The 61,065-nt window shown below is 37.5% G+C and overlaps 1 protein-coding gene, 1 long non-coding RNA gene, 1 other non-coding gene and 1 pseudogene across 3 annotated transcripts; 2 read left to right on the top strand and 2 right to left on the bottom strand.

The window, feature by feature from the left end:
• Window positions 1-3,111: 3,111 nt before the first annotated feature.
• LOC122280279 lies at window positions 3,112-3,218 on the bottom strand. The gene has a single exon (XR_006229859.1). It is a non-coding gene; the product is annotated as a small nucleolar RNA R71 (small nucleolar RNA).
• A 7,017-nt stretch (window positions 3,219-10,235) lies between these two features.
• LOC122278488 lies at window positions 10,236-13,447 on the bottom strand (annotated as a pseudogene).
• A 3,493-nt stretch (window positions 13,448-16,940) lies between these two features.
• Window positions 16,941-18,831, top strand: LOC122278487. The gene is made up of 3 exons (XM_043088673.1): window positions 16,941-17,291; window positions 17,446-18,037; window positions 18,161-18,831. The coding sequence occupies exons 1-3, from the start codon at window positions 16,941-16,943 to the stop codon at window positions 18,829-18,831; spliced, it is 1,614 nt and encodes a 537-aa protein (XP_042944607.1).
• A 15,756-nt stretch (window positions 18,832-34,587) lies between these two features.
• On the top strand, window positions 34,588-37,301 carry LOC122278324. The gene is made up of 2 exons (XR_006229328.1): window positions 34,588-34,876; window positions 36,537-37,301. It is a non-coding gene; the product is annotated as an uncharacterized LOC122278324 (long non-coding RNA).
• The last annotated feature ends 23,764 nt before the right edge of the window (window positions 37,302-61,065 follow it).

Genomic DNA, 61,065 nt, shown 5'->3' with positions numbered 1-61,065 from the left:
TACTTTGGTTTAAATCTTTGACCTTGAACACAATTGAGCACATAGTCGTTTTTCTCTTATTCCATTTTACTTATGAAGAGAAGAAGTTGAATTAATTAAAAGAGGGAGGTTCGATTTTGCTTTGCTCTAGAATCCGTTGATGGGTCCTTGAGGCGAAATCCTAGTTAAGACCAAATATTAGAGAAATGATCTTGGCATTTCTTTGGCATAACCAAAAAGCTTTCCCAGCCGTCCTAAATGTCATGCCATCATTACATGGTGTGTTTCCATAGTCAACCCCCTTGAGCCTTCATGAGCCTTTATTGATTCTTTAAACTACATAAACCATGCCTGCTCTAAGCCTGAAAAACAATGAATCTACCGTTGAGAGTTTGAGAAAATACTTTGGTGGAGAGTTACATTTAAAAGAGAAAATTGGTTTCATGATGAAACGTATTATGTTTGCTCTATTTGATCAAAGAAAAAGAAGAAGAAGAAAGGAAGTGATTGAAAAAAAAAAAAAGAGGAAAAAGAAAAAGAAAAGAAAAGAAAAAGAAGTCGCCAAGCGGAAAGTGAATTACCTCAAATTTTGTTAAGGGAAGTGTTGGTATTACATCAGTGATTACAGCAATAATAATGCCACAAGTATGAGCATATTGCCAAGAAAGAGCTATGATTTGAATCATGTGAGTTTCTCTTTTAATGTTCTTTTCACTAAGTATTTTTCCAGTTTGATTTAATTTCCCATATCCAGTTCTTTCTTAACCCTCACCCTGTGGCCTATCATTACAACCTTAATAAAGACCTTTTGATCTTTGATTTTGGTGTTGACTACATTAGTGGAGATGATTTCTGAAAATTGGACTTATGGGGTTAAGTTTTAAGAGAATTCTTCTGATTTTGGTTGTTCTACTTTTATCTGAGTTTGCAGGTGGTTTGAGGTTAAATTGACTATATCACACACACACACTCAAGGTCTTAGCTTTAGGTTGAAGTAAACGCCTAACTCTTGCTTGACAAATTGTAAAATTTTTGATTGATTTTCTTGCTATCTTTGATGTTAAAAGAGTAAGATACTAGAGATGAAATCTAAATTCATAAAAGCTTGGTGAGTGATGATACTTCTCTTTGGGGTCGAGTTGATATTGCCTAAACTATCATTTGTTTTTCTTTTTGTTTGAGGACAAACAAAGTTGTAAGTTTGGGGGTATTTGATGGCTTGCAAAATTTCATATTGCAGATTTTACAAGTTCGCTCGAGCGGAGGCTTTTGGCCGCTCGAGCGAATTCAGGCAGATTCAAACGCTCGACTGCCGCTCGACAGGGAGCTCGAGCGGGTTGCTGAAAAATGAAGATCGCTCGAGCAGAGACATTGGCCGCTCGAGCGAAATCAGGCAGAGTCGAACGCTCGATGTGCGCTCGAGCGAAATCAGGCAGAGTCGAACGCTCGACGCGCGCTTGACACCCCGCTCGAGCGAGCATCGTATTTTGACAGATTTTAGGTTTTCCGCCGTGGGACCATATAAAAGCCATTTTTCACTCTAGAGCCGGGAGTTTTGATTGGAGAACACTCTTTGGGAGAGAAAAACATAGCTAGAGGGATTCAAATCATTTGTTTTGGAGACGGAATTCCAATTTATTGCACGTACGTTGGATTTATACACGAGCACGGACGGGAGAAAAGCGTTGAATCGTTCCCTTGAGCTTTTGACGACGAGTTGAGGCTGCAAGGAGGATTTTTCAGTGTTTATTTTCTTCTTCCCATCTTCTCAGAACAATTATGGTGAAATCGTTTATGTTGAATTCCATTTCTAGCATGAGCTAAATTTTCTTTATTCTAGGTAAACGATGTAACCTATTTCCGAACTATGCTTGTTTGTCCATGCTAATTTAATGCAATTCTCTCTTTGTTTATCTGATTTATTCTGAGTTTAATGCTTCTAATTAACTGGCCATTGATTAGATGATTATTAATCTTGTGATTTGCTATCGAAAGAGGGAATCATAGGGTAGATCTTGGATATTTCAGCATAGGTAAGTATAGAGATCGAAAGACTTGTATGAACCTGTGTAGTAATTAAATCATTGGTCTTATTGCGTTCTTGATTATTTAATTTGCATACTCTTGTGTGATTTGATAAAGTAGAATCACTTCCAATTGACTATCGAAAGAGGCTTATGGATGAATTAGAGATTTGCTAATAGACAAAAGAGGTTTAAGTTAAATTAGCTGGATGAGAAAAGCATAGTGAAGAATTATGGTGAAATCGATTTCCTAGAAGTTTTCTTCCCTATTGAATTTGATCTTTGAAAGTCAGTTTTATTTTCTTTGCTTATTTCTCTTTGAGTTGATCTAGTTTTATTTGCAACTACAAAAACCTTAGCGATTCCTCTAGATAAAATTGAGATTAGTATAATTTTGGTATTTGGCAAGAGTAAGGTACCAATCCCTGAGGACGATACTCTTCTTACCACTTTATTATAAAACTACGATACTGTGCACTTGCAGTTTTGCACCGGTCAAGTTTTTGGCGCCGTTGCCGGGGACTGGTTTATTCTTATTCTTTTCGTCAATATCGATACAAAGTAATCTTGGTTTTAATTTAGAATTTTGTTTTAATTTGTTCTACAGGTGTGTTTTTGACATTGGATGCGCCGTACTAGATCTCGTGACATTATTCCTGTTGATCCGGAGATTGAAAGAACTCTTAGATCACTAAGAAGAAATAAGATACTAGCTATGGCTGAAGAAGATCGTGAGGTACTACCACGCACCTTGAAGGACTATTTGCGGCCAGTTGTGAATGGAAATTACTCGAGCATAATTCGCCAGCCAATCAATGCCAACAACTTTGAGCTCAAACCAGCTTTGATTAGCATGGTGCAGCAGGCTCAATTCAGCGGATCGCCACTGGATGATCCCAATATTCATTTGGCTATGTTTTTGGAGATTTGTGACACTGTGAAGATCAATGGTGTTACTGAAGACACCATTAGACTGAGATTGTTTCCTTTCTCTTTGAGGGACAAGGCTAGAGGTTGGCTACAATCTCTACAACCGGAAAGCATTGTTAGTTGGCAGGACATGGCTGAGAGGTTTCTTGCTAAATTCTTTCCTCCTGCAAAAACAGCCTAACTCAGGAGTGAGATTAGCCAGTTCAAGCAAAATGATTTTGAGTCACTCTATGAAGCATGGGAGAGGTATAAAGACTTGGTTCGACGTTGCCCACAACATGGATTGCCAGATTGGTTGCAAGTTCAGATGTTCTATAATGGGTTAAATGGGCAAACTCGAACTATAGTTGATGCTGCTTCTGGTGGAACTCTGATGTCGAAGACAGCTGAAGGTGCTACTGCACTTTTGGAGGAAATGGTCTCAAACAACTATCAATGGCCAACTGAGAGGACTTTGGCTAAGAAGGTTGCTGGAATTCATGACTTGGAGCCGATAGCAGCTCTTTCCGCTCAAGTAGCTACTCTATCTCATCAGATTTCAGCCTTGACAACACAAAGGATACCACAAAGTACAGAATATGTTGCATCCACAAGCATGATAGTTCCAAGCAATGAGGCGAGTCAAGAACAAGTTCAATATGTCAACAATCGGAACTACAATTATTGTGGTAATCCTATGCCAAATTACTATCATCCAGGGCTTAGAAATCATGAGAATTTGTCATATGGAAATACCAAAAATGTGTTGCAACCTCAACATCCTCCCGGATTTGATAGCCAACCAAGGGAGAAGAAGATGTCACTTGAGGATGCCATGGTTTCCTTTGTTCAAGAGACTAATGCAAGGTTTAAAAAGACTGATTCAAGGTTGGACAACATTGAGACTCATTGTAGCAATATGGGAGCCACTATGAAGAATCTTGAAGTGCAAATTGGGCAACTAGCCACTACCATCAATGCCCAACAGAGAGGAGCTTTTCCTAGCAACACTGAAGTGAATCCAAAGGAACAATGCAAGGCCATCACACTTAGGAGTGGAAAAGAAATTGAGAGGGCACCATTAAAGGAGAGCAAATCCACTCCTACCGCTGCGAACAATGGCCAAAGCAAAGATCAAGTGGAAGAAGAGGAGATTGTCAATGATACACTAGAGGAGACCGACTTGCCTCCTACAATTTCATTTCCTGACAATCCTCCTATTCTTGCTCCTCCACTTCCTTACCCTCAGCGTTTTCAAAAGCAAAAACTAGATAAGCAATTTTCTAAGTTTTTGGATATTTTTAAGAAAATTCACATTAATATTCCTTTTGCAGATGCCTTGGAACAAATGCCAAACTATGTCAAATTCCTGAAAGACATCATTTCCAAGAAGAGAAGGTTGGAGGAGTTTGAAACAGTGAAGCTTTCTGAAGAATGCAGTGCCATTCTTCAAAAGAAATTGCCTCAAAAATTGAAAGATCCGGGGAGTTTCACTTTGCCTTGCACTATTGGAGATTCATTTTTTGATAGAGTCTTATGTGATCTAGGTGCTAGCATTAATCTTATGCCATTTTCTGTTTGCAGGAAATTGGGACTTGGAGAGATGAAGCATACAACAATTTCCTTGCAACTAGCGGATCGGTCCATCAAGTATCCACGTGGGATCATAGAAGATGTATTGGTAAAGGTGGATAAGTTCATTTTTCCTGCTGATTTTATGGTGTTGGACATGGAAGAAGATGGAGATGTCCCACTAATTCTTGGGCGACCATTCCTGGCCACAGGAAGAGCTTTAATTGATGTTCAAAAGGGTGAATTGACATTGCGGGTTAATAAGGAAGAAGTTATGTTCAACATCTACCAAGCCATGAAATTTCCAGAAGATCCAAGTACTTGCTTTCGGGTAGATGTCATTAAGCAATGTGTAGAAGAGGCCTTTCAAGAAGATATGCCATCTGACCACCTAGAGCGCTGTATCACCTCTTCATCTCATGCTCTTGATTTTAAAAATTCTGCCGTTTGTGAATCTGACTTGCCTTTTGTTAGTGAAGAATTTCTCCACTATGTTTTTGCTTTGGGAGCATTGCAGCAGGTTACATCACTTAGTAATGAAGTGGGGAAGCTAGAGCCGGTGGTACCAAAGAGTGAATCTGGAGTTGATAAAGAAAAGATGCAGAAAAATACTCAGGAGTTGAAGCAATTACCTGAGCATCTTCGCTATGCATTCTTGGGTGATAGTGATACATTTCCAGTGATTGTTGCTACATCACTCATACCTGAAGAAGAGGAAAAGTTGCTGCGTGTATTGAGGGAGCATAGAATAGCCTTGGGATGGACTATTTCTGACATAAAAGGAATAAGTCCCTCCATTTGCATGCACAAGATTTTAATGGAGGAGCTTTACAAGCCAACAATTGAGCACCAAAGAAGATTAAATCCAGCAATGAAGGAAGTAGTGAGAGCTGAAATTTTGAAACTCCTTAATGCTGGAATTATATATGCTATTTCAGACAGTTCATGGGTAAGTCCAGTGCAAGTTGTACCAAAGAAGGGTGGAATGACGGTAGTGAAAAATGAAAATAATGAATTCATTCCTACAAGAACGGTCACGGGATGGCGTGTATGCATGGATTACCGCAAGTTGAATAAAGCAACAAGGAAGGATCATTTTCCACTTCCATTCATTGATCAGATGTTGGATCGATTGGCTGGGTACTCCTACTATTGTTTTTTGGATGGTTATTCGGGGTATAATCAAATTGCTATAGCTCCTAAAGATCAAGAGAAGACTACATTCACATGCCCCTATGGGACGTTTGCTTTTAGGAGGATGCCATTTGGATTGTGCAACGCCCCTGCGACATTTCAACGTTGCATGATGGCTATCTTTTCTGACATGGTGGAAGATATAATGGAAGTATTTATGGATGACTTTTCAGTTTTTGGTACATCTTTTGATCATTGTTTGCATAACTTAGCTCTTGTTTTGTAGAGATGTGAAGATAAGAATCTGGTCCTGAATTGGGAGAAGTGTCATTTCATGGTTCAAGAAGGGATCGTGCTGGGCCATAGAGTGTCATCCAAAGGAATTGAGGTGGATCGAGCCAAAATTGCAACCATAGAGAAACTACCACCTCCAAAGAATGTGAAGGGAATCAGAAGTTTTCTGGGACATGCGAGATTTTATAGAAGATTTATCAAGGATTTTTCTAAACTCTCTAAACCTTATGTAATCTTCTTGAGAAAAATTCTGCATTTGACTTTGATGTTGTTTGTTTGCAGGCCTTTAATGCACTCAAGGAGAAGCTAATTTCAGCACCAATTGTGATTGTGCCTGATTGGAGTCAACCTTTTGAAGTTATGTGCGATGCAAGTGACTTTGCAATTGGAGCAGTGTTGGGGCAAAGGCGAGACAAGCTGTTTAGAGCTTGTTCAACATGGAGAAGAGTACATATGGTAAGTAGTAGGTTATCCATGGTTCAACAATAATAGGCCAACACATTTGCTCATAGAATCAACTATTCAAAGGAGGCAAGGATAAGGACATAAGGGCATTCTTTATAAGTAATTTTTTTTTTTCCAAAGTTGAATACATTAATTTATAAAAATTAAGGGCTACACCAATTAAATATTGTAGACTTTTCATCTAGGGAGTAAGTTTGGTGACTAAAGATTTAGACTATTAGGAGGGGGTAAGCACAACTCGGGATCAAATTATATATTTAAGTTAACAGAAGTCCAGGTTTTGGGACTGATCATATAGTAACTATATGTGGGATTTTTTCTAAGGGACCTTAACATCTCTTGATGTAATAGTTCCCAAGACAGAGAATTAATTGAAATCTAAAGTATTGTTGTTGGTTTTTGGGATAAACATTTGGGCGTTGAGGCTAAATGGGAGAAGTTATACCTACTTATATTGCTTACAACCACAAAACTAATAGTTAAGGGTGTATACAAAGGACTTTTAATCAAAATTGCAAGTAGGGTGGTGTCCAACATGATTCTATGAGAGTCCACAAAGTTAAAAGCATCTAATATCCCCTGTTATTCAACTGCAATGATGCCACGACTTGTTCGTAGTGGGTTTATTCAGAGATCCACAAACCATAATTAGTACCTTGGATTTGAAGATAAATTCTATGGCCTGTCTGAGATTCTCATGCAAAATAGGTGAAAAGGTGATCGACAAATGCAAATAAAAAGCTAAAAGATGGTTGAGTTTTAGTCTTTAAAAACAGGGCAGATTGAAAGGGCATGCATAATTCAAAATTCAAGCAATGTTGGGATTGATGGGTCGAGAACAAATACAAAGGGATTTTACCCAATTTAGTTTTCTTTTTTTTATAGGTAATTCATGGCATAATGCCACCTTCCCCATTGGCTTATGTCCAGAATATGGTTTTGAATACTCTCAAGTCAATCAAGTATTCAAAACTGATTGTAGTAGTTAGCAATAATCTAAAATGCATAATTGATAAGGAATTTTTGGTCCACTGGTAGTGCCTCTCAGCTGCAGTGGGGGTGCGGATCTACAGTTTCAGTGGCTAAACATGCATTTTTCTAATATTCATATTTAACTTCAATTACATTGAATCCACAAGTTTTAATACTGAATTTGAATATGTATTCTATCCCACATATAAAATGTTAAGAATACTTTTTGTACAAAAAACGAATACCGTATACACTGGAGTTATATGCTGAATTATCACTTACTTACATGTTTTTATATAATATATATACAATGAACAATCTACAATATTGTAGACTGTTGAAATAGTTAGTGTGTTGGTGACTAAAGGATTATACCATTAGGAGGGGTTACGCAACTATGCCACAGTTGGTTTTGGCATCAAACTAATAGTGGATGGAAGGCAAGTGGGCTTCCCCTCTATATAGAAGAATATGAGAACAAACTATTACTATATCTTCAATAGCTCTTGTTTCCACCAATATTGCAAGATTGGTGGGGACCCCAAGAGCATACTGTTTTATGGTGAATGAGAATGGCTATAAAACAATATAAAAACCTCATTCATGCAATTAAGACTGACTTAATATGTATCCTAGAGTAATGGGATGAATTAAGTGGCAATAAATTGGGGCTGGATGAGTTTGAAGGGGCTGGATCTTACAATTCATCTCGACCCTTGTGTAAGCATTGTTTCGATCATACCTACTAGGAGTTGGAGCCCTCAATTAGCGAATACATAATATATGCCTTAAATAATTCTCTATGAAATCTATATATTAGAAATGATCAGTTCCCTTATATGATATTTGAGAAATTATTTAACAAGGAGTCATAAGCCTGGTAGGACTCGGTGACCTCACTGTTATTCAAAAATAGTGTATTGGGTACCCACTATTATGGGTCTTGGGGGCACGCATAGAGAGAGAGAGAGAGAGAGAGAGAGAGAGAGAGAGAGAGAGAGAGAGAGAGAGAGAGAGAGAGAGAGAGAGAGAGAGAGAGAGAGAGCGAGCAGACAAGAGAAAGAGGGGTTTGGGCTGGTGTTTCCTTGAGGGATCTCAGAGAAGAAAAATGAATAGGAAGAAAAGGTGTCAAATTAATTTGGAAGGGTAGTGGACCGGTAGTAGAATATCCTAAAGCTATCATTAACCATATAGATAGAAAACCAAATTTAATTCATTATATGCTCTGTTGTATTCAATTAGTGATTTTGTGAAAATCACTTACTCTAGCAAGAGATGACAACCAGTGGTACTAGTCGGGAATCCACGACAGCAATTTTCAGTCAAAGCTACTACAAAAAGGTTCAAAAACACGAATGAAGGACAATCAAAACCAGTAAAAGAATATATTGAAATAAAATCGCAAAATCCATATAGGAAATAATGAAAATTAGGCATGCTAGAGTAATCATCACCCAAACTACGCAGCACATTATCAGGGGAAAAAAACACAGGGCAAAATCCATGTAGCCGAATAACATGAAATAAATTACTACCACAAAGTGCCTATAATCTCATTTATAATACGCCTAAAATGCAACAAGATATATGGGAAAAGTAACCCTAATATTCAGTGAAAAATTACATCGGTTAGGGGAGAAATTGATAACTTACAAACAATGAGTGTTGGGGTGGGCGCTGGTTTAGAGCAAATCCACGCGTGAAGTAAAGGTCTTGGTGGAAATAGGGCTGTGCGAAAGGGTGGTGGGGAAATCGGGGCTGCGCGGGAGGGAGAGGTTAGTGTGGGGAAATGGGTTACCCTACCAACGGGGGAGATGCACTGGGTATGCGAGGGAGGAGTTGGAGATTTCGTGGTAGCGCGAGCGGGAGGAGGTGGGGATCAGCAGCTGCGGCGAAGGGGGGGGGGGGGGCGGGGGGATATTGGCTGCGAGAGTGGGAGGGGGAAGACAGGGGTATAGGACCAGAGCCGGTAGGAGGGGCGAAAAATACATGAACGTACGTCTATACTTTTACCCAAATAGGAGACTCTCGTGGGGGCGGGGCGGGCACCAAAATATTACATTTTGTTTTTGTGGCTAGAATCAGTAGCTCCGATTACATGAGTTTCTCGTGGGAAAAAGCTTATACCCATCACTACCAAAAGTTTATCTCAGTTTTGACTTCCATGAAGACAACTCGTGAAGAAAAATTATTATATCGTTACAAAAGATATGTTCTCACTAATCCTTATCCACCACTATAATCTCATGGAAAAAAGTCTAGTTTTACTCCCACTACTAATTTTTGTGACAATAGCTCACTTATTCTCACCAATCTATATGGCGTAAAAAGAACCCATAGCAAAAACTTCAATTTGTTGTAGTGTGAGTTTCTTACAGAGTGTCTTGACTAATTTTAATTTGTTTTATGCCTTTAAACCACCCATACGAGAATATTTATGAAAATAGAGATGACAATGTGGGGCAACTTTCTTACTGAGTGTATTCGACTCATTTGAATTTGTTTTATACTTTTAAACCACCCATATGAGAATATTTACGAAGATAGATATGACAATATGAGACTTTGCCCAAGGCGACATGGTAGATGCCTAGATCATGTACATGAATTTTAAGTTATGATTTTTATAATACAAAGTTTGAGAAATTTTTAATAAATGCTTTCGCGCACTTTCTTTTATGATTTCAATATTTTAACACAAAACACTTTATTTATTTAGTAGCACACCGTTTTCTTGATATTGCTAAAAATTGACTTCATCCGTAAGGGAATGGGGTGTTACAAAACAGAACAATCCGATAGTGAGAAATACATCTTAAATGAAGGGACCTCATTATTGGTGCATAGAAACAGAATCACAGGGAACTCTAATGAAAATGTGGACATTCTCAAAACTTCCTTAAGATCAAGAAACTAGAAGCAGAATGGTGCGGATTCTTCTGGCATGGAGGGAGTCTCCCAGACCCACTTCGGTCTCCCAATCAGACAAAAAGAATCATTTGCCACGTTGAAAGCTCCTCTCCGTATCGCCGTTGTAAGGTAAGTAACATGGGAGATTAAGGTACAAGTGTACCAAACAAGACTTCTATATACACGTACAGACGGTATGCAGAGAAGGTGCAACTCTGCATACCGATAATGAGAAATACATCTTAAATGAAGGGACCTCATTATTGGTGCATAGAAACAGAATCACGGGGAACTCTAATGAAAATGTGGACATTCTTAAAACTTCCTTAAGATCAAGAAACTAGAAGCAGAATGGTGGGGATTCTTCTGGCATGGATGGAGTCTCCCAGACCCACTTCAGTCTCCCAATCAGACAAAAAGAATCATTTGCCACGTTGAATGCTCCGCTCCGTATCGCCGTTGTAAGGTAAGTAGCATGGGAGATTAAGGTACAAGTGTACCAAACAGGACTTCTATATACACGTACAGACGGTATGCAGAGAAGGTGCAACTCTTGATATTTGCCTACAACTTGATAAACGCATCATTTAAGTCTAACCTGAAGGATGAGATGTACTTCCCTCTTGAAGATAGACCTTAGCTCTTCATTTGCTTCAATGCCTATTCTCCTGTGCCAGGAAAAAGTATTCATAATTAGAATTATGTAAAATAAAGACCTAAGAACACATGCTATCTATTGATTGCCGCAGGAAGAGGAATAAATCTCTAAAGCAAGAGCCAAGAAGGCTGAAGTATACAAGACAAACCACCACAGATAAAACTTTCAGTTCGAAGTTACAGAAAAATAGCCTCGTTTCCCAATTTCAGACCAAGTCCCCAGTTCCAGTCAATGTGATCAGGTTCAGATTTTTGTCTCCCCCCGGTGGCCCGGGGCCCACAAATTTTCCCCTCCCTCTTTCTCCTAGTTGGCAACTTGTGGTTGGTTTATGGAGGGACTTTGACTAGGCAGGCTAGGCAGGTTTGATTTTGAGCGGCTTGTCACTATAACTTCCTGGTCACATTCTACAAATTCCTAATCAAATCAACCTCGTGATTTCTGAGCAGCTTCATTTGGATGTCTAATATAAGGTAAAATTAAGTACCCTTAATAACCAGGCAAGGTTCCAACAGTGAATCATAAATTTAGATGTCGCTTAGCAGAGAACAGATTGGTAATGCACAAACTTAGTAACTCCAGATCTATTTCATTGCAGCACTGGACGAGGATCTGTTCTAGTATGTATACATGATCAAACAAGACAGCTTCCATCTTGCAAAACATCGAAATACCAGTCAACACTATGAGAAACTAATCTGTTCTAGTATGTACACAGGACCAAATGAAATAGCTTCCATCTTGTAAAACGTTGAAATACTTATCACCAATATGAGAAATAACTACAAATAGATGAATAATGTTTAAGATAGTCGTTTGCATATTACCCTATTTTGGAGCCCTTCTTTCCCACAAGAATCTTGCCCTGGCTTAGCTTGTGGGTGAGCAAGTGCTGCTCAATCCTTACAGAACCATCTCTTAATTCTTTCCAGTCTATCAAACGATGTTCAATATTATACGGGATTTCCTGAAAGGAGAAGAGTACAAGTCATTATCTATGCTAATTCCTGAAATAAGCAGATGGTCCTATTGGCAGATGGATGCCATGGCCTTAAACTAGACAAATGAAAAATTCACAGGTCTACCTGATGAACATGGTCCAATAGTCTTTCGTGGACAACTTCTAATGATATATTCTTCATAACTTCTTCACTCATAGCGAAAGGATCTTCGTCCCATGGTCTTGTAACTGCCTAAGCAAAAGAAGCCAGTGAAAAAAGTAAGTTACAAGAGCAAGTTGATTGAGTAAATCATAAATAGAAACAGTAATGCCATTTTCATCAGTTCTCTCAATAGTCATTCCCAATGCGTCACCTTCACCTTTCCTGTCACATAACAATTCTGCTTTTCAAGGTCAAGGATCAAGAGGATCGATTATGAACGTATTTTATAAGAAGCCTTGAGACAAAACTCAGAAAAAAATGAAAAAAATGGAACATCTTTTTTAGCATTAACTTATCAGGAAATGTTTCCCACCATATAACTATAGTAAATGCATCTCAACAAAAGTAGAAGAATCTAAAGGCTGTGAGAGGCGGTGGGGCTTTTTTCGTTCAATATTTGGAGAAGGCTCCTAGAATATTTATGCATAATATTTGAAGAATCTAAATGCAGGAAAGATTGGTAAAATAGCTCTCTGTGTGGAATTCCAAGTAATAAAGCCCTATGAATATTTTTTTACAAGTAAAAAGAACGTTATGAATATTAAAAAAATACAACTAATTTATTTTTGATACATTTTATTTTTTAACATAATAAAAAATTTTATGGATAATAAAGTATAGGCATAACCCAGGTACACTGATGCTTATGAAACATTCTTTACATTATATAATTCAATATTAATAAATCTTCCAGATGTGTGCATAGCTATTGATACAAAAAGGATAAACAAAAACAAACAAACAAATTCATATGAATGATTGAACTGTCTAAAACTTTATTGGGAGTATCTTATAAAAAAATTAGATCTTTTACTCCATAGCCCTTCAGTCCTGAAATCATGAAATACCTACGGAGTAAAATTATATAATAGGAATCAGAAGCTATCATTATTAGACAATTTTCAGAAAGGTCACAACCCAACCTTTTTTTTTTTTTTTCCCGTCCTGCAAGAAATGCTAACCTTTCAAATCCGGGAAGATCTTTAAATTGTGCAGCAGCCTTCAACAGATCTTTCTTTTTCTCAACTAAATCAACTTTATTTATACACAATATACGCTTCTGTTTTGGGTGCGGTTGTGCTCCCATTCGTTTGATCAATCTTATAACCCTTAAATAAGGCCTATATGCATGGAAGAATGAAAAGATTAAAACAACTGAACTATAATTACAGTCAAATATTGAACTATGTTTTAAAATAACTATGCATTCATGCAACTTAATTTCACATAAAGGGGCAGTCAAAAAGAAAAAGAAAAAAAAATACAGCATCATATTTTTTTTTTGATTGACACTAGGTGTCTAGGAACAGTGTCCCGACTAATCCAGGGGCTCGTAGGCCCTCGGCAAGGAATTTTTCGCAAGTGCACATCAGGCAATTCAAGAGGAAAATCTCCCAGTCCGATAGCCCCTAGAGATTGTTTACACCCAAGGAGATTTGAACGTCAGACATGAGTGAGCATGACCTCAAGCCCAAGGCCTTTACCACTTAAGTTAACATCTAGGGGTTAAAAATAAAGCATCATACTTAGGATTATCACTTGTTTTGTGTGATATTAAGGGCTCATTTGGATACTTAGAATATGTGTGGATAATATTGAAATGGTTTGTGAATAATAGTGGAATACTTTGAATTAAGATGTTTTATTGGGTTTTGAGAAATAACAGAGAAAAATTTGAATAAAATTTTTATAAAGTTCAAAAATTGTTTGAATATAATTTTTGTGTTGAAATTTGGAAAAATAGTATTGTTTTTTGTATTTTGATTGGAAGTTTGGGAAAGTAGTATTGGGTTTTGTATTTGAATAATGATTAAGCGATGATTAGATAAAAAAATTGAAAGTTATGTTTGGGAAAGAAATATTTGAGAATATCTTAGCGTCCAAACTAACCTTGAGTTTGCATGCAACCTATTTAAGTAATATTAGATGAAAACGTTAAAAATTTGAAATTGAAAGTTATGTTTGGGAAAGAAATATATGAGAATATCTTAGTATCCAAACTAGCCCCGAGTTTGCATGCAACCTATTTAAGTAATCATATAATTAGGCAAGCCTTCATTTTCTTCAATTACATGGAATACCAAAATTTATTAAATGAAAAACAATCAATGTAACTAATGATCGGATTGCCACGTTAGTAGAGTGAAATAATGATGGGATTGTAGTATAATTTTTAGCATTTCCTTTCCACTGAAGGTAAAACCAGATGAACATAAGACCAAGAGGAGAAACCTAAAGGGGGCAAATGAAAAAGAAAGGCAAGGGGAGGAATAAGTCCATCTACTACTCTAAAAGATGTCACCAATCTCCAAGACCAAACTGGCCCCCAAAAGAGAATCTCAAGAGGCGAAAAAGAGATGGCCCCTTTACAAAAAAGAAGAAAAAATAGTGCTAAAGTTTATGAGTCCCAAAAGCAAAAGGCAGTGGCTGGTCCCCGGCACTGCCTACCCAAATGAGTATATTAATATGGAATTGTCGAGGGTTTGGGAACCCCCGCTCAATTCGTATCCTTAGGAAGCTAACTAAGGAGAAGTTCTCCAAACTAGTTTTCCTTGTGGAAATTAAGTGTAACAAAAATAGAATGAAGGGAGTGAGGATGTCCTTACAATTTGATGCATGCTTTGATGTGGAAAGTGTTGAGGGAAAAATGAGCGTATTGGCATATTCTTGTGAAAACCTGTGTAAAATAATGTTGTAACAAGTGTTGTTGTGGAAAGGCTTGAAAATTGGTCAAAGAAGTCAACTTCGCTCGACCCTCGCTCGATGGAGCGCTCGAGCGAACTCGGGCAGATTGCACCGCTTGACCCTCACTTGACATACAACTCGAGCGAATTCAGGCAGATTCAACCGCTCGACCCTCGCTCGACATACAGCTCGAGCGAACTCAGGCAGATTCAACCGCTCGACCCTCGCTCGACACTAAGCTCGAGCGAACCTAGGCACAGTGAGTCGCTCGACCCTCGCTCGACACTGAGCTCGAGCGAACTCAGGCAGAGTCGACCTCGATACTCGCTCGACAGGTCGCTCGAGTGAACTTTGGCAGATTGTTTCGCTCGACCTTCGCTCGAGCCAATGTTCCAGATCACTAGGGTTTTGAACGCCTCATTTGATGGGAACTATAAATAGAACATGTTAACTTCTGTTCTTGGGGTGGAGAATCAGAGCAAAAACCCTAAGGGCCTCCAAGAACTTCTTAGAGCAAACTCTACCCCATTTGTTTGATTCTCTCTTGGATAAACATTTCTCCACCACAACTCATTCAAAATCAACTCTTACTTGAGTCCATTGAAGTGGACATTTTTGTTGGCCGGAAGAGTCCGGAGCTGCCGTTGATGCAGAGATCGAGAGGTTCTCGTGGGAAGCTATAGGAAGGTCAGAGTTCCGACACTACATGCGTGTAGAGATCGAGTGGGTCACTCGTGGTGTTGCAAGCCAAGTTTAGCTACTACAAAGGTTTTGTGAGTGTCTCTAAATTGGTTGTAACAAACTAAAATTTCTATAGTGGATTTGAGGTGGTGTCTTACACCCAGAGTGGTTTTAGATTTTGAAGATGTTCTTCAAATGAGTTTCCACTTCGTGATCAAAATCATGTGTTGATTATTTGTGTTATTTGATTCATTTATTAACTGCTTGTTTGTCTAATATTCAAAAAGCCATAAAAATTAGTTTACACCTATTCACCCCCCTTCTAGGTGTAGTGTTGGGTAGAACCACTGCTTTTTCAGAAAGTGTTGGGCTTAGTGGTGGCATAGCCTTACTATGGAAGGTCAAAGTTATAAATTACACCCGGTGGCACATTAGTGCAATGATCACTGGAAATGACTCAACCAGTCCATGGTTATTCACGGGCTTATATGGACACCCTGACAAGATGAAAAAAGATGGCAACTGGGAGCTCCTCATGAAGCTCAAACTTGAACCAAAGATTCCCTGGCTGTGTGCAAGGGACTTTAACGAGATATTACACCAAAAAGAAAAGGTTAGTGGCCCTTGTAGATTTTATAGACAGATTGAAAAGTTTAGAGTGGCAATAGAACAGTGTGAAATCAGAGACATACCAAGCTTAGGGCAAAGGTTCTCCTGGTCCAATAACAGAAGAGGTGAAGGCTATACAAAGGAAAAATTAGATAGGGCAATAGCAAACAAACCCTGGCTAGACCTTTTCAACTCAGCAACGTGTAATGTACTTGCAGCAGTGAAATCTGAGCACTCCTCACTCCATGTCAGTTTACCAGATTAGATTAAGAAGGGGAGAGGGAGACATAGGGTATTCAAGTATGAGGTAGCATGGGAAGTCAGAGAAGGAAGTGGTGCAGTGATAGAGGCAAAATGGAACAAGACTGTAATGGGAACCAACCTTGCTGAAACCATGAGGAAAAAACTAGAATATTGTCAAAAGGGACTCACAGAGTGGAAAAAAGTCTTAAACCAGAAGGACAATCAGGGCCCTAAGCAAATCTGGGCCAAAATTAGTCACTTACAAGATATAGGAGATGGTACTCACATAGATCATTTGTAGGAACTGCAAAGGAAAGCTGAAATATTCCTTGAAGAAAATGACTTAAAATAGAAACAACGGGCTAAACAACATTGGCTGAAAAATGGGGACAAAAATACCAGCTATTTCCACATGCAAGCTACTCATGGAAGGAAGATTAACACTATTAACTCCATAACTGGTCCATCTGGAAACATAATCATTGAGCAAGAGGAGATTGGTTCAACATTCACAGGTTTTTTCTCATCCTTATTCAAGTCTTCACTACCAACTAATATTGAGACCTGCTTGTTTGAACTTCTACCAAAAATCACAGCTGAGATGAAGCTATGTTTGAGCAAACGCTTTACAGAGATGAAGTAAGAATGGCCTTATTCCAAATGAATCCACTAGGGTCCCCTGGCCCTGATAGATTTCCTGCACAATTCTATCAGAAAAATTGGGTTGTGGTAAGGAAAGATGTTTGCTATTTTGCTCTCCAAGTCCTGAACCACAAAGGATCTCTGAATGAAGTGAATGATACTTACATTACCCTTATACCAAAGGTCAAAAATCCAAGGAAGGTGGTAGAATACAGGCCTATAAGCCTTTGCAATGTGCTTTATAAAGTAGTCTCGAAAACTCTAGCCAACATGATGAAACTGATCCTCCCAAAGCTGGTTTCTGTGAATCAAAGTGCCTTTGTCCCTGGAAGGCTCATTTTAGACAACACTTTAGTAGCCTATGAACATAAGAATCAAAGGAAAGAAAGGTTTTATGGCCCTCAAATTGGACATGAGCAAGGCTTATGACAGGGTGGAATGGGACTTTGTGAAAGCTGTTATGACCAAATTAGGCTTTCCTCCTTAATGGATCCAATTGGTTCAAAAGTGCCTTAATTCTGTCTCCTACTCAATCTTGATTAATGGAGAGCCTCAACAGAAGTTTAAGCCTACTGGAGGAATTTGCCAAGAAGACCCAATATCCCTATACATTTGTATCCTCTGTGCTGAAACCTTATTAGCATTACTACACAAAGCTGAAGAGAGGGGGGACATCACTAATGTACCAATTGGTAGAGGATCCACAAGAGTAAGTCACCTATTCTTTGCAGATGACAGTTTACTGTTCTGCCAAGCATCCCCCATGGAACTCTCAAATATCATGGCCATTTTGGACACTTATGAGCATGCCTCAGGACAAGTACTTAATAGAGACAAATCATCAGTCTTTTTCAGCAAGAATACTAAGAAAGAGATGCAGGCCCATGTTCTACAACATATTGGAATGAAATCCACTGGGACCTTTGAGAAATGCCTCGGTCTACCAGCTATCTTGGGAAGAATTAGAGTTATAGCATTCCACTCCTTTATAGACAAAACTTGGTCACATATTGTAAACTGGAAAACCAACCAGTTTTCCTCAGCAAGCAAAGAAAGTCTACTCAAAGCAGTGCTCCAAGCCATTCCACTTTACTCAATGGGTATGTTTCTACTACCTGAGTCCATAACCAAAAAGCTAAACCAACTTCTAAGAAAGTTTTGGTGAGGCTTTAATGAGGACTCATCTAAGATTCAGTGGATCCCTTGGGGGCAACTTAGTTTAGCAAAAGAGAAGGGAGGCCTCGGTTACAAGGACCTCAAAGCTTTCAACCTGGCAATGCTTGCCAAGCAAAGTTGGAGAATGATACAAGATCCTTCCTCACTTGTTTCCAGAGTATTAAAACAGAAGTATTTCAATGCAGGGGAACTTTTGGATGCCAAACTAGGAGCTGGTCCCTCCTTTGCTTGGAGAAGTATCATAGCTGGAATGCATACCCTCAAAACAGGCCTTATGTGGAGAATGGGTGATGGGTGCAGCATCAACATCTGGACTGCAAAGTGGATTCCATCCCTTCCTCACTTCCAAGTGAGTACTCCCAGAGAACCTGATTACTGGTGTGAAAAAGTGTGTGATCTGTTAGAACCAGGACAGAGGAGATGGAATGAAGAACTCCTAATGGAGATGTTTTCAGAAGAGGAAATCAAGGCTATAACCTCCATACCAATCAGTGCTAGAGGCAGGGAAGATAGACTTACTTGGCATCTTACTAACAATGGCCTATATTCTGTAAAAAGTGGATACCACCACCAAAAACAACTAGAGGTAGAAGAATTGGGGGAGAATTCACACAAACAGATGGAAATAAGAGTGTGGAAAAGGCTATGGAAAATGAAAGTGGCCCCTCCGTCAAGCATTTCACATGAAGAGCATGCAAAGAAGCACTACCCACCCTAGTCAATCTGAAAAGAAGGAAAATAGTTGAAGATAGTAAATGCCCTATTTGCAAGCTTGAACCCGAAACCTCTGGACATGCAGTATGAGGCTATATAGCAGCTATGGATGTGTGGAACCAGGGATGTATCAAGACTCAAAAGATGTCTTTCCAAAATGATCTTTTTTTCAATGTGTGGTCAAAACTGAATCAAAAGCTAGATTTATATGAACTCGAGGAATGTGCTGTCACGATGAGGGGCATATGGTCCAGGAGAAATGATCTCATTCATGGTAAGGGTTGTAAGCATCCAAATAACATTATACAACGAGTCAAAACAGAAGTCCTTGTCTACAAAGATGCAAACAGGCCCCAACGTGACCACCAATAGCTTGCTCACAAGAGAGTTCTGTCATGGCAAAAACCAGCAAGAGGATCATACAAGGTCAATTGGGATGCAGCCCTAAATATAGAAACAGGTATAATGGGGTTGGGAGTTCTTGTTAGAGACCACCAAGGCTATGTCATTGGAGCAGTAAGAGCAAGGAGACCATTAGCAAGGGAAGCTTTTGAAGCAGAATCTTACAGTTTAGTAGTGGTAGCCACCTTTTGCAAAGAACTAGGCCTTAACCAGATCCACATAGAAGGGGACTCAAAGCAAGTTATCAAATTAATGGAGGGAATGGAAAGGAACTGGAGTCTAGGGGGTCTATTAGCTGAAGACGCAAAGATCATCTTATCAAGCTGTAGCAATTGGAATGCATCACATTTATATTGAGAAGGCAATCAAGCAGCTCACAAGCTAGCAAAATTTGCTTTACAATTAGATGAAGATGTATATGATATTGAAGAGTGCCATTTGTGCATTCAGTCAATTGTAATTTCTGAGCTGTTTTTAGCATAATCAATGAAATTAGTATCCCAGTTTCAAAAAAAAAAAAAAAAAAAAGCCATTAAAATCTCTATATGCCAATTGTTTATTGAACATATACTTGATACTTGCTTACCATACAATTGATATTTTTGTCTCATTTCTTAATTGCAGTTTGTTTTTTGTAAGTAGTGATTTTATCATGACTAGAAAGAGGATGATCCCCACTACACAAAATGTATACAAGAAATACACGTAACTGGAAAAGGGACAGAGAACTAGGAAGTGTGGAAAAGTGCATCTGAAAAAGCTGCAGGGTTTTGGGCTATGGCACATTGAAATAGGGTATGAAGGAAGGATGACCTGAGTTCTGCCACCGACTTTCACATTATTTAAAGCTACAGAGTTTTTGGCCATTGCACAAATTTCTGATGTTCTGCAAGTGGTCAGACATACCCGATAGCACACTCTTCAGAGGAAGACTGAAGACACATTGACGTGAACAATACAATGGATCCTCCTAACTACCAACATCCACTGGAAGATTGTTTTAGTTCCATGTAGCGAAGTTTGTTTGAGCAATGCTGAACCAGAAAAACTCTGTTTCCCACTCTCAATGACCTCGCATTATCTCAGCACTCCACTTGTTTGTGGCACTACGACAAGAGAAATCAGCTACAAAACTAATTCTCCCTAGCGACATCGAATGGAAAACTCCCCAACCATATTCTGAGTCTGCTCATTTCCATCTTGTACCCATCATTTGCTGCTATTTCTAAGTAAATTATTTAAAAACATACTGTATACTTGATTTTCTCTCCTCTAATTGTTTCTCCAACATATTCTCTCATATATGAATGGGGTTGAAAGTGTCCATGAAAATCGGTAATAAAGTCAAAAGTTACAATACTATAGGATATTCGTTTTTTCCTTTTTTGCTAAGTAAAGACTACATCAACGATAGATGGTAGAATATTTATTTTTAATAACTAATACTTGTTAAAAAAAATTAAGACCTAATATAAAACTAAAGTCAAATTTTCACCTATGGCATAAGCCCTAATCCAACAAAATAAGAAAAATAAAAAGAAAAAGAAAAAGCCCTTAAGGGTCTTATTTCATTTTATAATGTAAAAGGTATGACGAAGGTTTCCATTTGCTTCCTATTGCAGATAATTGCAAAGACAAAAGAAAAGGCTCGGGTACAATTTTGAAATCTAGGATAACAGAGACTAATAAGAGAATCAGTGTACGAGAATGCAAAAGTTTCTCCAGAAAAACAAAAAGCAAGTCAAGGTAAAAAAATACACAAAACACATAACCAAAAACAAAAGAACCAAAAAAACCAAAGATCGCATCATGTTGTAATGCGCATAAACTCAAAGGAAGTTCTTCATTTATGGAACATCATGATATTGTCAAGTAAAAGTGCAGGCCAAGATGTATGCTTACTGCATTGAAGTTGATGGAAACGTAATTCTTTGAATTGACCCTGACATTATTTGAATAAGTGGGCTTTAGATAAACCTCCCTCTTTCAAGAACCTTCTGATGAGTAAGGACTAGCTAGAGGATATACCTACTGCAAAGGAAAAGTGCACAAGAAAAGCAACAAAAGCTCAACAATAGAATAACAATATACAATTGAGAGAATCCATAAAATCTGCAAAAGTGGAAAGAGTAAAAAGGGAAAACGGCGAAATAGACTTTGGTAGAAGTTATAACAAATGATCTACTTTTTTTTTTAATTTTAATTTTTTTATTGGCACTATCTAGGAATAGTGTCCCAAATAATCCTGGGGGTCCACAAGCTCTTGATAAAGAGTTTCCCTCAAATGCACATCAGAATAATTCAAGGGAAAAATCCCCCAGGACAATAGCCCTTAGAGATTGTTTGCACTCAAGGGAATTTGAACCTTAAATATGGGGGAGCATACCCCCAAGCCTAAGGCCTTTACCACTTGAGCTAACCCCTAAGGGTTAACAAATGATCTAGCTGGTACAAAGGTAAATAGTGATATTGCCCCACAAAGGGCTGAGAGGCACAGAAAGATCCATATAACTAACCCTAATAAGGTGCTATCAAACGATTCCCAATCATAAATAATCTATAATCCCCTTCATCCCTCAGCATATTTGAATATAGAAGGTTTAAGAAAGAATCAACCATCTCCCCCAACGAAATTGATGAATAAAAAAAATCAGGCCCTAATTTTTTTTTTTTGATAAGTAAGAAACTTTATTGAAGAGAATGAAACTAGGCAAAGCTCATGTATACAGGAAGTATACAAAATGAGACACCTAATTACATTCTAGAAAGCTATAAAAAAGGACACAAACTACCTATACAAAAAAAAAAAAAGACAAAAACTCATTAATATTCCCTCCCTTAAGAACAATAGCAGAAAATCACTGAATAAGAGAAAACATAAAGAAATTCCAGATTTCTCCCACTGCTCAATCCTTATTGTTGAAACACCTATCATTCATTTTTGTCCAAATGCACCACATTAAGCACAAAGGTATCAATCTTCACACCTTAGCTAGTTGAGAGCTATTATGATGCCCATTCCAACAAGCTAAAGAATCCACCTTACTCTTAGGCATAATGTAGCACAACCTAGCTCAACTGAAAATGCCAATCCATAACTCCTTGGCCACTTCACAATGTAAAAGTAAATGGTCAATTGATTCCCCATTCTTCTTACACACACAACTCCACTTCAAAACAATCATGCCACATTTTCTTAGATTATCAAATGTAAAAAAACTTCCCGAGAGCAGCAGGTCCTAATGTTCCTCTAAGAACCTTTGTCTTCAACCACTAGGAATAATGAGGAAACCTCTTTTTTAGGGCAATGCTCCCACACCACAAATCATGCCAAAACCTTTTTTTTTTTTTTATAGGTAAATGGTAGTATTAATACGAATAGGCAAAGCCAAAGTATACAAGACGTAATACAAGAGATAAGACCTATCTAATTCGCTAAAGAAGAAAAAATAAAATCATTAAAGTCTATAGCAATGGCCCAAAGAAATAAATTGGTGAAAAAAAGAAAGCGAAGCTCCTCTAGTGTCTACTCCTTATCTTAGAAGGTTCTTTCATTGCGCTCTCGCCAAATATACCACATAATGTAGATAGGAACCATCTGCCACATAGCTTTAATCTGTGGAAGTCCTCTCGGCATCCCTCAACTGGCCAAAACTTCAACTATCGTAGCAGGCATCACCCAGTTTAACCCGATTCTGCTGAACACTTCACACCACAAGGCTCTAGTTGTCTCACAATGTAACAAGAGATGGTCCGTTGACTCGCCGGCTTTCTTACACATACAACACCAGTCCGCAATAATTATCCGAAGGTTTCAAAAATTATCAGTAGTCAGAATCTTACCCAGGGCTGCCGTCCAAATGAAAAAAAGTGCTTTGGAAGGGGCCTTATTCCTCCACAATTTTTTCCAAGGGAAGTGAGAGTTTGGTATGGTTGTAAGGGTCTTATAGAATGAGCGAACCAAGAAATTACCCTTACCTGCAGGTGTCCACCACAACTTATCTTCACACAGGCCATTCAGATTCATAGAGTATAGTAGGCTGAAGAAAGCCTCAAAATTGTCAACTTTTCAATCTTGGGCTGCTCTACTAAAGATGATGTTCCAATGGATTTGGTCCCCTGAACGAATCAAGAGTTCCGCCACCAAAGCTTCTGGCTCATTAGCCACTCGGAACATAGCTGGAAATGCATCCTTCAATGCCTCCTCTCCACACCAGATGTCCCTTAAAAAATTTATACAAGTCCCTTCCCCCACTAGGAGTCTAGTATGATTAGCAAACACTCCCCACCCTCCGTCTAATATGTTTCCAAATCCCCACCCCATGAGGCTCATTCTTCTTTCTAGTACACCAACCCCCCATGATCTACCATGCCTGCAGTCAACTACTAATTGTCATCGTGCTTTTGGTTCCATATTGTATCTCCAAAGCCATTTCCCAAGAAGTGCCGGTTAAACGTTCTTAAATTCTTTATCCCCACCTCACCTGATGGGAGTGGTCTGCACACCTTATCCCACCTGATTAGGTGGAACTTAAATTCCTCCCTCATCCCACTCCATAAGAAATCTCGGTAAAGTTTTTCAATGCGTGTCGCCACACAAGCTGGAATAGGAAAAGACAAGAAGTATGTTCTTAGGTTAGAGAGAGTACTTTTGATAAGAGTCACATGACCTCCTTTCGACAAATATAATCTCTTCCAACCTGCTAGTCTTTTTTCTACTTTCTCAATAACTGGGTCCCAAATAGGTAAGGATTGTGAAGTAGCTCCCAAGGGTAATCCCAAATAAGTCATAGGGAAAGAAGCAACCTTACAGCCAAGTGTGCTAGCCAATTGTCGAGTATCATTGACTCTCCCAACTGGCACTAATTCTAATTTATCAAAATTTACTCTCAGGCCTGATGCAACTTCGAATCATAAAAGAAGGGCCTTCAATGCCCTAAGTTTGTCACTATTTACCTCACAGAAAATTAATGTGTCATTCTTAAAAAGCAAGTGAGAAATAGAGATAAGGCCCCTATTCATGTCACCCATTGAGAAACCAATCATAAAGCCGTTAGTAATCAGAGCCGTTACATCCTACTTAGGACCTCTATGATGATAACAAAGAGAAGTGGGGACAAATGATCTCCTTGTCTTAAACCAAGAGAAGTGGGGACAAATGATCTCCTTGTCTTAAACCTCGAGAGCTGTCCAAGAAACCTTCTGGGCTGCCATTGATTAGAATTAAGAATCTTGCCGTTGAAATACACCATCTGATCCACATACACAATTTCTCCCCAAATCCATATCTCCGCAATAAATAAAGGAGGAAGTCCCAGTTTACAAGATCATATGCCTTTTCCATATCTAACTTGCAAATAATCCCTACAATACCATATTTCAATCTACTATCCAGACATTCATTAGCTATTAGCACATAATCTAGAATTTGGAGGCCCCTTACAAAGGTATTTTAGGGCTTTGAAATTCTCTTGCCTAAGACTTCTCCTAGTCTATTAGCAAGCACCTTAGAAAATATTTTGTAAATCCCGTTAATAAGACTAATGGGCCTAAAGTCTTTCACTTCTGAAGCCCCATTTTTCTTCATAATAAGAGCAATGAAAGTAGAATTCAGACTTTTCTTAAATTTTCTAGTTAAGAAAAATTCCTGAAATACATTCATGATGTCCTCTTTCACAACCTCCCAACATGTTTGACAGAATCCCATGGAAAAGCCATCCGGTCTTTGTGCTTTATCTTTCCCAATTTTCCTAACCACTTTATATACCTCATCTTCTTCAAAATCTCTTTCTAACCAAGACACTGATGAGGTTCAATAGAATCAAAACATAGTCCATCCACAGATGGACTCCATCCCTCTCGTTCTGAAAATAAATTTTCAAAAAAACTCACCACGTGTTCCTAGATCACAGGAGTCTTTGTGCAGTCTCTACCATTATTTTTTAGCATCTCAATGGTATTATTTCTCCTATGTGAGTTAGCCACACTATGGAAATATTTCGTACTTCGGTCCCCTTCTTTCAGCCCAAGAGCTCTTGACTTCTGACGCTAAGAGATCTCTTCTAATGATAATATCCTTTCCAATTCTGAAACAAATTATGCCTTACGTGACAATTCCTTTTGGGTGAGGACTCTAACTTTGGTGGTCCTATCAAAGTTTTGTATCTCCTACACCATTGTTTTCTTTTGTACCCCTACATCTCCAAAGATTTGAGAATTCTAAAGCTTTAAATCATTCTTTAAAACTTTTAGTTTACCTCAAAAAATATAAGAGGGAGTACCATGAAACTGATAAGATGACTGCCAAAGCCTTACCTTGTCCATGAAGCCTTCACTTTTGAGCCACATGTTTTCAAACTTAAAAGAGTGCTTACTGCCTTGAATACCGCCTCCATCCAATAAAATGAGAAAATGATCTAAGCATAGACATGGTGTCTTTTTTTTTTTTTTTTTTTCAGCTGCCAAGTGCACTACTTCCTTCCTTCTCTTCATTCCTCTCAATTAATATGCACTTTTGGTTAAAAGTTCCAACCGGATCCCATTTGAATTTTATTTAAGCTAAAAATAAGAAGAAAGAAATAACACTCAAAAATAAATTAAAAGAAAAATAGATTATCAAAAAAATAGACTATATATGTGAGGAAATATTGTCCCATTAAATCATAGTTATAAAATTAACCATAAACATGATATCAATTAATTAAAAATCATAACTCGTATTTATGCTTATTAACCATTTTCCATCTAAAACTAATAATAGTGTCCCGAAGAATTTAAAATACATTGGTTTTAAATAGCTAAAACATGCAATATTTCAGCTCAATCAAAGGACAAGTTGCCCATCTTCCTGGATACTTCCTTATAGTTTCCTTGAAGCTTACGCAGGTCCTACTACGTACGTTTCCTTTCGTCTTGGGCATTGTCGCCCTCCTCCTCTTTTTTTGAGTTGTGTTCGCCGACACTAGGTCTGTCCTAGTTAGTTGGATCCCACAGATGGCGTCAAATGTTAACGTCTTGTTTCGTATGCCCTTAGGCTGGGTCGCTCAGTTGATCTGGGTCTTCACTCAAGCTGGATTACGAGGCAAGATAGGGGTGGCCTTGCGATGGCCCGGGGAACCTCCAATGCCAAAGTTAGTATACAATATAGATCAAAGTGCTTTAAAGAAGAAGACAACAATTAAGTATAATTGACAACATAATTGATTTCATCCTCCTATACCTTGTAGTTCTGGGTGACCTTTATACTTGGTCTTTCAAGTCAGGTGGGCCATGCCCTATGTTCTGGGGTAGAGAGACACCTCCCCCCAGAGTCTCCACTGCCATACTGCATTTAATGTGGCATGGGTCTCTCGCAGAGTTGCCTTATGTCGTCACTTCCCTTTTACCCGATCATGGTTTCTCGCATCCTTCTGTAATGTCCCATCTCAATGTTGATGATTACCCCCGACTCACATGGGTCTGGAGTTCGCCTGACTCGCACGGGTATGGGACCCGCCCCAGGCTACCAAGGGAAGCCTTTCCGGGCTTAAGCCGACATTCTCACGGCTCATGGGGCCTGGCAAAGTAATAGGCCTGGCGTGGTATTATAGGCTTTAGGCCTTAATGAAAATACCTACTAACAACTACCATTGAGTTAATAATTAAGAGTGAAGGCAACATATCTCACATATCTATTTCTATCTATATTATAAAGACTTTGCAATACTCAATCTTAGATTCAACAAAAAAGTTTAATTTTGTTTACTTAATTATTATTGTTTGTTTCAACAAATCTCACATTTCTATTTCTATCTTAATTTTTATCTTTCATTTGAGTTTGGTAGAGCTCAAGTGAGAAGTTTAGATGGGTGGCTTTAATAATTTAGTTTGTCCCTAGATAGCTACCTTATATGGTTAATGTTAAATGTTAATGACATGCTTTGCTACATTAAATGTGGATTACTGTTCACCCTTACATACAACAGACTTTGCTAATCGCCCCCCCTCCCAACGCACCAAATCCTAGTTCCGCTCCTACGTGAGTGTGTGTATCTTGACCCCAAGCCGAGATGAGGCATTATCTCCGTAGAACACTTTTGGTCACTCAACAGCGCATAATATTGAGTGACATTAAGTGACATCCCCTAGGCTTTCACTAGAAGATAATAGGCTCTGGCGAGACTATAACTCTCTAGAGTCAAAACCATAACCCCTCTAATGGCAGAGGTTAGAAGATGTCATGGTCAAGGATGGAGTGCAAAACCAGATGTCAGTTGTAACAAAGTCATAGGTCTAGTCATTACCCATTGTGACAACCCAGACTTAGCTAAGCCTTTTAGCTTATTTTATTATAGGTTAGTGCATGGTATTTGGGCTATGCAAGGTGGTCAAATCCATTTACAAACTTAGGTTTGGTGCCCTAGGCATATAAGGCCACAATGGAAGCCCACAAGGCCCATGATATTTTGGCCTCTATAAAATCCTAGAGAATTAGGGCACACGCCCAACCCATTTGATGTCAAATATCATTCATTGAGAACCACACTAGGAGCAAATGAATCTAGAAGTGAAATGAGGGAAGGGAGGTGAGAGAAATTAGGGTTCCCCACATGCCTACCCTAGAATCTTACCTATTTCTTGTCATTTGTCATGCATGCAAAGGGACTTGCTTCTAAGAAGAGACTTTTTGACACTTGTCACTAGTAGCTAGAGCTTCTAGAAAATAGAAATGATGGACACCTAGGGAAGTGGGGCCGAGGGCAAGCCAAGGGACAAGAAGGGCATAACAAACCCTAGAGGGGATTCGGTTTCTAAAAGGTATTGCCATTTGTCATGCATGCTAGGTGAAACGATGGAAAGGGAAGAAAGTGGCCTTGGGAAGGGGTGAAGTCTTGTATGGAAGGGATAGCTTAACCGCCTAAGATCTTCTAGCAGGATCTTGTAAGATGCACACTTGAGGTGGACTGGAATAGGGGCTTGTGCATTGCAACCCTCTTTGCCCAGTCACATCATGTCCAAGACCTTGGAAGATGAAAGATCTCCTTGGGAAAGAGTAGGGCTTTTCGGCCACCAACACCTCTACACACTACATGGCACACATGTACAAGATTGAGGAGGATCTTCGTAGGAAGAATGTCTCTTTTGCCACTTAATACATTGAATCAAGACACAAGAGGAAGGGTAGAAAAGGAAGGTAGGGTTTCAATTACGAGGAGCAATGCCACTTGTCCAAAAGGTTGCTTTTGGTTTCCAACATAATCCAATGATGGAGAAGGGGAATAGGCAAACGGTTTTGGTGCCACATGTCATTCACACAAAAAGCTTTAGGTTTTCAAGAATGACTCACATGCCTATAAAAGGGGAGGAGCCAAAAACCTTGTGGTCTTTTGGTCACTTAGAGAAACTTTCTTGAGACATTTGGCCTTTTCACTTTCTCTCTACTTTCTATCAATTTGTCTCTATCCAAACACCACTCATGCCACTACCATTCTATTAAAAAATCATTCTAAGTGCAAGCCAAGCTAGAGACACCATCCACAAGGAAAGCCACGCAAGAAAGAAGGTTTTGGGTTCTATGATCTTTTCATGAATACATGTTCCAAACACACACACACAACCAAGAAAGGAGAAGGGCTTTTGGATTTGATAAAGTTTTCCACATAAACACATGCACACACACACCCTTGGATAGTTAGGGTTTCCTTCTTCTAAAGAATGAAGATCCAAACCTCATTTGCATTAAGCTTATGAGAATGATATCTTTGAGAGGGAGAAGGGTCATGGCCTAAGCACTTGTTTAAAACTAGGATTTTGATTTCCTAGAGGTTTCAGACTTATGGAAGGGAGTTTGAAAATTGGAGAATATTTCTTGTCCTCAATAAAAGCTAAGAACATGATACTCACTCACACAAGGATTAAGATTTTTAAATGATCAATTCTTATGAATCTTAAACTTTATTTCAGCTTTTCTATTGTTGGATATTGGGCTTTTTGTAAGTAGACCTTTAACATACTCTTAGATATTGCAAATATATTATATGTAAACTTGTTTAGTTGTGTTTGATTTGATGATACTTTATTATGTCATATATTCGGTTCTTTGAGCATTTGTTACTATGTTATTTGATTGCATGATTATTATTTAATTTTCAACACGCAAATGAGTTGTCATGCTACATCTAGTACTTGGATTCACATGTTTTGATGTACATGTTGATATTTGATGCCTAACCCAAATTATTAGAAGTATTAAGTCCATGAAATGTTAAGTATTCACATGTATATTCACATGCATTATTTGGCCATGTGTTTGTTTATTACTTATGCATAAACAAGTATATTAGAAGATTCCAAGTTCATGCAAAGATTGAATATTGGGCATACAATTACTTGTGTGTTTCGACCATGCTTATATTTGATACATTATCAACTATATTTGAAGCCCCAAGTTCATAAAGTAAATGAATATCCGTTAATATTAAGGTTTGTATGTTTCGGCCATGCATAGTATATGAGGAAGTGTAATTACTTTGTTCCTTATTTGTTTGTTAAATATCATTATTTAATTGAATGAGAATATGATCACATGTTCTAATATTTCAAGTCGTAATGCGGAATGTGTATGTTTGCACGTAATTACATGATTTATGGTTTGCATAAAATCTTGGTATACATGGGTACATGTTTCATGAAAAGTGCAATGCATCACAGTCCATGTCACATGCATTAGGTTTGTGAAATTGTTTTTAAAAGAAAAGATTCATTAAAAGTTTTGACATGACCCCAATTGCTAGGATGGGAGAATGCTCTAGTTGAACTCCTATATCCATTTGGAAGTGATTAAAATAGAGTGTTAGCCCCTGAATCGATGAAGTACAGTCGATGGATCTCGAATGGTTCCTAAAAGGGAAAGTATACTGGAGCGGGGTTGCACCTAAAACTAGTTGGTATCATATGGTGAAGGCGAAAATGGAAACTGTCGTACTATGTATGTTTAAGAATAAGAAGTCACCTCATTCAAAGTTGGTCGTTGGTTGATACGGTAATTAGCGTGGAACACACAATGCGTAGGGGAGCCATGAGGTATCCAATCAAATATTTAAGTAAAGAATAAGACCTTGAGCTCTAAGATATGCTATGTTATATGATCAAGAACTCGAGCTCATATATTCTATGTGTATGAACCAAGAATGAAAATATGAAATATGTTTTTCTGAAAAGGTCAAAAGATCTATGTTACATGTTATCTATTGTATAAGTCAAAGTTGCACATTATCATTTGAAAAGTCAAAGTTGTATAAGTAAAGTTTATGTCCATGCATTCATTATGGTTTGCTCTCGTACGTGTATGGTATCTGTTATGCCAAAACTTTGACTCAAACTAGTGAAATAAAATTCAGAGTAGTTTTACTTGCAAGTATACAAGTATTGTAGTATCTAACAAGGTCACATCCACAAAGATTGACTTAATGATAAGGAAAATAAACTTAAATAATGAAAAAAAATTAGAAAAAGGAATGTGCAATCAAATAGAATAGAAAATTACTAAGATGAAGATTTTTCAAGTAACAGAATACAGCTAAAATGGTAAAATAAATTGATGTGGAGAATGACTAAGGTTTTAAGGATTCATATAATAATTTAGAATATTGTCTCTGAACAATTTAATTCAATTAAACTAGAATAATTGTTCTATTTAACATGAAGATTTAGCAGTTAAGGCCAAGAAAACTAATCACTAATGATTAAGCATAAATAATTGATGGTTAAAATATTCACAAACCCATTTAAATATCACATGAATTTTTCAAGCATATAATGTATTCAGAAATCATAATGAACCAAGATAAATAGATATATAATCAAAATATCAAATAATAAAACTATTCAATCGATCAAATTCACAATATAAACTCTAATGTTGATCCAAAAATGATGTCCAAATTATTAGACTTCACGTCTAACCTTAGTATGAAAATTTAGCCAACCATGTTCATGACAATAGCCATAAAAATCAAATAAACATTCTCCATTAGAAAATTAAAATAAAATACACAAATCAACACTAGAATAGGGGTGTAACCGGTCCGGTTTTGGACAAAATCTAGGACCAAACCGGTAGGCACCGGTTTTACATTTTTCAAAACCAATTACGCACCGATTATCCTCCTAAACCGGTATTCCGGTTTACCGGTTTCCGGTCCGGTTTTTCGGTTTTAATAAAATATATATTTATTATAAAAAAAATCTGTTTATAACAAAAAAAAAAAACTGCTATGTCAAAAAATTCTACTTAAAAAAAAAACTACTATATAAAAAGACTGCTATGTAAAAAAATTATGCTATTAGTATAGCTTTGGTATAGCTTTATATAAATTATATGCTAATATATATAATTTATATTTATCTACTAATGTCTTATGTACTTATCAAAAAAAATATGAAGAGTTTTAAGTGTATTAGGCCATTAAAATTTAATAATAATATTTGAGTGATTTTCTTTCTTTTCAGGATCTAACTTCTTATGAATCTATGATAAAATGTTATTAATAAATAATATATATTTATAATATTATATATTTAAAGCATATGATCAATTAAATTTTCATGTTTAAGATTAAACTTTTATTTTATAAATTAAAATAACACTGTCTTATATATAATTATAATTTATATTATTATGTATTATATATAAAAAAATATTATATAATAAATAATATAATATAATAACATTAAATAAATAAAAAAATATATACATATTAAATAGTACCGGTCTGGTCTAAAAATGACCGGAACCAAAACCAGACCGGTTCAAAACTGGCACAACCGGTCCGGTCCTCGCCGGTCCGGTCCGGTTTTCCTGTTTACTAGTTAATATTTACACCCCTACACTAGAAAACAACCTCCATCCAAGAGCAAAAGTGAAGAGAAAAACAAAAACTCCCAAAATCTTGCGTCCATATCCAAACCAAAAAAATACAAAAAGAAATCATTTCCTTTCCCTTGTATGCGTTTATTCTGAAAGCACGGGAAAATCTCTCTCTCGTGGCTGCATGTCTCCAAAAGCTCCCCCCCCCCCCCCCCCCCCCCCCAAAAAAAAAGTCATGGCCCTCGACGAAAAAGTAGAAAGTCCCCCTCCAAAAAACTCCTTCCCCCAGCTAGTGCCCTCTTCCGAGACAGCCCTTGCTGCATCTCCTCCACGTTCCCCAAAACCCTAACAGACCAAGAGAAGAAGCTTCCCACATGCTTCTGTCGCTAATGTTGTAGAATAGCAACTTGTGTTTTGCTGTGTGTGGAGAGTAAGTCAACCCCTCTACTGAGTAGCTACCCCACCACCCCTTCCCCCCCCAAAACAACTTCTGCAGTTTCTTTTTTGTCAAATCTTCCTTCTGAGAGCTCATCAGAACTATCCATTTTGGATAGGTTGGAAGCCCCAACCAGTTTATCATTGAAATATTACAGCTCTTCAAGGATTTAAGGAGGATTTTGAACAAAAAAAAGGCCGAATAGGAATGACCTAGCTAGTTGATATTTTGACAAGGGATCATGGAGACAATGAAAGAAAGAACAAATTTTGATGACTTTTAATCATGGTCTCGTGTTTTTGGGAGTTTTTGAGAAAACACTATGCTTTGGATGGTTTTTATGAAATGAAATCTTTTGGGAATAATTGTGATTCGGTACCATGATATTTATTTTACCACCCGACCTAATGTAGTAAAAGAATTTTTCGCTACTATTTACTTTATACTCCTAGGTGCATTGCATCTTATCTGTCATGTATGCTTGGGGTATCATACCCATATTGTGGTGAAGAGAGCTAGGGTGTATGTATGAGACATTTAAGTTAGATCATGGCTCACACATTAATAAAATGAATATTTTCAAAAAGATGAAGTTTCTTTTGGGCTGTTCCAACTTTTGTGGAATATTATGCTGTGTACTTGAGCTCTGTTACTTTGTTATGTTTAATTTTCGTTAAATGTGAAATGTCAATGTCATCCTTCCTTGCATTTTTTGTTTGTACAACTTCATTTTCACTAGCATGCATTTTTTAGTGTTAGTTTTAATTTCACTTAGTGAGATTTTATGAAATCTCACATTCGTAGATTCACTATTGTCCGGCTCTTCAGAATTTGATGCAGATGGAGAGTTCAATAGTGGTTATGAATATGGAGTCTCGATGTTGCCAAGGGATTGAGGATTTGTGTTTTTTCCCAATTGCTAAGTTGCTATATTTGACTTTATTGCAAGATTAGATAACTGTAATATTTTATCAGCTTATGGATACTTGGCTTGTGTTGTATTAAATTTTCTGGTGCTGTTATTTAGACTTATGACTATCTTTTTTTAATTTTAGCTACGAATTAACTGAACACTTCAATTTAATCATGTTAGCACACACTTTGTTATCACAATATTCAAGGGGGTCACACCCGAGCAGCCAACATCCTGGCAACATAGCTTCTACCAAAGCACTAGCAGGATCCAAGGGTGTCACATTTGATATATATATATTTATCGTAACACAGTCATATGACATACATTACTACATTGGTATATTGACGTTGTTGGTGGGTTTGGACACCTGCATGTTTTTGTTTATCGACAGCGATTCTGAAATCTAATTAGCCAAAAGATGCAAACAAACGTATACATATCGGAAGACATAATAAACACAAACACATTAGATAGAGCACGTACATTGACTCAGCCAATTGCCAATGGGATCTATTAAATGGCTAATGGAAGGCAATATTCACTTGCATTAATTGGATTAGGCAAGATAAAATTATCTTAGCTTTTAACTACAATAACTGAAAGAGGATCAACAAAATTGATCTCAACCATAGAAAGACCATCTCAATTTTTATTCTTATTTCATCCAGCCGAATGTAAATTAAATTAACAACTGTATAGAATTTTAGGTATTTACTGATAGATTCTCACTTACAAATAATAATCGTTGAAAATATAAATAAAAACCAATAATTTAAATAAAGTGAACTATATAATCGTTATGATTAAAAAAATTCATCAGAAAAATGAACTATAAAGTGAACTATAAATCATAAAAAAAAAACCATAAAAAAAAAAGTGAACTATAAATTATAATAATTGAAATAAAATAATTTTTATTTAATTACAAAATAAATTATAACCGGTAGATTTGTAAAGTATGACAAAAAAAAAATTCTAAAGAACTAATAAAAAATTTTAAAATAAGTAATATTTTATTATTATATAAAATTTTGTTGAATAATCAGGTTTTGAATGGAATGGACAAAAAGTAAAAAAAGTGTAATATTAAGTAAAATTTGCACAATAGAATAGGCAATCCAATACTAATACTCTTATATCTAGGATGATCCAAGGTAACCAGCAGGCCTGTGCATAAAATGCAGCGAGTTGATCCGTCCGCAAGAACCAGCTTGAGCCCAACCGACACAAGTTGGGTTATTCGGATCCACTCCACTAGCGGGTTGAACCAAGTTAATATCGGTTGAAACCGATACCGTCTACGCGTTTTGGAGTCCCTCTTCGCTTCATTTCACAAACCCTAGCCACCAGTGCACCTCTCCATTGGGCATCGCCGTTCATCGTCACTGTAGGGAATCTCCGTTCATCGTCACCATCATCTTCACTGTTCGTCTTCACCGTTCAAGCTAGTGAGTCTCTCTATTTAACGTATTTCCCCCCAAACTGCTTGGTTTTGCTTCGTGTGATTTATCTTTGTGATTTTGTGCTAGGTTTTGCTTAGAATATGAACAATTCTTGTATTTCTCTTCAAGATGAGGGTTTGGTTGAAGTGGGTTTTGATTTTGTGCTGGGTTTTGGTTGGAGTTATTGAAGTGGGCGATGGTGCTTTGTTGGGTTCTACGATTGGCTATGGTGCTTCGTTCGTATCAATTTGATTTTTTCTAACTGATACAAACGATTTTTTTTTTTTTAAGATCTGAATATATTTTTTTGAGATCTTTTTTTTTAGTTTGCTTTAATTTAATTTGCTTTGCTTTGCTTTGGTTTCATTTCATCGATGTCTGTTGATTCCTTTTTTTTCAATCAGAGATAAGCTAGACTGTTAACCAGCTTATGTTTATGTTTATGTTTTGGTCATTGAAGTTTGAGTCTGCGCAACATGCTATGCTCACAAATCCTGCATGAAAATAATTATGTTGTGGCGACAATTCGATTTGTTCTTCTTCTTTTCCAAGGCTGGAAACGTTTTCCATTGAACCAAATCCTCAATAAAACCCTCTGTTTTCATAAATCAAACTTGAAAGTCTTGAGTATGGGATTTTACAGAAAAGGGATTCAACCAATAGAAGCCAAACATATCGGGTGGGTGTAGAATTTCATCAAAATAGAAATGAACTCAACTGAGAAAAAAAAAAAAAAAACTCGTTCCATCCGTACGGACCCGCATGTACGGAAGGGTCGGGTTGGGTTGGCGCGCTTTAGCAACTAGGTCGGATCGGACCAGGCACAGACCTGGCTTGTCTTCATCGAGTTGCAGGCCTAGTAACCAGAGTCTTTATTTAACTCCATCGGATTCCCTATATATACAGGATTACATATTCATGAAAATACATAACAATTAGAAGTATATTGTACTATTAAAAGACATCATCCCACAGATGAAATACACCACCGTACTTACAGCTTAAAGAAAAAATGCAAACACCAATCGATCACAATATATAGAATAATAATTAGAGCAATACCGAACGTATTGTCAACTTATTTTACATATTTTAGGTATATATTTTACAATGATTTTTTATTTTTTTATTTTTTATTTTATTTTATTCTTATGAAACTAATTGAGTTATACTATTTATTATTCATACACCACTTATTTTTTATACGAAAAATAAATAAAAAATTAAAATAGATATAATATGTGGTGCATGAAGATGATAATTAGAATTTTTCAATATATAAATCATTTACCAACTAGTTGACTCTTTTCTTGACAGGACAAGTAATCGATTTAAGTAGGCTAATTAATTATTTAATGACATTTTTACTGAAATGTCCTTAATTAATTGGGAATCATGAGAAACTAGCTACCAGTCTTACTCAATCGCATCTAAGGTTAGGTTGAGTGATAAATGGTCAATTATGTGGTATTAAATACTCTTAAATATCTTAAGTTAAAAGTGCTTTATGAGTTAAAATAAGAGTATTAATTAGATAATGTGACTTAACTTTATTTGACATGTGAAATAAGATATTACCCCTAATTAAACATAGATGCATGCATTTTGATGTGGGGCCGACTAATGCTTACGTAAAACTTATATTTGAATCTTGGTCGGTGTTCAGGAGTAAAGCCATTGCCTACATAGTTGAAAAAAAAAATTTATGAAGATATAAGATGGAGGCAAGCATCCTTAGTAGATCTAAGCATTTTCAAACAACTGAAGTCCATGTTCAACCTGGGAATGATTTAATTCAAAAAGCAAGTGAAAGAAATAAATGAAGGGAACACAAGGGGCACTCGGACAGCACACACTCGGACAGTAGAGGATTATTCGGTTTCAACTTTTGGCATGTGAATTGCGTTACAGACCTAGCACTAGGCACGTTGCAGGAGATCACATGGAAGCACTCGGACGTGCAGCAGGTCAGCAGAAGAATAAAACTGCTGGCCCTCAACTTTGACAGAGCTGGACTTCACTCAAAGAAGAACATGCTGGAGTGCTTTTTGGTTCTACACCTGGGGACCACTCGGACGTGCAGCAGTAGCAGAGTTTTATCTTATTTCTTTCTTTTTCGGGTAGCTGGACGTGCAGGAGATCAGTGATGTGTTGCTGGAAGGCAAGCTGTTCATTTCAGCTTTCTTGCTTCTGCACATGGAAGGTCACCACGGCATCACATGGACAGCTCACAAGACACACGGCTATAAAAAGAAAGAGGGCTGAAATGCTATGGGAGTTCAGTAGCTTAGCTTGGAGTTGTTATTTTCTTTCTTTTGTTTCAGATGCTAGGCTTCAGTTTATCTTTCAGGCTATTTTTTTTTTGTTCGGCTACAGTTTTTATTTTCTCTTCTTTTTCATTTAGTTGCAAGGCGGCAGTTTTTGTTCTCAAGCTTTATTTTGTTTTCGTTCCAGACCTGGTAGCAGTAGAGTGGGCTGAGTTTTTATTTTCCTTTCTTTTCGTTTAGACGTAGGGCAGCTGGCCGGTTTTGGCTTTTACATTATTTCTTGCTTTCGTTTAGACGGAGAAGCAGCAGAGTAGAGTTTTATTAGTTGGAGTTTGTTTATTTATTTTTTTTTTTCCGTTTAGACAGTAGGGTGGACGGTTGTTGTTTTCTCATTCGTTCTTAGCTGAAGTTTTGAGTTTCTTTTAGTTATTTCTTTTGCTGGAGAGCGTGAGTTTTCACTCCCGCTTGGTTTACTTATAGTTTTCCTCTTGCTTCTTGTAACTTGTTCTTAGTTTTGGGCTGAGTCTTTTTCATTGGAGACGGAAATCTCTCTCTCAGATTTTTTTAGTTTTATTGTTACTTTTCTTTTTCTTCCATTTCGTAATACTACTTCTTGTTTCTTAGTGGTAGTCGGCTGAAGTTTTTTTTTTTTTTTTTTCTTAGTCTTAGTTTATTTGGGTCGGTCGGTTCTCATTTCTATTTTATTTTCCTTTCTTTTGTTTTCCCAGTTTTTATTTCTTAGTTGTTCATTCAGCTTGTTTTATTTATTCTCCTGTATTCATTTTCATACAGTTACTTAAAATGTTAAGATTCATCATTTTTGAGCATTTTACTAATTTAGAGATGATAGACTAGATTTTGAGCTTGGGATTCAATGAGTAACCTATGACTGTTTTGGAGTGGATTTTCTTCAATATTATTTGATTTTAATGATTAACTTGGTAGATGATATTTCAACTTACTTTTAGAAAGGATCGGAGTTCTTTGTTCTTGGTTTAGATTAGTTGTAAACGTAAAGGCACAATTAATATTTGAACAAGTAACAAGACTTTGATGGCTTTCTTCCACTATTTTACAATTGTTATATAATCTGTCAAGTAGTTTTATTAGGCTAAGAATTAGGATTCATTGCTATATTATCCGACCATGATTTCTAAGAATGGGAGCATGGTTGAGAGAAGATGAAAAGAGAAGTAAATCCATCTCCGAATTAGTGGGTGAAAATTGTATCCCAAGTGTTTGTTTTATTGTTTCTTACAAGTTTAATTCATTTGCTATACATTTTCTCTAAACTTCTTAGTTTTGGTAATTTTAGAAATATAGATTCACATTTATTTTCATCTTTCATAATCGATACTTCTTCTATACAAAGAAAATTTCACAAACGCTTTGATAACCCTTTGTCCCTGTAGAATACGATCCTGGACTTATCCTTGTATTACTTTGACAGCTTCTATGCTTGGAAGATGAAATTTTAAGCTGATCATTTAGGTGTTAAGATATGTTGTGAATAGTAGTGAAAAAGTAAGTGAAAAATAATATTAAAATATTAAATAGTAGTAAAAAATAATGAATAATAGTAAAAAAATAGGTGAAAATTAATAATAAAATAATAAATAGTAGTGGAGTATGTTGAGAAGTGTTAAGATACTCTCAACGCCCAAACACACCCTTAATACTTCCTAAACTAGGGGAAATTTTGATGAGATAAATGATTTCATTCTCCATATATCTCATTCTATTGTAATAATTTATTGTAAGCTTTCATAGTTTTTTTATTTTTTTGAGCCTTGCTATGCATAAGCGTATACGCTACACTTTTTTTTTTTCCTTTTTTTATTTTTATGAATAATGAGTAGATTAATTCAATTAGTTTTAAAAAATGAACTCAAAAAAGTCATAAAAAAATAAAAAATAAAAAATATGATGTGTGGGGTTATGTTTAAAATTATTATTATTATTATTTTTTTTTTGCCATATATTTTTTATAGAGTACTCTGATCGACATAGAGTTTGGAACAACCAATTAACCGGAAAAATATTATACGCACGACATTTCTCAACAAGGAGACTTGCTAGATAAGGATACCCATTCATAATATAACCAATTAATAATTAAAACCACACCGATACAGTTCCTTGATTGAGCATGCAGGTGTTGTTTTTTCCGTATATATATATGTATATATATATATAATTCTAAGCATAAGTCCACACACTAATTTTTTTTTCTCTTTTACCAAATATTTTATATACGGATAATTAGTAGAATAATTTAATTAATTTAAGAAGAATCAATCCAAAAACATTTAAAAAAATAAAAAAATGTGGTGTGTGGGCTTATGTGTAGCAAAGCTCATATATATGTATCTCATATATATGTATATTTATATATATATATATTTATATATGAAAAACGCTATATGCAGTTGCTTGGTGCAAGCGAGAGGTAAACGTATTTGATGTGGAAAAATAAAAACGCACCGTTTCATCTAAAAACACAGTCCCCATCCCCCTTCTCCGAGACTTTGATTCCCCATCTCTTTCTCCCTTTCCCTTTTATTTCTAGGAAATCTTTCTCCCATTCGATTCCAATTAGCTCGAGTCACGCTAGAATTAAATCCATATGATTTACTTGGGATCATCAGACTCCTCCTAGATCGTCAAAGCACGACCTCCTCTCCTCAACTGGTGTGCTTCAAATCTGCAAGTTTTATTTTCAAGAAACTGGTTTTGCTTCATATCATGATTTGCTCACAGATTTGGCTTTAGATCTAATTTGACCAAGTAGTAGATCTAAGACACGAAACCAATCTCAAGCTTGAAGTGGTTCTCGACTCATTTGAAAGAGAATCAACAGATCATCAAATCAACAGAAATGTGAGATTATGAGGAACAAAAATAGCTAAAATCTGTTCCTAGTTCTTCCTTAGCAGAAGATTTGAAGACTATCTAGATTTGCACTATGTCTTCCTCTGTGAATTTATCAATGTTGCTTGCCCAGATTTGCATAGTTTTCTTCAAAAAAATTCTTTTGTATTCTGGTTTCAGCCAAGATCTTCTTCTTAGGGATATCAGCTAACTAGAGTTGATTCTTATGACTACCGACGAGGAAACTCGTTGTTTGCTACCTCAAAAAACTGTGCAAAATAGTGCTTGGGGGCTCAAATTTGTTGCTTTGGTTGTCTATTTTTGATTTTGTAGAGACCAAACTAGTTGGTTTTACAGAGACCAAACTCGTTGGTTTTACAAAGACCAAACTCGTTGGTTTGGTTGTTCTTTTTTTTTTCATTTTTTAATAATAAATCAGTTGCTACCGTGGGATAATATATTAGCAGACTGCCCCACAGTTGCATCTCATGACTGTCCGTAGAAAAACTGTTTATAAATAATGTATATATGGTTGCAATAGACTAATAAAGTTGTATAGGTCAAGAAACCTTCCGAAGATTAGTGGAGTAATTATGCCATCTCCAATATCATGTCTATCTTCTTACACTACAACAAAAATTGGATTTAGTGATAGATGAAACTATCACAAGAAATAGAAAAAGCGTCACGAAATACATTAGGTGACGATTATAAACTGTCACGAAATGTGCGTCATAGAATACATATGGTGACAGTTTACTGTACAAGGGTCACTAAAAATATTTTTAGTGATGGTTTGTGATGTGCCGTTTTAAATAACATTCGAATGTTTACTTTTCTGTGACAGTTAGAATCTGTTACAAAATATTACGTTCGAATGAAAAATATAACATTCAAACGTAAACGAGACAAATTGACATCCGAATGAGAGTAGGTAACATTTGTTGATTAACGTTCAAACGTATCATATTTATGTTCGAACGTTACATTCGAATTTAGATTCCAACATAAAGGAAACGATGTCTGAACGTTCGAATCATAACGTTTGGACGTTCTTTCCAACGTTAAGAAACGAGAGTTCGAACGCAAGAAGTACGTTTGGAGGTTTGAAACATTAAAAGTTTAAACATTTGAACGTAATTTTCATTTGTCGGTGTAAACATTCAAATGTTATGTTACAATTTTGTGTGATTACGTTCGAACGTGTGTTCGAATTTGGAATATTGTTCAAACATATTTATTTACATTCGAACGTACATATCAGAAATACTAAACTCATCCCATTAATAAATATACCAATTATACCAATTATATCATATTACATAACATATTTGACAACAAAAAATGTTTGTAATTGTTTTCCAAGTAGATATTAAAAATTTAATACACTAATAAAATTCATTTCTTTTTCTTTCCTCGTCCACCATGATTCTGTTGCAATGACATAACATGCTCCATTTGTAGCATCATCTCCGCTGCACTTGCTCTTGGACCTCACTACGTATTCTTTCCTCCTGGTCTCTTTGTTGATCCTACAAACACGTCTCTAAATGAGACTGTCGCTCTAAGAGGGACTCCAACTCTTGCTGTCTGGAACTCATATACTCATTCTCGTGTTGTGCAGTTTCTAACTCTTTGTTAAAATTATTAATTTGTGAAGTCGATGAGGTTGAGGAGGATGAACCGAAATGCTTGAAAGATCATCCCAAACCTCTTGCCATACTAGAGTTGGGCCCGAGAACTTGTGTGAAAATGTCTATGTCACTAGTAGAGGATTCCCCAGAACCCGACTGCAACTCCATCATTTTTCCCTGTAGTTTGAAAGATCAAAACACACAATAGGTAACGTATCAAAATACAAATAAAAAAGAATTTAACCATAGGTTGCATAATTTATTTAACAAAAGGAACACCGCTTACATAATTAATTGCAGCGGCAGGATCCATCCACTCACTATGCTCATTAGTGTGAGTAGCAGCATAAACATTAACGAGGGAAAAGTTTTTAGGATCATCACGTTTATAACAAAACGACATTAGCAAATTTAAAAAGATAGTGTTAGTACTTATATAAAAGAATAACAGGAAAATAAATGAATTATATAGTTTATTAATTACCATTTTTTTAGCAAGACGATATAATGATTTTGAACCAGCATTATGGTGAATAGTTAGAGCGGATCTATTATGTGCATTTGTAGAACTGAAGTTCTAAAAATGCACATTGAGAATGTTAATTGTATAATATATATATACATATAAGATAAACAAAAAATTTTAATTTAAATAATTAATGGAAATAAATCTAGAATACCTAATATTCTAGAGATGCAAAAAGATCACAACACTTTATCCAGTTGTCTAACTTCATCTGCTGGAAAGGTGACTATGCAGCCTTTTCAAACGACTCAAACTTCTTGAAGTGGTCGTGACATCATCGCTTGTGATGTTGGAATAGTGTAGCCATTAACTCATTCACAGTTCTCAAATCCACGCTACGACCAAAGTCGAGGTCAAATTCATCCTAATTATAAATTAATTAGGTAAAAAATATGATATACTAATGTAAGTAAAAAAAACGAACTGTCAAAGTAAACTCACCAACACATGACTCCGAATATGTTCCCTAATCTCATTCGGCACATCTCGCTAGGAGCGCACATAAAATGGAGCATAAGCTCGAATTACTGTACCAATATAGGAGGAAAGCACTGCTGCACTATCATCTACTCCTCCAGTGGAATTATCAGGAATTGTGACTTTCAGCTTGCCATGCCTTCAGTTTTTCTCAAGTGAGATGCTACGTATATAGCCACGACCGCGATGAGTGGATGCATCAACTAATATAGATAATGTGTATAATTTTTATAGTTATATAGTTATTGAGACAAAAATATTAAATATATAAATAATTATCAACGACATTTCCTTACTAGTAGGTGTCGACTGGGCATTGTTCTCTATAGTGTTAACTTGATCTTTAGGAACGAACTCTTCAAGTGGGGAGTCCTCAACGGGTTCGAGACTTCAACTTGGTGGAGAAGGCACATTTCTTCTTTGTCTTTTTGGCAGCATACTTGAAATTGATTATATATACCAAAAAATTTAATTAGATGAAATTAATTATTATTATAAAATTCTATACTCATTATGAATAAAGTTTTTAGTACTTTTAGTCTTGATCTTTGGATGTATCTTCCATGCTTGTTTCAGAATCTCTCTCTATAGCATCTTCATTATCATCAACTGTTGAGTACTGTGGAGTCTGGTCCACACCGTTCGAGCGGAGGCATTGGCCGCTCGAGCGAAGTCAGGCAGAGTCGAACGCTCGATGTCAGCTCGACAGTGAGCTCGAGCAGGAGGAGTTCGCTCGAGCGGAGGCATTGGCCGCTCGAGCGAAATCAGGCAGAGTCGAACGCTCGACGTCAGCTCGACAGTGAGCTCGAGCGGGATGCGGAAGGGAAGTTCGCTCGACGCGCGCTCGACACGCCGCTCGAGCGAACATGCGATTTAGGGATTCCGCCATTTGAACTATATATATGATTTTTTGCCTCTTAAGTCTATATACACTGTAGACACGAAAACACTGTGGACGAACAGTGTTGAGATCCATCTTGTAGTGTGATATTCCTCAATAATAAAATCCTCTGCAGCTCCCGTGGACGTAGGCAATTTGCCGAACCACGTACATCTTGTGTCGTGTGTGATTGCGTGTGTGATTGTTTTTCTCGTTCGATGTTATTTCAATTCATTGTCATCGTTTTTCACAACAATTGGTATCAAGAGCCCAGGTTCGGGCCTGAGGAGAAACGATGGCTGGAGATGAATTGAAGGTATCGGGAATCGAGAAGTTTGATGGCACGGATTTTGGATACTAGAGGATGCAGATAGAGGACTACCTCTATGGGAAGAAACTTCATCTTCCACTATTGGGGCAGCAACCGGAAAAGATGGATGATGCTAGTTGGAACCTGTTGGATCGACAGGTTCTGGGGGTTATTCGATTAACCCTGTCGAGATCCGTTGCACACAACGTCATCAAGGAGAAGAGGACGACGGATCTCATTGCGGCTTTGTCAGGTATGTATGAAAAGCCGTCAGCGAATAACAAGGTACATCTGATGAAAAAGTTATTCAATTTGAAAATGGCAGATAGTACGTCTGTTGCACAACATCTGAATGATTTTAATACTATCACAAATCAATTGTCGTCTGTTCAAATTGAATTTGATGATGAGATACGTGCACTGATACTATTGGCTTCATTGCCAAATAGTTGGGAAGCCATGAGAATGGCTGTTAGTAATTCTGCTGGTAAAACTAAACTGAAATATGATGATATTCGTGATTTGATTTTGGCTGAGGAGGTGCGCAGGAAAGATTCAGGCGAGACCTCAGGTTTGAGTTCAGCCCTAAATGTTGATTCTCGAGGGAGATCACATGACAGGAACTCAAACAGAGGAAGATCAAAATCAAAGTACAGGGGCAAGAGCAAGTCGAGGCCTGGTCAGCAGGCAACTTGCTGGAATTGTGGCAAAGCTGGCCACATAAAGAAAAACTGCAAAAACCCCAAGAAGACGGAGAATGATAGTGCTAATGTGGTAACTGAAGAAGTACAGGATGCACTATTGCTTGCAGTTCATAGTCCAGTTGATGACTGGATACTGGATTCAGGGGCTTCCTTCCATACATCTTCCCACAGGGAACTAATGCGGAATTATGTTGCAGGTGGTTTTGGGAAGGTATATTTGGCTGATGGTGAGGCTTTGAACGTAGTGGGGATGGGAGACATTGACATTGCACTCCCTGGCAAGAACAAATGGACCTTGCAAAAGGTCAGACACATTCCTGAGTTGAAGAAGAACCTCATTTCTGTTGGGCAGCTTGATGAGTGTGGTCATTCAGTGGTGTTCTCAGATAGCACCTGGAAGGTCACAAAAGGGGCATTGGTACTAGCTTGGGGTAAGAAAACTGGTACACTATATATGACTACTGGTTTAATTGACACTATTGCTACTACCGTTGCAGAGAGCACAGCAGATTTGTGGCATTGTAGACTTGGCCATATGAGTCAGAAGGGTATGACGGAACTTCTGTCTAGAGGCAAGCTACCAGAACTGAAGACAGTTGATCTCGGTATGTGTGAGAGTTATGTTATGGGGAAACAAAAGAAGGTCAGCTTCTTGAAAAGTGGCAGGACGCCAAAGATAGGAAGACTTGATCTTGTGCACACAGATGTGTGGGGTCCTTCCCCAGTTGCTTCTCTTGGAGGTTCTCGCTACTATGTTACGTTCATTGATGACCATAGTAGGAAGGTATGGCTTTATTTTTTGAAATATAAATCTGAAGTATTTAATGTTTTCAAAACTTGGAAAGCCATGGTTGAGACAGAGACAGGCCTGAAACTGAAGTGTTTGAGGTCTGACAATGGTGGTGAGTATGTTGATGGCGGGTTCAAGGAGTATTGTGCAGCTCTGGGTATCAGAATGGAGAAGACCATTCCTGGGACACCATAGCAAAATGGAGTTGCTGAGTGTATGAATAGGACTATTAATGAGCGTGCTAGAAGCATGAGATTGCACGCTGGACTACCACCCACTTTCTGGGCAGATGTAGTCAGCACTGCCGTTTATTTGATAAACAGAGGGCCATCAGTTCCATTGGATTGTGGATTGCCTGAAGAGGTTTGGAGCGGGAAAGAGGTTAAGTTTTCTCACCTTAAAACCTTTGGTTGTCTTTCTTATGTGCTTGTTGATTCTGATGCTCGTAGTAAGCTTGAGGCTAAGTCAAAGAAATGCTATTTCATTGGCTATGGAGACGAGGCATTTGGCTATCGTTTCTGGGATGATCAGGGCCGGAAAATCATAAGAAGCAGGAATGTGATTTTCAATGAGAAAATGATGTACAAGGATAAGTCGAGTACAGTTCCTGCAGTAGCTCCTCAGAAGTCCGAGTTTGTAGGATTGGATGACCTACCAGAGGTCACAGTGCAGTGTAGAGATGTGAGTGACGGGGAGAGTGGGTCTAGTGCACCCATTCCTATTATTCCGCAGGCAGTTTCAGAACCGTCTACTCCTACAGTTGCAGTTCGCAGGTCAGTTAGGACTATACGTCCTCCATAGCGTTTCTCACCTACTTTGAATTACATTCTGTTGACAGATGGTGGAGAACCGCAGAGTTATGAAGAAACCTTGCAAGATGAGAATTCTAGCAAGTGGGAGCTGGCCATGAAAGACGAGATGGATTCCTTGCTTGGGAATCAGACATGGGAGTTGACAGAACTTCCATCAGGGAAGAAGGCATTACACAACAAGTGGGTGTACCGGGTGAAAACTGAGCATGACGGCAGTAAGAGGTACAAGGCTAGACTTGTTGTAAAAGGCTTTCAGCAAAAGCAGGGTATTGATTACTCTGAGATTTTTTCTCCTGTGGTAAAGATCACAACTATCAGGATGGTACTGGCTATGGTTGCCACTGAAGATCTATTTCTTGAGCAGTTAGATGTGAAGACAACTTTTCTTCATGGAGACCTTGAAGAAGACATCTACATGCACCAGCCTGAGGGGTTTGTGGTACAGGGAAAGGAAGGTTCAGTTTGCAGACTGAAGAAGAGCTTGTATGGCCTGAAGCAAGCTCCTAGACAGTGGTACAAGAAATTTGACAACTTCATGCACAGTGCAGGGTATATTAGATGTCAGGCAGATCACTGTTGCTATGTCAGGCATTTTTAGGATTCTTACATTATTTTGCTGTTGTATGTGGATGACATGCTTATTGCAGGGGCCAGTATTGATGAGATCAATAATCTGAAGAAGCAGATGTCAGAGCACTTTGCAATGAAGGATTTGGGAAATGCAAAGCAAATCCTTGGCATGAGAATTGTCAGAGACAGAGTCAGAGGTACGTTGAGACTCTCACAGGCTGAGTTGGCACACCCTTGGGAAGTCACTTCAGACTCAGCAAGAATCAGTCACCAGAGTCAGAGGAGGAACAAGATTACATGAGTAAGGTTCCTTATGCCTCAGCCATTGGTTCACTTATGTATGCTATGGTTTGCACAAGACCGGATATTGCCCATGCAGTGGGAGTTGTGAGTAGATACATGAGTAACCCAGGAAAGCAACATTGGGAAGCAGTGAAGTGGATTTTGAGGTACCTAAAGGGTTCCTCAGAAACCTGTTTATGTTTCTCTGGAGAGAGCTTGGAGGTGCAGGGCTATGTTGATGCTGATTTAGCTGGAGATATTGACAGCAGAAAGAGTACCACGGGCTTTGTTTATACACTTGGTGGTACTGCAGTGTCATGGGGTTCTAATCTACAGAAAACAGTTTCTTTGTCTACAACAGAAGCTGAGTATATTGCAGTGTCAGAGGCTGCAAAGGAGATGGTATGGCTACAAGGCTTCTTGGAAGAATTGGGTAAGAAGAATCAGAAAGGCACTCTCTACAGTGACAGTCAGAGTGCCATATTCCTTGCCAAGAATCCAGCATTCCATTCCAGGACCAAGCACATTCAGATCAGGTATCACTTCATACAGTCATTGTTAGATGATGGACAATTGTTACTTGAGAAGATATGTGGAAGCAAGAACCCTGCTGATATGTTGACAAAGGGTGTTACGCTTGAGAAACTGAAGTTGTGCCCAACTTCAATTGGTCTTCTAGAATGAAGACAGGAGCAGTGAGTTGCATAGGTGGAGGATATCATGTTTGAGGAAGACGGCGATACAGCGAGTGTACCAGTCTCCAAGTGGGAGAATTGTTGAGTACTGTGGAGTCTGGTCCACACCGCTCGAGCGGAGGCATTGGCCGCTCGAGCGAAGTCAGGCAGAGTCGAACGCTCGATGTCAGCTCGACAGTGAGCTCGAGCAGGAGGAGTTTGCTCGAGCGGAGGCATTGGCCGCTCGAGCGAAATCAGGCAGAGTCGAACGCTCGACGTTAGCTCGACAGTGAGCTCGAGCGGGATACGGAAGGGAAGTTTGCTCGACGCGCGCTCGACACGCTGCTCTAGCGAACATGCGATTTAGGGATTTCGCCGTTTGAACTATATATATGATTTTTTGCCTCTTAAGTCTATATACACTGTAGACACGAAAACACTGTGGACGAACAGTGTTGAGATCCATCTTGTAGTGTGATATTCCTCAATAATAAAATCCTCTGCAGCTCCCGTGGACGTAGGCAATTTGCCGAACCACGTACATCTTGTGTCGTGTGTGATTGCGTGTGTGATTGTTTTTCTCGTTCGGTGTTATTTCAATTCATTGTCATCGTTTTTCACAACAATCAACCTCTTCTTTGTCCTCCTTATCCGCTTCCCCTCTAGATTCTGAATCGTCTTCTTCTTCTGACTCTTCTACTTCTTTCTCACTTTCTTGAATTGAATGATCATTTAATATAGACGGATCGAGATGGATGAGTGGAACATCATCTCTACATAAGGGGAGCAACTCGAGTGCACCGAGGTCAACAAATAAGTTAATACCCCCTCTATCTTCCTGGTAGGCCTCTACATTTGAAGTGTCATCTTCATCTCTACTAGTATCTTAATTTGCGTTCGTTCCTACTTCATATATATTTCGAGGGATAAATTTTTGTACGACTCCCCAAGTTATCTCTCCACTATCTTCATCAGCACTTTTCATTGGATCAATCAAGTAATAGATTTGAGTAGCTTGACAAGCCAATACGAATGGATCACCTTCGTACCATTTATATGTAGTATTTACACTCGTAAAATGATTATCCCTATATATTGAAACTCGACCACCGCCTAGATCCCACCAATCACATTTAAAGACATATGTTATAGACCCACCTAGATATTTCAATCCGATAATATCATGAATGACACCATAATAATCAATATCATCTATTCCATGACTCCCCTCGACCAACACACCACAGTTTTGAGTCTTTCTATTAATTCATGGTCTAGAGTATGAAATCTATAACCTCAAACCGTGCATGCAATGTATCGAAGTGCTCTATTTGAAGGACCACGGGCCAATGCATACAATTCAAAAGAGACAGATCCAGGATCACGAGCACATTGTTCCAAAATCTAACAATTGAAATAATGTTATTAATTAAATATTACCTAGAGTTAAAACTTTTATAATCTAACATATCAAGTATAGTTTAGTTCATACACGTTGTTCAAACTATCCAGAAAATTCTTCCTCGTGTCTTGCCACTATATTCTCTACGCCTTCCATCTTAAGTTTGTCCATGTGCTCATTGTATATATATGCAAAATCATATTATTTTATGTCACAAAAGTTATAGATAACCTTATTGAATCTAGAAATATTTAAACCTTTTACAATGACATACCTGAGATAGTGATTAATCTCCAGACAATTATTTAGCACGTACCACCGAACTTTACCCAACTCTGTATCAAGTAAATCGTAACATGTTTGTGCACCCAAGGGTCGTATATTCTAAGAAAACACTGATAACTCACGAGGAGGCAGAGCAGTAAGATCAGCATTTCGCTCTTGACGATTAAATCATGTCTCAACACCACGAAGATATAAAAAGTAAAATGTTAACCATTCATCGTGTATATAGGTCTCTGCTATTAAACCCTCAGCTCTGGCTTTATTCCCAACAGTGCGCTTCAGTTGACCCAAATATCTTTCAACTGGATACATCCAACGGAACTGCACCGGTCCACCCAACATTATCTCCCGGAGTAAATGTATTGCTAAATGGACCATGACATCAAAAAATGATGGTGGAAAGATCTGCTCGAATTTACATAATATAGTAGTAATGGCTTCTTCTAGTTTCTGCAGCATATCTCGCTTTACTACCCGAGCACACAAATCCTTAAAAAATATACATAGATCAGTTATGGCAACACGTACGGTAGATGTTAGCTTCCCACAAATTCCCAATAGTAATAACTTTTGCAAAATACGTGACATTCATCCACCAATTTTCCAGTCATCAGGGCTTGTGCATCTACTGATATTTGAAGCATAATCATCTGGCAGCTTCACACCTTGCAACCACTTGTAGAAGTCTATCCTCTCCTCCCTTGTCATTGTAAAACATGCATGTGGCATGACCACCCTATAACCTTCCACCCATAAATATAGATTATGTTTAATTCCCATTCTCTCAAAATCTTTCCTCGTCTTAATCATATCTTTTGTCTTTTTACTAATGCTCATCAATGTACCCAGTATATTATCACAAATATTCTTCTCTATGTGCATTACATCCAAACTATGTCGCAATATGAAGGATGACCAATACGGCAAGTCAAAAAAAAAAAAAAATACTACGCTTTGTCCAATTCAATTTTGCTGCACCTTATTTTCTCTTGTTCTTTCCCGACCTTTACCAAAATTGTTCGCTGCCACATGTACCAATTGTTCCAATATCTCTTCCCCAAACAACTCATTTGCCACAATTCTATCCTCTACTTGCCCATCAAACTTAGTGGATTCTATTCTCCATGCATGATTTGTTGGTAAATAACGTTGATGACCCATGAAACACAACTTTTGAGAATATTTTAACCACTCACTAGTAGTTTCTTTATTATACGTCGAACATGCTAACTTCCCTTTAGTACTCCAGCCGAAAAGATTTCCATATGCCGGAAAGTCATTTATTGTCCACATTACGGCAGCATGCATCTAAAAAGTTGTCGACGTCGATGCATCATAAGTTCTGACGCTTGTTTCCCATAACTCTTTTAGCTCTTCAATCAACTGCTGCATATATACGTCAATGTCATTCCCAGGTGATCTCGGGCTAGGGATAAGTAAAGTTAACAAAAAGTTGGGTGCCTTCATGCACCTCCATGGTGGTAGGTTGTATGGAATCAACACTACAGGCCAAGTGCTTTAACTTGTACTCATATTCCCAAAAGGGTTGAATCCATCGGTTGTGAGTCCCATACGCACATTCCGAGCTTCTATCCCAAACTCTAGATACTGATTATTGAAAGATTGCCACGCAAGTGAGTCAGCTGGGTGCCTCATAAATCCATCATTATTAACTCTTTTCTCCTTGTGCCACTTCATATCGTGAGCTGTTATTTTACACATATATAATCTTTTCAAACTAGGTCTCAATGGAAAATATCGCAAGACTTTAACTGGCAGGCTTTTCTTACCCTTCCACCTCGACTCTCTGCATACAGGACATGCTTGTTTCTCCTTGTTCTCCTTCCAAAATAAAACACAATCATTCTTGCATGCATGTATGGACTTATACTCAAACCCTAATCCCTTTCTCAACTGTTTCACTTCATAAAAGTTCTTCGTCGATGCGAACCCTTCAGGGGCACTTTGTTAAATAAGTCTAATACCAAGTTTATTGCTTTGGTTGACATCCCACACAATGACTTAATGTGAAGCAACCATACAATAAACGACATTTTGGAATGTTTTGTATAGCCTGGATATAGCTTGCGCTTTGCATATTCCCACATTGCAGGAAAATTCCTAGAATCATTCCCTCGGCCACTTGAGGCACTGTCGTCAACTTCATCCATAAACATCCCAGCTTCAATATCACTCAACATCTCATCCATAATTGTATATAAAGTCTTCCCTGACGGCAGCGAAAGACTCATTTCGTCTAAAAATAATCCGAACGTCGTTCTCTATGCCACACAAGCCACAACATCTGCCGTCATACGCCACCGCAACTGTCACTAAAAGATAATGTGCCATCCCTGTCTCATATAGAGACTTTCAGTTTTATCGATGGGTTTCAAAAATTTGAAACCCACCAAGGCCGGATTTTCTTCTTGATTTTTTGGCCACCATTGGTTGTTAAACGATAAACAACCACCATAGAAACATTCCCCATAGCCTATAGAGTAGTTTTATGGTTTCTTTTTGCTTCAAAACACACGTTTCAAAGCTTTTGGAAATGGCTGAGTTGACTCACCCATTCTATCTCATAACGTTCGGACATTAAAAAGCAACGTCCAGCCACTTCTACTTCATCTACGGGTCCTGTTGACACTATGCCCAGTGAACAGGGAGATCGGCCCGAGGGCGAGGATATTGCTCCTGAGGTTGGTGATGACAAGCGGGATCAGGATTTCTACATCCTCACTGGCATAGACTGCACGAAGCTGGATAGGCTGAACTCCTTCAGCCAGAATCAACTGCTGCCTTTCTTTTGCATGTTGCAAATTTTTGTTGCAACAAATGTAGACGCTGTGGCACATAAGACCACACTTAGTTGGGCTCGCGCACAGTTCCTTATTCGCTTGGCACATGGAGATCCCATTGACTTGCCACTCGTTATATTTGAGCGGATCCGTTATGAGGTCAGCATTGTTACAACAAATAATCTCCCATATGGAGTCATCATCAGCTGTTTATTACTAGCCCGGGGAGTGCCACTCTAGGCGGAGGAGATGATACTAAACCAGATGAGCCCCATCAACATGACCACACATCTTCGGAGCATTGCACAGGGGTGAGGCTCAGCTCGGCATCATGTTGCTCCTATATCAGATTTTGTTCCTTCAATCGAGGCTGGGTACGGTGTTGCTCCCCCGTCTGCGAGTACTAGTCAGCAGCCAGTGACTGCATCTGCAAGGGATGTGCAACCTGCTTGGGTTGATGCAGTGATGACAGATATGAAGATGCATATAGACCGACAAATCGATAGACAAATTGCATATAGATCAAGTTGTCGCACATCTTGCACATCATGTAGATGTGCTAAATAATAAGGTTGAGACATTGACTGAGGAGTTTCGATCTTTTGTAAACCAGCAGTTCTAAATGTCATTTGTAAAAATTAAACATATTTTGTTTTCTATTTTCAACATATGTAATGGACAATATTATTTAATGAATGTATTGTAGCTCAATTTATATTCTCAATTTTCTTTAATATTATGTGACCTTAATATTAAACAAATATATATTATGATGAATTTTTGTAAATTAACATATAACGTTCGAACTTTACAACTATACGTTCAAACTTTGGTGCTAATAATTGTTACGTTCGCACGTAATTACATATAACATTCGAACGTTGGCGCTAAAAAATTTTACGTTCCCACATAAATATACATAACGTTCGAATGTTAAGGTGACATGCAAACAAATTAACTAAAACGTTCAAACGTTAAAAATTTCTTCCCCAATATTTAGTGACAGTTCCCACAAACCGTCACAGAAAAAGACTTTTAGTGACGGTTTGGAGACTGTCACTATCTTCAATCCGTCACTAAAAGCTATATTTGTTGTAGTGAATTAGTGTAATGTACCCATGCAGGGTTTCCATCTCTTTTGTTTATAAAATCAATACTTGTTTTCAATGAGGTGACGGTTGATTTTTTTTCCCCTATTCCCAGGGTCGTTCAAAGGGATCTATAACAAAGCTTTGACATGCACAATAGCCCATCAATTGGTTGATCTACTTTGGGTAAACGTTTGACAATTGCCAGAGAAAGACTTCTCAGACATGGTTCAAAACCATTCGTCTTTCCTTTTTGACGCTACAATATCAGGGAACGTTGAGTTTTTAATTATACTTATACGATCATATCCTGATCTCATATGGAGCTTTGATGAGAAAAAAAGAAGTATATTTCTCTTTGCTATTATATATCAACAAGAGAGTGTATTCAGTCTAATATATGAGCTAGGTGCCATCAAGGGTATCATTGCCCTCTATACTAACAATCACAAGAACAATATGCTGCATTTAGCTCCTGAAATAGCTCCTGCAGACCGACTAAATATCATATCAGAGGCAGCACTTTAATTGCAACTAGAGCTATTGTGGTTTAAGGTTCGGATCTATTTGATTTAATTATTCTATTTATTCTGGCTATGTATTTCACTTTAATTTACTTGTAACTACTTAAGACTTGAATTAATAATACAAGAGATAGAGATTGTTCAGCCTTCATATAGAAAGAAGAAGAACATAGATGAAAATAACAAAACTTTAGATACACCATGGGAATTATTTATGAAGACACATAAGAATTTGCACAAAGAAGGTGAAAAGTGGATGAAGGACACCGCAAACTATGGCATGCTTGTGGCAGCATTGATTGCAACTATGGTTTTCACTGCAGCCTTCATTGTACCAGGTGGCAACAATCAAGAATTAGGCACTCCTATTTTATTAAGAGGTAACTAGTTTTTGGTATTCTTCATATTAGATGCAATTGCACTGGTCTCCTTATCGACATCGATATTAACATTCTTGTCAATCCTCACATCACGCTATGCAGAAAATGTAACACTTGGGACAGCACTAAGTCCATTTTTTTAAAATTTTTGGGTTTATACAGATGAAAGGCCTGTTAAAGATTGACGAGAATTTTTTTTTCTGATTGGACAGTGGACCTAAGATTTTATTTTGACCAATATCGAATTTTGATTAGACTTGCCATGCTAGTCAAATTCATTAAATATTTTGAGATGGATAGAATCTTGTTATGCAGCGATATAGATATGGAACAAGGATATTTTTTTAAGCATTTGTTGGGGCCCAATATTTTGGAGAGAAAGGCCCAAGCCATAAGAACCATGCTAGAAATTCCCTTCACACACGGTCTTGATCACTCACATTCGTTTATCAAAAAGTCTACTTACAACCGGTCTTGGGGAACCGGCGTCACCATGTCCTACGTGGCACGTTTTCAATACGGCGTCGTTTTGATTTTAAATTCAAATTGAAGACGCAGCTCGGTTTAGGTTTTGTTTTGGAAATCACTTTCAAATCAGCCGACACACCTAGGACCAGGAGACCCTCCCCTCTTCCCATCGTCTTTGTCATTCTGCCTTCCATCCCAATCGGCAGTAGTTAGTCTTTGTCCATTCATCCCAGTCGCTGGCGACTTTCTTCTTCGTCTTCTCGCTGGCACTTTCTTCTTCGTCTTCTCCTCGGTAGACCCACAAACCCTAGTTTCACATCTCGTTTTGAAGAGCCACGAATCACAAACGGCGTTCGAACCCACGAACCAGAGCCTGTACGTGGCTGTCATCTTCTCCACCAGATCTGATATCTAAAGCCCGCTCACAAAGTAGTCCCTGTAGTCACTTGGTCTTCGGCTTCTACTCAAACCCATGACCCACAAACCCACGTTTCACATCTCATACCAAAGAGCCACGGACCACAAACCCGATTTGAACCCACGAACCAGAGCCACAAAGCCCTGTCATCTTATCCACTAGATCTGAAATGTGAAGCCCACATAGCACCAAAACCCTAACTCTAACCCTAACACCGACAAAAAATCTAACCCTAACACCGAGTTTCAAATCTGGTTAGATTTCTCCTTTTTGATGTGTTTTGTTTTTTTTTTTTCAACATTCTAATGCTATACATACTTGGTCTTCTGTCATTGTTAATTTATTGTTATTTTTTATAATACTACTAGTAAATTTGATATGCCCATTTGACAGGTCTTCATTTACTGAAAATGTCTTCATTTAGTAATGCTATAAATACTTGGTCTTCATTTACTGAAAATGTCTATGAATTAGTGGTTGAAAGGTCCTTTTTGTTTTATTCCTCCTCTAAGTTATAATAATTTCACAACATTGCATGTGAAACCACTAATATATGGTAAATTGAAATTGAATGTGTAGATGGAGATGGGTTTGTAGTAATTAGAAAATTATAGTGTGACATAGCTTACAATCGGGTTGTGTCATGTTGGGTTAGTATTAGGTCTATGAAATCGAAATTATTTATGAATTGACAACAAATTGATCCAAGTGAATCGTACTAACCCAAATTTGAACACTGCCAATAATAAGCTATTCCAGACATCTTCATTGTAAATGCTCATAATTGAGAGCTAGAGGAGGGTTTGTAAGTTGTATTTAGTTTATAGTTATTGTTTATGTATGTCGGATTATGTTCATTTGTCACATAAATTTGTGGAGTTCATTAAGATTTTGGCGTTTCATTCCGAATCCTTCATCACAGAGCAGGCTAGGGGCTTGTAACTATTTCAAATGAAAATTGAAACTACAAATGTCAGTAGTACCACATATCAGTAAGTAAGATCAAGGTTTTATATAAAAACTCATAAGCAAAAGGCAAATTACAAGCTTAACTTGTTTATGAATTACAGACTTCGAAGATCTCTGTAGTTTTGTCCAAATCAAAATCAAAACATATTAAAAAGTTTTGTCCAAATCAAATCAAAATCAAATTAAAATAATTATTTAAAATAATATTATAATATTAAAAAGTTGAAGAAAATGTAAAAGAGTAGTAATGCTATCATTTCTCTTATGGACTTGGACTCTTTTCCATTCTTTATTTTAACCCAACTCGTAGTCTCTTTTTAACTCATTGTCTATTTATATTTGGTAACGATATATTTACACTTTATTTGGTACTGTTTCAATATCTAGTTAATTTTTTTTGGTTTGAATATCTACTGTTTCAATATCTATTATTGGAATAGATCCTACTGTTGAATAATAAAGCTTATAATACACAGAATTACTAAGAAAATATGTGACCACATACTACTAGCTTGTCATGTTCCATAACTCAATTTGTAGCTATAAATTACATGACAGGTCACGAATTGGTGTAATTTGGTGTGGGATCATTATGAATGATACCAAGCTTATTATAAACATTTCTTTAACTTTTGGATATTGGTTTTACTAGTTTGTCATGTTCAAACCTATGTTCCGTGGGACTAAGTTTGTTTTATAGGTTTGTGGAGACACTGTGTTGTTACCAAATAATAGTCTAGTGGTAATTGTTTTGTTACCAACCATACACTGTTTTCTTACCAAGTAATTGTGGCAAATTAGTTTTGGATTTTGACCACTAATAACTTTCTCTTCTGAAATATAAATATATGTTACTAACTAATTGTGGGAAATTAGTTTTTCCTTTCTCTTCGTTGGTTCATCTTAGAAATGTCATCGTCCTCATCAATGTCTTCTTCATCTTTTGCTAAACGTACCACGGGGCAACCATTGTGCTGCTGTGGGGTGAAAGCAACACTGAAATTTTCAACCACAGCAAAAAATCCTGGCCGGCCATTCTTAGGGTGTCCAAAGTACAACATAGAGGTAATTACAGCTGTAACCTTTCTGTTCACATTTCTTTCAGTGTTCAAGCCCACTAATTTGTGGTCTAATGCTCAGGGATTACCCTTATGCAAGTTTTTCCAGTGGGCAGATAGTAATCAAGTGACTGAGCTCCAGCTTCAAGAAAGAATCAATGACCTATTACAGAGGGAGAAAGATCTCTAAAAAATAGTCGACCTTCTCGAAAAAAGGGAGATTGACCTGCGTAAGATGGTGGATCAGCTTGAGAAGAAGTTGTTGAGGCAGACACAAGAACCTGATATTAAGACGGAGCACAAACTGGGAAAACAGTTTGGTGGGATTGCATTAGTAATACTTTTAATTTGTATTGGACGCTGGCTCTTGTATTAGAGGAGAGGGAGCTGAATTCTGTCATAGATGGCTTTAGTAGATGATTTAATCCCGCGATGTTAGAAATGCATTGTTGCAAATTATTTATTTTGTTGGAGTATCTAAATGCATCGCTTTCCATTTCTGTAAATTATTTATTTTGTTGGATGATGTAATGCACACTGTTATAATTGAATACCTGCAAACTTTGGGAATTATGGTGTAGTAGTGGGATCTGGAACAGTGGCTCTACAACCAGGCCACAAGAATATTTTTAATGTTATATATCTTTTATGTTTAGAAATTGTGAATGTTATGCATATGTGCTTTCTGGATGTTTAGAATGCATTCATAATCAACATTGAGCTTTATGGATGTTTAGAATTGTGCTTTCTGGATGTTTAGAATGCATTCATAATCAGCATTGAGCTTTATGGATGTTTAGAATTGTGCTTTCTGGATGTTTAGAATGCATTCATAATCAGCATTGAGCTTTATGGATGTTTAGAATTGTGCTTTTTGGATGTTTAGAATGCATTCATAATGCATTCATAATCAGCATAGAGCTTTATCGATGTTTAGAATTGTGCTTTCTGGATGTTTAGAATGCAGAAATAATCAGCATTAAGCTTTATGGATGTTTAGAATTGTGCTTTCAGTACTCATCCAGGATGTTTTGCATTTCTGCCTCTTCTATATACCAATCTTGATTCTTGGACAAGATCCTTCCTGTGTTGCTTCCTATATACATGGTCGTCCAGGCTTTAAGCATCGAATGATTGGATCGGTTGTGGAAGTAGCTCTTGTATTTTGACTTAGCAAATAAGAACAGTAACACCGAAATATAAGTTACAAGAACTGTATGCCAATCCATGCCAATCAATACATAATTCTGCTGACTTTATTTCACTGGAGAAGAAATACAAATCAGAACCTTCATTTCAAAAACACCATTCTAGTGCAAGATCCTTGGTCTTTCCACCTGGACACACCTTAAACCAATTCATATTACTAGCAAGTCAAACTACACAACAAAGATTGGATCGGTAGAGAGTAAGCTATTGCGCCACTTCACTTCAATGCCAGTTTTAGTGTATACACACATTCTCAGAATCTTCATGTAAAAGAGATCCAAGATGTCACCCATAATATACATTTTGTACAAATTCATTTAGAAAACAAAATGTCAAACACAATGCACCAGCACTCTTTAATCAACCCAAGAGATCCAAATAGAATAACCATGCATTTAGATCTTAGTGATGAGGAAATAAATTAAAGCTTTATTGCCCCCTCATCATCAAAGGCAAAATTAAAGTTTTACACCAACAACATTCTATATTCCCAAAATACCACCAACAACAAGATTAACACCCTAATGTGTTTAGCTAAATAGTGGTAGGCCAACTCATAACAAAATGGATCAGCAGTTGGTACACCACGGGATGAACCTACAGGGAAAACAATTGATGTAAATTGTGTGCCAAATCCTTCATTAAAACCCACAAAGAACACCCTAATCATTAAAACCCAAGCTTAAAAAAGATTATGATAATGTGTAAACATGGAAAGGCATACCCACGACAATTGAAATGTCATTCCTGTGGTTGTGAACCATCCAATATAGCCTCTAGCGGTTGTGATCCAACCAACCCAAATTGCATCTGTAGACCAATAAAATTCATGCAAAACCATCTGATGTCAAACTTACTATTAAAATTATCATCCATAAAATTAAAGTTGGGATTCACATACACTTTCTTGGCTTTGCATTAGTCTTTCTTGGGGTTGAGCTCCCATAATGTCAGCAGCTGGTATGCTCTCTGGAACAGTCTGATTATACGGTGCCACCAAAATTTAAAACAATGCTTAATACGAAACATAAACAAAATCATTTATCTTATAATTCAAATATAAGTTATAAATGGAAGATATTACTTGCACGACACCAAATAAATTCTTGCGCACGTCTATGACTGCTATATCTTCTCCATCTCGTTGAAAATAATATATCAAATTTTTTTGGTAGTAATAAAAAAATTAAGCATCAACAAGGTAGATGTCAAATAGAATATCAGCACCTGCTTGCGTTTTCCCTTTCCCTGCGCTCGCTTGGTCTTCTCTTTAACTTTTCGCAAGTCTCTCTCCATCCTGGATGCTCTCCTCAGAGATGGGGGTCTCCCTTTCCCTCTCACAATATGTGGACTGAGAACTTGTTTTGAAGAACCAACAGTTGCTGTAACATTTGCGGTACCACTTGCATGTGCTGTGGGATCCAAATTGCCAGAATAGAGGTCAATCATTGCATGCAACTTATTAGTTGCATCCAAAGTATGTTCTCTCGAACCCGCAGCATGAGTAATTGTAAAGGCAAAAATTGGCTAGGATTAGATGACTCAATGATAAGATTTATCTTATCATTATTTGATTAAATTTGGATGAATGATAAGGTTTATCTTATCATTATTTGATTAAATTTGGATGAATGTAAAATAAGTATTGATTTGTATCTAAACAATGCTGAGTCTATCTAGAAGTTTTAGGAGTTGTTTAGATAAGTCCCTGAAGTCAAAATCGAGATCTGATAGTCATGCACTTATCCAGAAGAAATCTCAACAGAGTTTAGTCTATAACAGAAGAAGTTATCGCGAAATGTTAGCAGTCTGTCGGTACGCATTTTCGCGTTTGTTGCTAACCGTCAGCAGAGTCCTACTACAACTAGAACTCTTTCCAGACTTTCTATTTAAAGGGATTCGGTTTTGTATCTTCTTAAGGACTTCAAGCCACGAATTTTACAGAGGAGATTCTGAGTGTTTATGAGAGAAAATTCACTTGAGAATTTTCATGGGATTTTCCATATCTTCTTGAGTGTGATTGTGTTTTGAGTGCGAAGCAACATCGATTGGATTTCAGCCTCTGGAGTTCCAGAAGGGAAGTCAATATTTGAAGATCGCCAGAGGTTCTGGCTGCTACTGCGGTAGAAGACAAACGGGTCGTTTGTCTAGGCAAGTAAGAGAGTCGAATTGCAAAGGTTTTGTAATTGATTATTACTTGTAATTGTTCTTCAAATAATAAGATTGACTTTCCTGGGTTTGGCTGCCCCGTAGGGTTTTACCTTTAAAGAGTTCTTTAAAGGGTTTCCCTTCGTAACCAATCGTTGTGTCTTGCAAGTTTGATTATTTATTTTAAAGTATTTGATTCGTTTCATAATCTTGTTAATTGAGATCTAACCTATTTGTTCAAGGAAATTGGTAGACAATTTCGTGGTTTTACAGGGGTACGTTGGGAATTTCAGTAATCATCTTGTAACAGATGTTCAAAAGACTTGAATAAGCAATAGAATCCTCCCGTTGAATAAGGTGTCGTAGCTGCTATGGATTAACATGTATCTTCTTTTGATGTCCTTCCTCCATCGATCCAAAATGTACCTATCTGGCAATGATTTAATCCCGTTACATTTGAACACAGCGAAGATGTGCCGGCACACTACCGCCCTCATTTCAAATAAATCACAAGAACACTTTGCAACACCTGTATCTTCCTAACTAAATTGGACTGAATGTGTAACCAACTTCGTGAACTCTTCGAGACAAACTTCATCCTCTACTACATAGGTCTTTACTGTACCGTCGACCTTGAGTAAAATTGGG

This window comes from Carya illinoinensis, chromosome 10, assembly GCF_018687715.1.
Source record: "Carya illinoinensis cultivar Pawnee chromosome 10, C.illinoinensisPawnee_v1, whole genome shotgun sequence".
In the NCBI taxonomy this organism is placed as follows: domain Eukaryota; kingdom Viridiplantae; phylum Streptophyta; class Magnoliopsida; order Fagales; family Juglandaceae; genus Carya; species Carya illinoinensis.
The sequence above is the reverse complement of the archived record's forward strand: the minus strand, read 5'-3'. Positions and strand labels throughout refer to the sequence as shown.

Excerpts from the sequence above, each read along its gene's own strand:
- LOC122278487 (XM_043088673.1), top strand. The coding sequence starts at position 16,941 with ATGGCCTTATTCCAAATGAATCCACTAGGGTCCCCTGGCCCTGATAGA. Across the intron at positions 17,292-17,445 it reads TCATTTTAGACAACACTTTA|TGCCTTAATTCTGTCTCCTA; the intron begins GTAGCCTATGAA and ends TTGGTTCAAAAG. Across the intron at positions 18,038-18,160 it reads CATTCCACTTTACTCAATGG|CAAAAGAGAAGGGAGGCCTC; the intron begins GTATGTTTCTAC and ends AACTTAGTTTAG.